The sequence below is a fragment of the Apteryx rowi genome, unplaced genomic scaffold, assembly GCF_003343035.1.
Source record: "Apteryx rowi isolate R43461 unplaced genomic scaffold, aptRow1 scaffold_317, whole genome shotgun sequence".
Lineage (NCBI taxonomy): Eukaryota > Metazoa > Chordata > Aves > Apterygiformes > Apterygidae > Apteryx > Apteryx rowi.
The window spans coordinates 755428-827344 of record NW_020449608.1 but is presented as its reverse complement, the minus strand read 5'-3'; the positions used below and the strand labels follow the sequence as shown (position 1 = coordinate 827344).

Sequence of the window (71917 nt, the reverse complement as noted above, 5' to 3'; positions counted from 1 at the left end):
ATAGCCTTCTATGATGGAATGACTGGCTGGGTAGATGAGGGGAGAGCAGTGGATGTTGTCTACCTAGAGTTCAGCAAGGCTTTTGACACTGTCTCCCATAGCATCCTCATAGACAAGCTCAGGAAGCGTGGGTTAGATGAGTGGACAGTGAGGTGGATTGAGAACTGGCTGAATGGCAGAGCTCAGAGAGTTGTGATCAGTGGCACAGAGTCTAGTTGGAGGCCTGTAGCTAGCGGTGTCCCCCAGGGGTCAGTACTGGGTCCAGTCTTGTTCAACTTCTTCATCAGTGACCTGGATGAAGGGACAGAGTGCACCCTCAGCAAGTTTGCTGACGATACAAAACTGGGAGGAGTGGTGGATACACCAGAGGGCTGTGCTGCCATTCAGAGAGACCTGGACAGGCTGGAGAGGTGGGCGGAGAGGAACCTCATGAAGTTCAACAAAGGCAAGTGCAGGGTCCTGCACCTGGGGAGGAATAACCCCATGCACCAGTACAGGTTGGGGGTTGACCTGCTGGAAAGCASCTCTGCGGAGAAGGACCTGGGAGTGCTGGTGGGCACCAAGTTAAGCATGAGGCAGCAATGTGCCCTTGTGGCCAAGAAGGCCAATGGTATCCTGGGGTGCATCAGGAAGAGTGCTGCCAGCAGGTGGAGGGAGGTGATTCTCCCCCTCTACTCAGCCCTGGTGAGGCCACATCTGGAGTACTGCGTCCAGTTCTGGGCTCCCCAGTACAAGAGGGATGTGGCACTACTGGAGCAAGTCCAGCGAAGGGCTACAAAGATGATTAGGGGACTGGAGCATCTCTCTTATGAGGAAAGGCTGAGAGAGCTGGGCCTGTTTAGCTTGGAGAAGAGAAGGCTGAGAGGAGATCTTATCAGTGTGTACAAGTATCTGAAGGGAGGGTGTCGAGAGGATGGGACCAGACTCTTTTCAGTGGTGCCCAGCAACAGGACGCGAGGCAATGGGCACAAACTGAAACACAGACAGTTCCATCTTAACATGAGGAAAAACTTTTTCACTGTGAGGGTGACAGAGCACTGGAACAGGTTGCCCAGAGAGGTGGTGGAGTCTCCTTCTCTGGAGATATTCAAAACGCGCCTGGATGCAATCCTGTGCAATGTGCTCTAGGTGATCCTGCTTGAGCAGGGGGGTTGGACTAGATGATCTCCAGAGGTCCCTTCCAACCTCAGCCATTCTGTGATTCTGTGATTCTGTGAAATTTCACTGTGCCAACGGATAGAAGCACCTGGCAATTGGTCATTCTGCATCTCTAGGACTCATCGAGTCCCACTGCATCTGCAAATTGCAAACTCAGTATGCAAACTCAGAAACATGCAAAGGAGAGAGAAAGGAGCCTGTGAAAATTAGCACTGTGCAAGTTCCAGAGACTAAGTAGAAGGCTGCAGTCATGAGCTTGAAAAGATTTCATCTGAAAAAGAGCTGGGTCCTCTGTGTATGAAAAATCAGTTACAGATAAAAAAAGGAAAAGCAAAGACAGGCAGTTCCGTCTTGGAAGTGAGATGAAAAGATAAAGGAAGACATCAGGTAATGACATAATTAAAATGTAGGCTGTAATCAGGATGCTATAGAAATGTAAATGTGGGAGCAGGTAGTGTTAAAATGCAGTCTGCAAAGTGTAAAAGACTGAATTRAGCACGGTCACTGGCGGGGAGCCTRCCAGGGCCTGCGGCTCGCGGCCCCCATCCCCACATAGCTCTCAGGAACTGGGCCTGGTGTTGGGAGCGTGGAGCCAGGAGGGCCCCATCCTAAGGGACGAGGGCTGATGTGGGTGCACGGGGAGCCCTTCAGCCTGTGGGTACCCTCCCCTGTATTATTTAGGCATAACCTGTAAGATAGGTAGACACTTGGGTCTGAACAACCACCAGAGTTCATTTGAAGTTTGGGATTTTTGTGTTCACATCTGTATTTTATTTTATTTTTTTACTTTGTTTCCAGGAATGACTTGGTTCCTGGGCTTATATGAAATGCCTGTGAGGGCTCAGGTAACTTCCTGTCCCAGAGCTATAGCGACTGAGGTGTCCTGCAAGTCAATGTGGAGCCACCTTGGGACTTCAGTAGTTTTTAGTTTATTTTCACTTCTCAGCATCAGTGTGTTCCTTTGCCTGTGTCATTGCAGGCTGGAGTAGGGTTAGGGGAGCACTTAGTGGAGAAGCTGAGTGCACCTGAAAATTTGACAGTCCTTTTTAGGTAAGCTGCAGGTTTGTCCCTGTACAGTCCAGTTCCAAGTCCTTTTCCTCATCTCTAGATTTTTACTTATTTCAGTCTATGGTTGGCGCTAGAGTTAGTGCTTCAAAACAAACACTGCAGAATCTGAATTACTCTGATATGTGCATGTATTTAATACTAATTGATTCTCCTGCTCTTATCACCTTTATAGTTTGTTTTTAAAAAATACAACAGTAAAAATTCAAACTAAAACCTGTTTCTCATTATTCCTCACTCCAAGAGGTCACCTTCTTGTGTAAGCTCTACAGTGCAATTGTAGGGCTTTTCACAATATTGCAGGATGCGGATTTCATATTTGTTAGAAAATTGCCTTTTGTGGCTTGCAATCTATGCCTGAGTGAATTTGATTTGTTTGTTTGCTTTACACAAAGACTTGCAGAAGGCAAAACCTTGGAGAGATTATATTGCATAGATGAATTGTGGCAGAGCTTGGGTAAGATAAGTTGGTTAACTTTATCTACCTGCCAGTACTTTGGCAACTGTACTCGCAAGCAACAGCAAATATCTAATCAGAGTCTTTACTTCTAGGAAATAATGCTCCTTTTACTTGTGTGGCTCAGGAGCCAGCATTTTTGAGAACCCAAAGATTTTAAGTCCTTAATTGCCATCTTAGGCACTGCAGTTCTTCAGTTTATCTGGTACCTAAATCCATAGCAGGTGGCCTAAGTTTCTTAGGTTATTCAGAAACGAGCAGCAGCTCATACTGAGGTCAGAATGCAAAAAAGCCGCCTGAGTTCATATGTTAAATTGATAGGAATACAGATGCATGTGTGTGTATGTATATGCACACACATATATATACATATATGTATATACACATATCTATACACACACACAGGTGCACACACAGAAGTTACAGGAACCAGTTGAAAGAGGGCTGGATTTCACTGGCCAGTACACCTAGGTAGTCTAGCTCAAAAAAAATTACTCGCAAAAAAATGATCAGTAACTTCTGAATTCTCACCTTTTCATTTTTGTGATGCAGAGGGTATAGACAGCATGTAGTAGCCAAGTAGTGTACAAGCAAAACCTTTGGAAGCACTGGCCTTCTTCTGAATCTTCTGCCAAACACAATGATGTTGTTATAGGTAAACGTGACAAATTGACAACCACTCGGGCCGGGTTGTATAAATTTCAATTTAATAGAATAATTGAGTAAGTCATAAGTAAGTAAAATAGTGCTGGGCGGCCGGGGAGTCTCCTGCTCCATTAACGGCGCGCGCAATCCCCCCCTCACAGTCTCCTTATATGTCTGTAATTTCTGTGGTTGCGCCGGCAGTTGCTGGGGGGGGTCAGGATGAAAGTTGGGGTCTTCCTCTGTGTTGTGTGTGGTGCCCTTCAGGTTGTGTGTATATATTTCACAATATAATATTGCTCTGCTGGTTTAGTATAATCATGGTGGTGGTAGTTTGTACTTAGTGTCCAGTTTCATGGTAAAATTATTTCACGAGTTGATAGTCCGTACTTAGTGCCTAGTTTTATGGTAAAATTACTTCATGAGTTGATGGCCCGTACTTAGTGCCTAGTTTCATGGTAAAATTATTTCATGAGTTGATGTAATAAATTATCACCTATCACAATGTTATTTCTGCTGCGGAGGATGGAGTATTATGTTTGAGTCTGAGTCATCCAATCTCACTACAGGCCATGTGAGACTTTCATGTAATAAGTACAGCAGGTTCTGAATCTATTATTAAATCACTCTTATCATCTGGTAGGAAGCATTCAAACATTTTGTCATTCTGTGACAGAATCTGCATGTTTGGTTCTATACTGACATGTAGAACTAATAATCATGTAACGTAGGGATTCAATTCAGCCGTCGCTGTTAGAAGTCTTGATAAAAAGCTTCCTCCCCCTCTTCCTCTTTCTGCAGCCTTTCAGTTATGTAAAAAGAATAAAACGTGTAAGCAAAGGAGAGAAGAGGCCACAGAAATGTATCATCAGAGGGGCGTTCTCCATCCCAAAGAGAAGACAGAACTCAAAGATGCACAGGCTCCTCCGTGCTGGGATGACCATCCCCCTGTCGAGGCGTGGGTGCCTTCGGCCAGTGCTGAGCAGCTCTTTGCTTTACTCTCGGCTTTGTTAGGGGTTTGGAAGTAAGAAGGTTTGCTTGCTTTCTTTGTACTGAGGAAACTGTATTACCACAGCTGGTCTGCGTGTCTGGTTGCAAAGCAGCGTAGTTGCTTAAAGCAGGGAAAGAGAGAAACATTCTGTTTTCTTTGGTCTGTTTTTTACATTGGCAGTTCTCAAAACAGGGATTGGAAATACAGCCCAGAAATGCAAAACTGGGCTGACCAACAAATCTGGATTATAAGCAGAGAAGCCTGAGAATGTATGTTTTAGTCTGACACCGGTATTAGGGCTGCATTTGACAAACTAACTTCTCATACTCTTTGCTGTTGGGCGAATCCAGAGACTCTAAACTTAACGACCCCAGATTTCAGTAAAAATATTTTTGAGAGGGACAAATTCCCTCTCCAGCAAAGCACCTAAAAATGGTGAATTGATTAAAGTCCCTGAACATCTGAAGCAAAACTAATGCATCTAGTTCTCAGAATAATTTTCACATCACTGTCATTTGAAATAAAGCCTCTTGGTAGAAAGGTTACAGATAATGTATAGCAGCAAGGAAAACAAGGTCCCATATTTGCCTGCTTGAAATCCTCTAATAGAACAGTGTATCTGTCGAAGCAACATCTGAATCTCGTTCCTGTGTGCGATCAGAAAGGAAATATTATTTCTAAGCACAGATTGGTTCCCAAAGGTACTGTTTGCTAAGTTTTCCCAGACTTGTAAAAAGCAATCAAAATGAATGATTAGCAGCTTCAGTGCTTTCACCTATGCATCTCTAAATATCTGGAACTACCTCCTAAGCTGTTTTGCTCTCTCTGTTTTTCAGGCACTGTTAAAATTGTCCATATAATTGTGCTCTGTTGAGAGGAATACACGTATACACACACACACAACCTGTAATAAACTGCATTGCTAGTCTTATTTTTTTTAAGCCAAAAATTAGATATCAGGTGAGTGCTTAGGTGCTGCATGACTTTCCAGCAATTTTAATATTCTGTGGCAGGAGTCTATTTTCAAGCAAGTTTGTCCAAGTAATTACTTCATGAATTTCAGTTCGATTCACCCAGAATCAAATTCTGGATCTATTTCAGAGTGTGCAGCCTTTGCAAGGCTCTGCCCATACAGGTATCTCAGCCTTTTGCAGCAGCTAACACTCTCCATGGGATGCCCTGGCTAATGGAGGCTGGGCCTGAATGCCAAGGGCAGAATGTTTTCACAGAATGATCCATGGTGATGGATTTGTTTTTCCGGGGCACTTGACGGAGCTTAAACCTCATCACCTTTAGAATATGAAGCAGAGTCAGTTGCTGAAGCTGGCAGGCTCTCAAGCAATCTTATCAAAAGAAACACAGCACAGATGCACTCAGAGAGCCTCAATGACACTGTGAAGAAAATGGACTCCAACGGCATGAGAAGAGCACGCTGCCTCTCTGAGGTCACGGCAGCATTTCTTTGCTTGATCTGATCAGCATTCTGCTGTCCTAGTGGAGGACTCCATGGAAATTCCTACAAATAATATTCAGCAATGCAAAACAGCTAGAAATAGCAATGTTTTGCATACCACAATATGATGCTATAGCATGCTAGCACTATTTTATTTATGGTAGCTACCACGCATCTCAGTTGTGGGGAGGTTGTTCATAATGCATGACATCTTAAAAATTTATAGAGTAAACATAGACATGCGTGTGTACACAGACACGCACACACAAATCAGGCACGCTTCTGAGCAGCAGCTCTTCAGCAACAAGCAGAGTTCTTAAAAAAAAAAAAACAGCCTTGCTTGCTCAGTCCATGAACATGGTGTGTAGAAGACAAATACAAACAGACCAAAAGCATCATTTTATTAAGGAAAACAATGTGATGTATTGCCTTTGGCCTTCTCCCTAGCAAACGCAAGGGTCGAGCACTCATACGYTTCAAAGAAAACAGGACTTGGCTCCTCTGTAGGAATCCTGTTTTACTGATAAGAAGTAATTCTGGCTCTGTAGCTTTTCCTCTTCTAGCTGGCACTGTTCCTTGGAGAGAGGGACAGTGGAGAACTGGGTTGCATCGCTAGCAGGGGAGACTAAGACATAATGGGAAATGGTGGGGAGACTGCAGCCCTCAGATGAAATGGGGCAGGGAGAAAAGGGTAGACAACCCTCAACCATAGTGGTTGAGTCTGAACATACTAGGGCAGATACAATGGGGGACAGAGGACTGGTCAGAGGACAAGATGAGGGAAAAGAAGCAAAAGAGACCGAAAAAGAGTGAAAGTACATGGAAAAGATGTGGAGTTGGAAAGTGGAGCTGGCCACAACTTTGTGTCCTTTTTGATGGCAAACTGTTGGGTTTTTATTTTGCTTGTGTCTGTTCAGAAAGTTTCTTGATTCACTCAACTTCTTCTCAGTAAACTTGTTCATTGCCTGCTGGAAGGTCAGCACTCCTTTTTGAGATGTTGATGTGTCAATAGTGTGTTTTCATCAGATGCTTGAGCTGAGGGAGAGAATGAGGAACACTGCCATGTCCAGTGTTCACATTGTGTGGAAGCAGCTGAAGATGGGAGGATAAGGATTAACAGAAAAGAAATCTAAGGTGAATCCAGTGAAATATACTCAGAAGGAAAAAGAAGCAATAAAGGAGAGAGAGGAGAGGATGAAAGAATGGCAAGGGGATGTGACAGAAGAGGGTCCAACCACCGATAAAGCCCAACTGGAAAGTTTCCTGTAAAAAGCCAGCAGCTGTTGAGCTGCGATTCATCAGGGATGGCTGTGAGGGTTCTCCAGGGAGTACCTCCCTGAGCTCCTCTCATGGTGGTAACCACTGTGACAGTGCCCCTGCACAGCAAGAGGGAAGTTGCTCTGGTTGTTCAAAGCTTCCCATGGCTGCCCTTAGCAAACCACAATATCTCTCATGTTGCTGCTGGTCAGTCCATGGTTGTGTAGACATGGCATGGACAGCCATGTCCATAATTTGGTAGGGGTGTCCACCACGCACCAGACTCGTGGCCCATGCTACCTCTGCATATCTGGGAAGCCAGAACAGACTCTGCTAGGGTGAATTCCCAGCCTTCAGGCTGAGAGTTGCAGCCCCTTCAACAGAGAGGACTATCACAATGGGAGCTGTGCTACTCTCACTCTGCCAAGATATGGGGTGTCCGTGTCTTCTGTGACGCTGGCCTGGCTGCCCAGGCCATCTACCTGCCTTTTCCCAGACACCCAAATCTGGAGACAAAGAACAGTGATGAGTCCTGATGATGTCCAGAGGTGGAACAGGGTGGAGATACTGTCAGATGTCAACTCCAAAAGGGAACAAAAGGTTTATCCAAACCCTGCATGTGGTCACCAACCTGGGAATAATCCAGGAGACATGCAGAGGACTTGACAGCTGGCATGCCTTCCATTCCATTTTCCATACTTCAGTGCCACCCTTGCTCCTGACTGTAACATTAATTGTATGATATTTACTGTTTTTCTCAGGAACTGGAGTATTATTATTGCATGAGAAACTCAGTTCAATTTTGTTTCTTAGTGAAAGTTCTTGACTTTCAGAGTAGTAAAGGAAAGCCCACGTACATGACCTGAACACACACCCCAGGTTCAGCAAACAGGAGACAAGTAAGAAAAAAAAAAAATCACAGATGTGTTATTTGAAAGCAGGCACTAATGATTTCTCATCTAATCTTATGATTTTTTTTGGTCATGACCTATAATTTTCAGAAATGTTCACTAATAGAGAGAAATAGCATGGGTGATTGTCTAGTTAACGCGCCTGGGGGAAAGAATTGCTGAACTCAACACAGTTTTGGAAACTGCAAAAATAGTCACTTTCCCAATTTCGTACACCTTTCAGTTTTCTGTTGAAGCAGATCAGATGTGTTCAGTGCTACCTGGGCCCAGGAAGCTTTTGCCATCCTTTTCATAAAGTATCTGTGGCCGTGTTCTGGGCTCCTACACTAAAAGATAGGACTCTAATCTTTTTTATTGAGAAAATATGCTTCTGGCCATTATAGAAAACAGAACTGAACCACCTGTGCAAACAGAACCAATATGAGAAGGTGTATAGATTATGAAAAAATAGATACATTATATATGTGTATTTGAGATATTACCCATCTGTAAATAAATATGAATATATATATATATGTACAATCATGTTAAACTGCAGGGTTTAATTTTTATGTACTGCAAAGAATCATGCAAAGTCCCTCTGTATTGACCCAACAGAAATTCACATGATTGGCTCTGAATTTTATGGGACACTGATGTGATACAATTGAGGTACAATCTCCCGGTTAGGGTCCTAACTTTGGTGATGTATCTAACTTGCTGAAAAGCAGACCCAAGTAGCAATATGTTTCCCAACCATTTCTGCTGATGTGACTGTGACTAGGTGGTAAGTAGTGGGTAATCAGGCAGAATGCAGACGAGGAGGCACAAAAGGATGAGTCATAAATGCAGCAATCCTCTGGTCACTTAGTTGTCTCCTGCTTCGGAGTGATCTCGCATTCTGATGTTTATAGGTTTTGTGTGCAGTCCCCTTGGGGAAGGAGAGCAGTGACAGATAACACCTGTCCAGACAAATGTTCTGCCAAGAGAAAAAGTGTAAGGGAAAAACCATGCACTGGAGAGAGTGATTCTCTCACTGGACTATCCAAAGCTTCTGCGGCTTCACACATCCATCTCTGAGCTGAAGCAGTCAAAAGGCTCCAGTGTTTCATGGACCCAGATGTGGTATGTATTTGTCCTTCCTGGAGCGTCTTATGTGCAGCTGTGACACTCTGTGCTCTGCATAYGTCAGTACTTTTACCCAGACATGGAAGTACACAGCCGTTGTCCCCCTGCCCCGTTGTTGTTGTGACTGCATTAACTACGCTCCTCCAGGCTGATACCAATATTAGCAACCCTTTGTTACTCTTCAGTGTGCCAAAACTTTAGGATGTCTGGGATCCCCTTGTTGGAAAGATGGAAATAACTGATTTACACTGAGTCACTGAACAGCACTAACCTGCTCAAAAGACTGTCTTCCAGAATTTGAATTTGAAATAACCTTACTTTCCTGCAATATATAAAATGCCAGGCATTTTTCTTCAAATAGAGCCATGTATTGCTTACCTCCTGTTTGGAAGCAGAGGCCTTGGCCCACAGCTCAGGCTTTCTTGCCAAGAGCATGAGCCAGTCTTGTCCAGTAGAGGGAATTCACTTTTCTGCCTCTTGGCTATCATCCCTCTGAATGATCTAGCAAGTGACTCCAGACACAGTTAATTTCATTTATTCTTTCCCATCAGCTATTGGAAATTCCAGCTGGATCTGTTAATTTCTTCCATAACCTTATGAAAATACAACTTTTATAGCTGGGCTTTCCCAGAAGTTTATAGCAGGAATCCAACATGCTGACTATATATATCACTTGCAACTAGTTGGTGTTTGTGTGCACATGTATTGCATGCTTCATATTGTATACAGCAGTGGCTAGGGCAAGATTGCAAGGCACTCAGATCTTCTTGCAGTGGGAGCTGCATAAATACTTTAAATGAAGGTCTAGGAACAGATAGTTGGAACAAAGAGATGGGAGGGGAATAAGAAATGAAGAGAAAAGGTGGAAAAGGAAAAGCAGAGAGGGAAGTGAGCCTGAAAGACAAGGAGCAGGGCTGCAGGATTGCTGCAACAGAAGACGGTGCAGTCAAATATCTCTGTAGCACATGGCACCATGGCGAGGCACAGCAGTGCCCAAGATCCTGCCTGCTCCAGGCAGGCGGAGAGAAGCCAGGAAAGGAGTGTCAAGGGGAGGTGAATCCAGCCTAGTGATGCAAAATGCTTTTAGAAAAATCAGGACATAGGATTGTTGGTGCCACTGTGTTGCAGAGTCTGTGACGAGGACCTGATGATAACACTGCAGTGAAAAACCATAACTTGTGAAGTTTGAGCTTCCTCTGTATCAAGTAACAGGGTAAAGATGGTGGGCTTTGCACTGCTGCGGGGACCTTCAGGAAATCATCTGGGAGACCTACTAGATATTGCAAATGCTGTAAAAAAATGAAAAACAGACTTGAATACCAAAAGAATTGCTAAGATGGAGCTCAGGAGAGAAGTTTTGCACCTCAATGCACAAAAGAAAAAGGCAAGGAATACCAAATACTTCAATGGGCATATGCTTGCATAAAGTGGAAGAATCACCTGTGGCTTGGGACTGCTCTTCCTCTTCTCCAAGCCAGTAGCGCACACACAGACAAGTGTTAGCAAATTAATAGTGTTTGCTGGGATTTACTATCCCAGGATTCAAGCCTACCTGTGAGTTTTGACACAAAAGAGAGAACCACTGGTGCCAGATTTTTAAGGATAATCACAAACAGAATAAGAGAATATTAGCACTGATGTTGCCAGCRTTGTTGGGGCGAAAAGCAAGGCTGGTTCCTGAGTGCACAGTGCTACATCCCCACCCTATGGGGCCATGTATCTCACCGTGCTGATCCCCTGCACCAGCCTTGTCAGGAGATGCTGCAGCTCCCTTCCAGCCCACACACCTGTGGAGAGGGCTTTTTGTGGAAACTAGGACCAGCATGATTATGGTTGCACAGCATGGGCTCAGGATGAAGCTGAGGTGAACAACACACCTGGAAAAATGGATGGTGCCGAGATTGAGGTGGGCAGCTGAGCTGCTGGAGGCTGAAGGCTCAAATGCAGGCTTTGGAGGCCTGAATAGACAAATCATATAAAAGATCCCGGTATTATTAATCAGTCATTCAGTAATGAGCATTAAATGTGATCATTTCCAGAGCTGGTTTTGTGGAAAATTGGCAGTGCATAAAAGAAATGTGCAAAGAATCAAGCTAAAATTTCCATATACATAAAGTCAAACACTTTCCATAGTTATGTAAAGGAGTTAAAAGCTGAACTGAATAAGTTGCTCATATTCTGGAACAGAAGTGATACAGGGGCTTAAGTTGGTAAAACCATCAGTTTAGCTACTACCAGCATAACTGTTAGAAACAATTAATTCCTGTGCGGAATAAAGCCCTGACTCACACTTCAGTGGGGGAGAAAAATCTAGAAGCAAGAGTGGCGACAAACCAAAAAAGCTGAAAGGAGAGAGGGAAAACTGAGAGAATAAATAAATAAGAAGGCAAAGAGGAACTGGTAAAACAAAGGGAAAACTTTCAGAGCTCCAGGGGTAGGGAAAGCATTAGAGTAAGTTTGAGGGACCAATGTGGAAGAGTAAAGCAGAAAGACCAGGCCCCGTGGGGAACATGGAGAAAGATGGACCTGTGAGAGAGGCTTACAGCCGGAGGAGGAAACCTGGAAAAATGGGATTAATGGGCAGCAGAGAGATGTAGACACCAAATAGGTAAGAAAACAAAGTAGACCTTTTTATTCTCTGCTTTTTCTTCTACTTGATGTTAGTTTCAAATAAATCAGCTTCCTTAAAATGTTTGGTTTGAGTCATGCTCCAGCAGCCCAACATCTTCTCAGGCCAGACTGCACATTTCCTACTGGCCTAGGAAACATTTTCAAATAAAAGCTTAGAACCTAAACAGCCTCCCCCTGACCCCCAAGGGCACTGAAGTACTTACTGTGTTTTACGCAAAAACAGAGGTTTTCCCTCACCGGCCTTGACCAAAGCCACCTCCCCCAGCCCTTCAGGCACAGCAAGCTGGGAGAGCGCAGGGCTGCAGCAGGACAGGGCCAGCTGGTGGGGAGCATCCCATGGGAAACAGCACCCTGGGCAGGGCGACGGGCTCGGGTGGCTTCACGCCTTCTTCACTTCTGTGCTCACTGGCAAAGGGCAGTCGTAAAAGGCAATGTGTGAAGTGGGAGAACTGTCTGGAAGGGGTCAATGCTGAGTCCAAGTGTGTTCAGCCTTGCTGGGGCAGTAAGAGCATGAGCAGCCACCACAAGAAGGCAATCACAAGGCATCAGTCTATTACTGAGAACAAGGAGAGCCAAAATACAGCGCAAAAATGGGAAAACAAGATTCAGCAAATGGAAAGATATTTCTCCAGGGAAAAATGAGCTGGAACTCTTGCACTGAAAAAATTGTTATGTCTTTTTTTTTTTTCTGTCTAAATCCCCTTTTCTTTGAAAACTGCTACCCTGCCCTCACCCCAGTTTGGATGTACTGCTGTACATAGCAGGTTACTTAATTTCTTGAGTGCAGAGGGAAAACAAGGCTTTAGAGAGGCTCCGGGTAATGCTCTGGAATGGCTGGTGTGAGCCACCATGTGAGCACAGAGACTTCAGAATTGCTCTTTTCATTTACTTTTTCGTTTAAGAATGGGCAAAGTGAGCCCTGGAAACCCCATCTAGTGGCTATAAATCAATGACTAGGCATGACAGGGTGCTTCAGAGAAGGGACATATTTTGGCAGAGTATTGCAGAAGGATGCTGTAACCTTGAGGTGCATTTGATAGAGGCAGCTCCTCAGGGGGACTGAAGGGCCCTTCTGTCATGAAAGAGAAAAAATGCACCGAGTGTGAGCTAGGTGCGCAGAAACTGCCTCCAGGAGCTCTTGTGCTGGAAAGGGGAAAACAAGGAAATATCCCATATGCCTGCCCCTCTTGTCCTTCCCTGGGTGTCTGCTTATGGTCGCTGAAGGGGAGTGGAGACAGGTTGGATGGGCATCTGATCTGACTGAGTACATCAGTTCAGGGATGAGGAAGACATCGATACGGCTGGATGCAAGCTTATGTCAGGCAGGGAGACAGAGACGGTGTGGGTGAGCAGGTGCAGAGGCTGCTGTGCAGGCCAGCAGCCACGGAGGGCTGCCCGTGGCTCGGCGGCTCCCCTGCATGGCCAGTGTGTCCATGTTCACCCTCAGACACGCGCATGGTGGGCACGGAGGCACAGCCCCCATCTTGCCCTTGACAGCTCGCCTTTTTGTGCCTCAATAGAAGTGAGTCCAAGTGTGAACTGGGTGGGATCTGCATATTTTACAGTTACACCCTGGAAATCCTGATGGAGTTGCCTCTGAGTTGCATATGTGAAGCAGATGCTGGAACAGGGGGACAGATGCACCTTTTCACTCTTTGGGAGTGCCAGCCTGGGTAAGTGACATTTGGCTGGGTGATTGCCAGAGCATCAGGCCAAAGACTCAAACCCAGGAGTATCCTGAAAGGCACGTATAATGTTAAGCGTTAAGTGTACAAAGTGTTGCGTGTGGGCCTCGGGAAACGTATTAGCAGAGAAGGCAAGCTAGAGCTATGCAACATCCAACATGTCTCTTGCATCCTGAGGTCTAGAGGATATCTGCCTAGTCCTGTTCCTTGTTAAGCAAAATGCTCCTTTAATACAAACAATAGAGAAATGTGCTTTGGAGCTGTAGTACCAGGATTTGGCCCAGCTGATGAACTGATGTAGGGTTTGGTATGGTAGGATAGCTTTCCTAACTCAGTTGCACAACTGTATGATGAAATAAGGGGATTAAAACAATTAAAGGAATGCAGCAATCTCATGGAGCTACATGTCCTCATGGATGAGCATTATCATTTGTGGCCATTCAACCATGGGCCTGAGCTGTGCCCTGGACTACAGCAAGCTCTAACCGTAATTTCTAAGAGCTCAGCTCTTAGAAAGTGTAGATTCACTTCTAACTGGAAAGTTCAGTAGATAGATAGCCATATTGTAGCAAAGCAATTTTTTTCAACAACCATTAATGTAATAAAGGGGGGATGTGTACAGGGACCTAAGGAACACACACTATTTAAATACATAGGGACAGTAGATATGACAAGGGAGATGGAAAGGCAGGAACAGGATCATCAGCTGGATTCTGGAGACTGTCATTTTGGGGGCTGAAGAAGCTGATTGCTTTTTAAAGTACAAATTAGAAGGTGACTGCTCACTGGCCTGCTATTCTGATTATTATATCTCTTTATACTATGAGATTGAATCCTACAATGCCGCAGTGACCTTGTCCGACCATTCTTGGAGCAGGTCATCATTGGGAGAGGTCTCAGCCTCTTCCTCTACCAATGCCCAACGTGCGTGTCCCAGTGCAAGTGTTCTTGCTACGTCTTTCTGAACAGCTACATTTTTGTCATCATCATCATCGTTTTCCTGCGATGAGTGTTGGTTGTCACCATCGATCAGCTACCCTGGGGGCCATCTGGCTGGCTATGCTGAGGTGGGTGCAGCCTCTCCTCCTGAGACAGCCCTTCTACATCAACACAGGTGCACCCACTGCCCATCTCTGCTCTACACATCGCTCGGGACTGCTGCCACCGCCCATTTTATACCCCACTCTGCTAAGCATTGTCCGAACCCCCTTTGTCCGTCTTTCACACCTGAGTGACTTGAGTGATGGTGACAAGCAGTGACGAGCCCTGCCAGGGCATTGCGGGGGGAGCCGGGTAGCTTCCAGAGCGACATGTGCTCCCGCAGGAGGCATTGCATGAAAAGGCTGAGGGCTGCACAGAGTAACAAAACCTGCAGGGCCTGTGGTGGCTGCCTCTGCGGGTCAGGTTGTGCCTCGCTCACGTTGCGGTAAGGGCCTGTGGGTGGGCAGGAAAGGCAGCACCAACTGCCTGGTGCGCCCACTCCTGCAAGCCATACTCCTCCAGGCTCCAGCACAAAAGAAGCTGGGAAATATTTTCACAGTTCCCCCACCAGAAGCCTGAGAAAATGCCAAGCAATAATGGTAGCATAATAAACTATTTCCAGCCGCTTTGCATGCTTGCAGCCTGTCAGACAGTCTCTCCCTTGTGAGGGTGGAGGAATTGCTGTCTCCAAAACTCTTCCCTCCGTGACCGAACATCACCCGCCACTGCTGTTTCAGCTCCCCACAGGCGCAGGCACTGCAGAACAACACAGACATGCAGCAGATGGCATTAGGCATTCACTTAGAGAGTCGACCGTCAAATGATATGCACCCCCCTGGTTTTCAGCTGTGCCTTCGAATAGGAGACACATTTGCCAGGATACTTCACGTTGCCCTAAAATACTGAATTCTTTCACTTGCGGGGTGGCCTGGAGGGCATTGGGCTAGAGCATGTGCCTTCCGTTTTCTTCATGCTTCCGGGGCTTACATTTTTATGGCTGCTGCTTTTTCTTTCCACCTTTGTAATGGTAGTAGGAGGGATGTGGAAATTAAAGAGCTGAGTTTTGGGTGAGACAGTCTGAGCCCTGACTGCAGCGGGTGCCTAAGAGGACAGTTTCGGCACACAGTGCAGCTGGGAGCCTCTCACACTACTTGCAATGAATGTGCAGGAAGCTCATGGAAAGGGCGGGCACTAATTAATAGTTAGAGTCCTATTTCAGCATAAAAATGAATGTCATCTCTCACCATGCTGATGGAGGAGGATTTTGCCCGGCGATAAGTGCCACTTTGTCTTGTGCGTGGAAAAGGAGCTCATCAGCCCTGGGCTCTCAGGGTTGCAGTGCGAACGCCCTGCAGCTCTCAGCCCCAGAGCCAAGAGAGGTTGTTGCTATGGGAATCAGGAGGGCACTTGCAGATAGGACCTGGAGCCTGTGCCTTTCGCTGTCTGTCCGAGGCAGCTGGATTTGGAGGGAAGCAAAACTAAAAGGAGGTGGCAGAGAGACAAAGACACAGCAAAATGCATGCATGTGAGAGGAGGGACCTGCCCAGAATGAGAGTACAGTGTTATACAGAAGAGCAGGGACACCAAACTGTCAGGCAGTGGTGGCTCAGCTTCTTAGGATAAACCTTTTTTCTGCTCTGTTTGGCACTGGAAAAAAAGTCCAGTAAAAGCCCAACTGTAGCAAGATGGGATCTGCCTCCTCAACTTACCGGCCCAAGTGTATTTATTTGGATATTGATGGAAGAATTCAAAAGGTACTTTTGTTGCTTTTCACCAAGTAGTGTCTCAGGACACAGCAGCGGCTGCAAGCTGTCTGTGCTGTGAGACCTATTTCTGTAATGCAAGCTAGACGCATGTTTGCATTCAGCTCCAGTGTGGGCTTCAAATCTCTTTTTAAAAGGCRGCAGAGGGGGCAGGGGGGGGTCTTGTGTGGCTTCTGCTTTGTATATGAATTTTTATTTAAAGGGGAAGGGGAGACCGGCAGGAGATGAGTGCGCTGTGCTGCCAGCACTCAGGGTCTGTGTGGGAATCCTGGGTTTAGCAGCGCTGCAGGATTCCTCTCCAAGAGTACCGTTTCGATGTGTTTACGAAGTTTTGCCTGTGGAGAGGTGCTTCCCCGGTTTTCACCCAAGCAGTCAGAACTGGAAAGCACGGCGTGCCGAGTTATTTTGAGATTGCTTATCAGGGTTTTAATGATGGGCATTTTCCTATCGAGAAGTTTAGTGGCAGGCAGGTGTTGGATTGTTCTGTAATATGCTGTGCTGTGGTGCTGCTGGGTCCCCGCCACCTTCGTGGAGTTGTTCATAAATGTCGATAAACATTAATCAAAACTTTAGCTTCAAAACTTTATTCTTCCTTGTTTGCTTAACCACTGTACACAGCACAGGGGAAACTGCAGGAGAAACATGTATTATGGCTAAAAGAAAGAGCTCGTACACTGTAGAGCAGATAGCCAACTGCTTTTAAACAGAAAAAATGCTTCAGCATTTTTGTAAGTAACTCTTCATATTCTTTTTGTCAGCAATTCTTTGGCCACAAACCAAGTGCCTGTTTTATGTAATACTGACTGAAAGCCAGTCAGAGGCTCAAGAGCAAGTAAAGCCTGACTTGCAAAATGCAAATATCCACCTCTTGTGTTCCTGCTCTAAATCTTCATTTCACCCAGCCTCGCCTTTTTTTTTTTCCTCTTTAAAAACAAACAGTAAAGAAATCCTTTCCCTTCCCTTTCATGTATTAATGACCATAGAAACAAGGTAATGGGAGAGCTAATACTTACAATCGTGTCCTACAGTGCCATTGCCTATGGTCCCCTTTGTAACTGCTTTGGASACCTACCGTGTTCCCCGCGATGAAGAAGGTTCTCCAAGCACACGAGTGAAGAAGTCTGTAATCAGAATCAAGACCTTGGAAAATTAAAATCTGTACAAGGTTTCCCAGGGCAGAATATCCTCTTCACTGATCCTGGGGCTTACAACTGAAGGTGATCCCTCCGCTGCAGCGGGTTCCTCCGTACTGGCAGAGAGGAGCCCACAGGCTCTGCTAAGCGAAAGGGACTGCTTCTGTTTTGCCAGGGTTTAATGAGTTGGTCTCCTGACAACCCCCAGAATCAATGCTTTCCCTGGCACCTTTACAGCTAAATATTAAAATGTTTTGGCATTTCAAAAAGGTTGTGAGCATTTCTAAACATGTTATTAAATCATATTATCTGTCAGCCATGCTGGTTTAAAAAAAAAAAAAAAAGCATTTCCCAGAATCAGTCTCTGGAGAGTACTTTTGTCACTAAAAACACAGAAGAGGCACAGTTGCACAAGCAAGCAAATGCAAACTCAGTCAGTATTAAGTTTTTTGCTCGATAAATGTTATCTGTTTCTTTTGTCAGATGTGAAATTTCATCTGTGCAATGTTTGGAAGGATCCCTGCAGTAAAAATACCGAGTAAATGGGGTTCACTCAGGGGTAAGCAGGGCATATCACAGATTCTCATGCCTCCTCAGTAACAACATAATTAGAAAAAAAAGCAACCCTTAATCTTCCAAGGAATGCAGTATTTGAGGCTTCTAAAGGGAATTCATTAAATCAATGCTAAGCTACTCCTTCTTAACCTGGTAATGAGGTATGAGCTTCATTAGAGCAGTGTTTGTTGAGTTTGAAAGGGCTTAGCTCCAACTTGCATCTGGTTTGCTGAGCTTTGCATTGTAATGTGGGCATACCACAATGATGGTTGTAATAGTGATTCTTAATATATATTTTATGCTTACATGGCCTGATTATGAATTCACACCAGTGCAACCTCAGGGCATGTTACTGACTTGGGGAGAAGTTATTTTCCATCTCAGAGTAAAGGAAGGAACAAGCCAAGCCCAGGAAATACCATACCACCCCACCCCAGGAAACTGCACATTACAGATGAATACTTGAAAATGCTCTACAACACGAGTGTTGAATTAAGCTAAACAGGTATGTGTGCCGTCAGGTACAGAGACGCACAGGGGGTAGRGCAAAGGGGTTTGGCCCAATATTTTGCTCCAGTTGCTGGGGATGTGGGGATTGTCACTGGCTTTGAAATCCTTCTCAATGGCTGCTAAAATAAAGGAGGCACCATCTTAGGGGTTGAGCGTAAGATGGTGACCAAAGCAAGCATGCCTGAGAGGAAGGGATCAGGTCCAGATCTCCTCTGCCCTCCCTCCCCACACCACTCTGCTAGCGGGGYGAGGGACAACTAACCTCTGGCCATTTCCATGCAGACAAGCTGGTTGTCCAGTTTACAAACATTTCAAGTCTAATGCATTACTGTGCTTGGTTTATTTATTTTTAGAGGATCTTCTTGCCCAGAGAAGCACAGCAAATCATAACCCATTTGCCCGGTCACAAAGCCTCTCGCTACGCCTTACACGCATATCCACCATGGCTTAGCATGCTTGTGCAACATGTTCATGACCTACCTGCRCCACAGCCTATTTTGTTGTCAGGCAAAAGAGAAGAGATGGTCAGGAAAAAAAAAAAAAAAAAGGCCTCGCTTCATATAGGAAGGTGACTTTACACTACCACAGTGTATGGAGATTTCTCATTGTTCCTGGAGTGCCACTAGATGGGGTCAAGCACCAAAACCCCAAATCTGCCTTTGGAGAAGTAAGGTTTGCTCTACAAAACTTGAGAAAGCCAGGAACTCCAGATCTGGAATCTTATTTTCCTTCATAACATTATTAACCCTTTGGCTACTTTTTTAAGAAAAATCCCTATCAAGTCTGTTTTGAATTAAAAATCCATCAACATGGAACACTGATGCCCATATGTTTTCCACATAGAAACTGTGGGGATCATCAGAATTTCTTTTGACCTTTGAGATCAAAATGGTAACAGAGCAGACCCAGCCAGTGACTGTGTTCCCAGGTGGGTGGCTTCATGGCTCGCATTTTCAAATGTCACAGTGTAGTGGCTTTACTTGCAGAGTTGTAAGAAGTTCCTCTGAGAAAATACTTAATCTGAGATGATTTCTGTTTCCAGTGTCTTAATCAACAGCATATTTGTAGCAAGGATTGAAAGTCAGGAGGGTACAGAGCCTGAATTAACTAGGAAAAAAAAAAGGACCGCTGCCTTTGTCTAAGATTCAAGAAAATCACTCAGGCTGGTTTTCTTCCTTTTCAGAAAGCAAGTAAAGAATTTTGGAGTCATTTTGCTGGTTTACTGAGTCATTCTGGATGCCAAATAGAGAGAAAACCTTTTTTTTCTCAAAGCAATTTATTCAGTTCAACCTTTCTCAATCTCTACTGTATTGACCTGTAGAGCAGGACCCTGAGACACCCACAGCTATTGTTCCGCTTGGCCTGAGGTCCATGATGAACAGAACAAAGTCAAGATTATGTTTTGGTGCTGCGGTTATTGCACTGAAATGTCAGCCAGTAGGAATGGTTTTGTCATGTGAGCTTTTCTTTTTAATTAGAGCAACAGCAACTGTGGTATAAATGCCTAGACTCTAGCAAACCCAACAGATTTTTCCAAAGCTCACCGTGCTATTTTTAACACGCCAAACTGGATTCAGATTAAAAACAAAACACAGGAGAAAAATAATAGCATGATGATTGGTTCAAGGCTATTACATATTTTCGCATCCCTAAATGCTGCACAGACAGTCCTAGCGACTCCCTTGGCACAGCAGGGCCAAGCGTGTTCCACGGTGCCTGCAGCTCCCTGCTCCCTGGCCGTCAAGCCAGGGGATTTAGTTATTTAGGAATATGCTTTCAGCTCCTTACTGCCAGGGAGGCTGGGGTGTGCAGAGGCATATTTCACGCGCAGTCGGGACATGGGTAAGGCGTGCCCTCGGGGTCCAGTCTGCATGGCCAGGACTCACAGGTTCCTCCCACACACGGACAAGCCTATGCCAAAACCTTCTGTAGCACAGTGAGGCGTAAGCATGTTTTTGTGGGATCAAGGCCATTTTTTTACTAGTGGTGGATCACTGCAGGCAATGGAGCATGTAAGGTAGCACAGCCTGAGTCTGGCCAGTGGTCTTGGCTAAGCTGGGTGCTCTGATTTTAGCTGACCTTGGTGAATTTAAGGCAGCTGGTAGATGTCCTCATTGTAATGCAGCAAAAACTGAACAGTGAGCATTTTAAAACTCTGTCATATTACAGCTCCTGTATAATATTTCAACATTTTAAAGAACAAAAATGTCTTAAAAACAGGCTTTTAAAAATGTGAGAGAAAACTTAATACTTGCGGCTCCTCTGTCTCTTCTCCCCCTTTCCCCTTCCTCCCTGATTAGGCCCATCAGGTCACTCAGGGGCGCTCCCATGGTTCCTCCATAACTCCTCCAGATCCATTGCCCAGAAAGGCTTGTTTACTGGCATTTATCTTTCTGAGGTCATGCGCCATCTATTATAGTTATTACAGCATATGCTCAGAAACTGTAAGTGGAGCACGCTATTGCTGGTGTTACCTAAGGATTYGGATGAGGAAACCTTAGCAGTTTATGCTACTTTCATACGATCCTTAGTACAAACAAGACAAAACCATTTTGTTTCTATCACCTTTCTAATTAACTTACTTTTACAGCTGTAAATTATATTCTCTGGCCTTTCACCACACCCAATTTCCTTAGTCTATTAACTAACATACATTTCTAACACTCCTCTATTATCAAGCAGGTCATATAGTCAGACATCAAATTTGTGAGTATTTTTGAGACACACAGACTAAGTTCACTCACATTTAGTGAGGACATTTGATGCTAAAGTATTCCTATTGTCCAGTTTACAAACATTTCAAGTCTAATGCATTACTGTGCTACAGGATTAATTGCACTTAGTACTCCATCAGCAGCAGCTATGTGCCCTTTTGATGTTAAGGGAAGTCAGAATACAGACATTTGAATTATTTGTCAAAGGTTGAAATACTTTTATGTCTGCTGTAGAAATTAAGAAACTTTTAGCTCAGCTTCTCAAAATGAGCCTTGTTGGTTCCTGATTATATACTACTATCATTAGTGCTAAAAGACTGAATGTTAGCAATATGTCCCTTAGTGTGGTCAGCAGGTTGCACAAGACTCTTTTTAATGTAACCTCATTTCCTCTACCAGCCCCAACATCTCTAAAAAGTCATGAGATACTTCCTTGCTCGTAGTGACAGAGCCTCCAATCTCTGCCACACTGACTGACTCAACAGACCTTCAGGATGGTCCTGGTGCTCAGATATCAGAGTATTATAGACATTTTCTTTTTCCTGAAAAGATTCTTTCCCATATCTCTCTCTTCAGGAATATTATAAAGGATGGGAATTGTGCCTTATCGTATATCCACGAACCTTGTGATCCTGATACATCAGCTCTGTCTGCCTCCTGTCTCTCATTTCAGGGTAATGTACCTTACTAGGAAACTGGTGGGAGTCATCCCACTTAACTATAGCCGTCTTAAAGTTAATGATGACTAGCCCAAGCTAGTCATGCAGGTTTCCCCGTAGTCAGTGGGGAGGTGGGCGGTGTCTCCAGAGGTTGATTCATCCCATTGTAAACCAGGGTTTGGAGATGTGTGGGCTGATTTACTGTTTGGAAGTGGTCCTCTGTCTCTACCAGCAATAGAGGAAGTCTGGCAGAGCAAGGTGCACAAGAAACCTAGCATCTAGTTGTCTAAAACTASTTCAGATGAATCCAACCCGTACATTTTACATAGGTGTCATGTTGAAATGAATGTTGTCAAGCCATGCTACTGCTCAAAGGTAAGTGTGAATCAGCAAGACTGCAGAGCTCTGCCTGTTGATAGTCTACCACATCCCTCTTTGTCTAACAGAAGGGGTGTTGAAAAGCTTAGGATTGCTATTATTTTTGTTCAGATTCTTAGATCAGGGCTCTCTCTCTTTCTTTTCTACACACCCACATGCATGCACACACACATACACTTATTTTCCGTTCCTCTCTTGGTGAAGTTCCTACTGCATCAAACGGCAAATCTGGTGTACTATTTTTAATATTGTCTAACATTTGAAGCCCAGAAAAATGGAGTGGTTTTCCAAATATCAACTGTTAATTAGTGCAAGAAATAAAGAAGTGTAGACAGATATTTTGGATATAGCTGGGCTCACGCTATAATACTTGTATCTGAAATTCAAAGGATGGGAAACCTGGGAGAGGTTTAGATATGGGGTTTTAGGCAGGGCTTCTGCTGTATGTTGGGAACTATGACTGATAAGGTAGGTACTCTTTTTGCTATTTTCTCAGGAAGACCTTTTTGATTACAAATTCAGAAAAATTAGTTCYTTCCAGTGATTTCTATAGAGCAGCATCTAAAAGCTCTTAAACCTACTTCATTTTGATATAGACAACAAAGACTGCCTGAGAGAAAGAGAAAATCATAATGTAGACTTTCCTGTCAGCATTCTGCTTTAGCAGTTCAAAATTCCTCCATGAAAACTGCTGTTATAGAGCAGCAACAAATTTCAAAGTCCATGCAAGATATGTAACTGAGTTTTAGCGAGCTATTTTCTAACACACCATCCTTCAATCTCATTAGCTAAATATTATCATTTTAGATAGTTTTAACCCCACACTTGCAGCTCTCATTCCGAACATTGCTTGCTGTGCTGAATGAAAAAGACATCACCAAGTGCTAAAAGTCTTGAATACAGCAGGTTGAGACCAGCAGAAGGAAGTAGGGCTGGAAACTGAGGATAGATTGGCTTTGAAAATATTTCTCCATTACTCATGTAGTAATTTTACTATGGTCAAAAAAAATCAAATGCTAGTTAAATACTTGGAAGAAAACCCAATTACCAACAAAAGATCGGAACAGGATAACATTCTGGACAGGGTTTGCAGTTTACAGAGAGGATTAGCTGTTCTGAGGATCAAATATAGAACAGAAATTGGATTTGTAGGCTGTGTTTTTTACTCTTCATATTTGAATGTGAAGTATAATGTGATTAGTTGTRAACTGGCAGGTTGCAGAGTGTGTGCTCTGTGGTCCCTTAGCAGTAGCTCCAATACAGTCCTTTAATATTAAACTGCTTTTCTGATTGGGGAAACCGGCCATAGCACYGGGGTTCTTAATCTACTCTTTCTAAGAGGGGTCTTGAAATCCTTGTCCCCTACCAGAGGTGGGTACTATGGATTAAGAGAGAAGGAGGAAGATGTTTCAAACAGTGCAGAACTGTCCCCAGAAAAGTAACCAACCCACAGTTTCAGACCTACAGATGTGAGCTCTGGGCTAGGAAAGAGACATCCCTACTGAGTCACACTGTCCTGCTTCCCAGTCACTGCATGCTTCATCAAAATATTATTTCCACTCCAAAAAGTCTCAGTTATTATTCATTCTGTTTTTTCCCCTTCATGTTATTCTCCAAGGCAGGCAGACAGCATTCCATACTTAAATCAAATGGCTACTTCTTGGTTTTGATGGCAACTTATTAAAACTATCAAGCTAAGCATTCAGGGGAGACTAGCCTTCCTGTCATTTTTCTATACATGGTAGAAGTTTTGCTAACAATAAGGGGAAACAAGGACCAAAATATGAAATAAACGTTAATGCTCTAACAGATGAAACTAACTGTTTGTAGATGCTGTATCATTTTGGGGGAACACGTTCTTTTCCTCCTGGCACAAATCCAAGGGACATGCAATTAACAGGATTTATATGTGGTTGATCATCCTCAGGGCATTCAGTTGTTAATCTGCAAAATGAAGCAGGGGCCTTTGTTTCCCTTTCCTGTGTGGTCTGTCTCCTGTGTGACTCTACTCATATGATTTGGGCTCTACCTTTCCTACAGAAATGACCCTGCTGACTGAGTGCCTTGTGTTGGCTCAGCCTGCAGGACACTACCTTACCACCAGGCAACACTGGAGTCCCTGTGTCCAGTTCTTCCTTACATGAGGAGTGTCAGGAACTACATCCCTGGCTTCTTCAGGCTGCACTGGCCTGTGTCAAACTATTCATCTTTTTGATGCATATTATGCGAAAACTTGTCCATGCCCTGCACATGGGTGATCTTAGCCCACTATCACACTTCATAAGCTGCTGATGTCTTCTGTCTTTGGCCTTGGTTACACTCCGTAGCAAGGCCTCAGTCCTGCTCTGAACACCGATCTCTTCCAGCTTGGGCATTAGTGCAGGGAATGAGACACTGAGAGACACGTCTTGGCAGTGGCTTGCCACCCTAGGATAGGAAGAGAGGACCTAAGCAAGAAGGTGACTGTGGTTAGAAGCAGCTGAGGCAGGTTTGAAGGGCAGTGGAGTTCCTCTGTGCTAACTCACGCATCTGGATCAAGCCCAAAAACAGTAAATGCCAGAAAAATCTCATCATGCAGACCTGGGCCGAACAGCAATGGCTTCAGGACACCTGCCCGAGCAAGGACACCTTCATGAGGCTAGGTAAGATGCTTGCTTCACCTCCCAGTGCCAAGAGCACACAGAGAAGAGGGCAGAATGGGCACAGTTTCATCACATGGAAGTTGGCTGTCCTCAGCGCTACTGGTCAACCACCTTCCCTGGTCATGGGAGAAACCACATGTCCCAGCTAGGTGAAGTACGACTGCAGGCCAAATGTCACTATATTTGCTGCATGGTGCTAATGTCCCTGAAATGATAATGGACTTTAAGCAAATAGGATTCYTATACTGTGCTGGAGCCATCAATAGTACACACTATGAAGGCTGTCCTCTCCCCTCTCCAAAATACATTCCAACTGAAGTCATCAGCACAGCTGACATTGACTTTATTGGGAACATAAACCTGCAGGCAATAACAGGAGCAATTGCATATTGCTGGGAAATGTTTGAGGCTGTCTGCTTTGCTTTAAAACTGAAGGAAGTTGGTCAGAAAAGCTCAGCAGGTTGCAAAAGAAGAGAACTTTAGTAGCATATGCTCTTTAATTAAAGAAAAACAGCTGAGGATAACCATTTACATCCTGAGATGAGTATCAAAATGCAGTGGGTGATTCACAAATCCACTTCTAGCAAACTTCAGTAAAAATGTCAAGTTTGGGAAAGCTAAAAAGCATGTACAGAGATAGCTCACAATCCACAAAATAATATCTACATTCTTTGTTTTGCTTCCCACACTTACCTATTACATGGAGTAAAAGGAAGTATTAAAATTCAACCTCAATGCATTGAAAGCTCCTGCTGCTTTCTATGAGTCAGGCTGACTTTCTAACCTTTAATGCTTTTTTAAAGTTATTTTTTAATCTTTCCCTCTCTCATCTGTCCCAGTCAATAATAATTGATTTCCAGAATAAGAAATCTCACTACCTGAAATAGCACTCCCAGCACATCACAAGCCTTTTCCCTGTGTTCAGCCACAATTAACATCTGCTCAGTTATTGCATGTATCAGTTCTTGGTACAAAAACAGCCTTCCAATGTTCTGTTAGCCAATTTTAGCAGCTATCACTCCAACAGGATGCTGTGCTTTGCAAGAAGCAGGGTTTCAGTCCTGTCTGAACTCGATTAACTATGCTTTATTGCTTTGATTGCTGCTGATTTTAATAAACAAGGGTGAATCATTGTGGTGATTATCAAAACAGCCTTTTGGGATGYACTGGGCTTTAATCGCACCCATTTCCCAAGTCAGAGTTATTAACTATCTCAGCAATCATCCACATTGAGTTTTTATAATCTGAATGTATTATCTAGTGTAATTTCATCCAGGTTGGAAAATAGGGAAGGTGGATATTTACTTATGTATCAGTCATAACCATCTCTTGAGGTCACCAGTATTGTTCTCTTCTGTACCACAAAAACCCTAGCACACACTTAAAGAATAAAAGTTTGGGKTTTTTTTTAGCTACCGGTGAAAACTAAGATCTGAAGCATTATTTCAGCATCAGAACTGAAAAGAATTGTGCCTTGTATTTAGTGTAGCACACCTCAGGCGCAATAGGACTGAACCAGCGTGGTCAGTTCTTGCAGTTATGTCAGGACTCTTCCAATATTTTAGAAGGAAAGACATTGGGAACAGGTTCCTTAAATTTCAAAAAATCATTGCAAAAGTCATGATCATATCAGTCTCAACCTAGACCTTGGACTGGTTAGGCTACATATCTGGGGTATGGAGCTGCGGCTTGAGGGCAGGCTGGGAATGTCTGGGCAAGACATTTTGAAAGGGTCTTTAATTACATAATGACACGTTATTTTTCCAGCATGGTCCTTGCCTCATTGAATGCAGAGACGCTGCTCAACTGAGTCAATCAGAGGATTGGGGCAGCAGCACTTGCTGTCTAGAGACCCTGCCTCCTCCTATTCAGTGTGTGTTGTGGAGGAGGCAGGAGACTGAGGAAGTGCCAGCAAGGGTCCCTGAGCGGAGCAGCTGAACACTGTCCCCGAGAACTGGCTTCTCTCACAGAGTCTGCCCCAGAATTCAGAAGTGACACGAGGCAAGTTGGCGAAAACAAACTGTTCAAAGGCAGTCCCTGACRACACATTCTTCATTTTCTGGGTCACCAGTTTTGAGTCTGATCCACAGACAAGCTGAGAACTCACACCTGCAATGAAAGGCAATGGAAATTGTGCCTGAAAATACCAGATATGAAGAATGATTATGCAGTTTGGAAAACAGTTTTTCCAACTAGGCACCTGCAAGGAGAGGAGACTTTTTACCATCATCAGCCTGTGCCTTAGTTCTTGTCTGCAAAATACCACTTTCTTTCTCCTCATGAGTTTTATTATAGATGAGTTAATAGGTCTCTGTGAGTCCCTTTGATCTACTCTATCCTGAACTTTAAGGTCCTGTGACTTTATTTTTTTCTTCTGGGGGGCGGGGTGCAAGGGAGCTGAGATCCACAATTGCCCAGGGAAACCACTGCTCCAGACYACAGCCTCCCCCACTCTGCCATGACAAACTGGCTTCTGTAGCCTGCAGTCACACCATTAACTTGAGCAACTCCCAGACAAATAAGACCCACTGTTCTCTATTGTTCTTGGCTTTGAGAAGATGAGCCAGACTCAACTACAGTGAGGCATTTTATTTCCACAGCACTTTCAAAACCTCCAGCATAATCAATAAATTATACTCAGACAGGCTCTCTGGCCCACCACCGCTGCCCAAGAACAACTAGAAGACACAACCTAGAAGAGTTTCTCAATCAGTGAGCACCATTGCCATGTGCCCTGAAGGAAGCGGGAATCTGGGGAAAATCATACCATGGGATTGTGTCATTAAAGGCTGTATCACAACGAGGTCAAGTGAATGTTGCATTCACAGACTTAATGCTGCCCTTTCCAAACCTACAGGTGCTTGCCTTTCCAGCTCAAACAGTGCTCTGAACCCAGGGGTTGCTTTGTATGCATGCAAGGGCAGGTGTATAAAGAGGTGGTGGGAGGAATAGGGTGATAAAAGTGGCAAATTTCAGATTTCAAGGTCCAACCTCTGGCCAAACAGCAGGAACACTGCAGTCTGTCAGACTGCAGGGAATTTGGCACAAATGGGGGAAAAAAGTTCTATTCTGCTTAAAACTATCTTAAGCTGGTGTAATCCAAATAGCAGTGCCCTTTCATACCATCGAAAGACCTTCCTAAATCTGGGTTGTTTTCTTCCTAACTCTGGATTGTTCCTTTCTGAAATTTGTGGTTGTTATCATCCTGCAGCTCTACAGTATTATGAGATACCTTTTGCTGGCAGTTCACATACATTATTGCTCCACTTCTGAACAGCACGATTAGGTCTCCAGAGCCTTCTTTATCTAAAAACACAGGTATTAAAGCAGGAGTAGAGAAATATTCCAGCTCACAGGCCAAATCAGATAATTGAAATGGTAGGATGATCCTTAAAAGTAGCCCAGTTCATGCCTGAATAGAGTTTATATCTCACTGGGAACTAACTGTCCTTTCTCTCCTTTGTCTTCATTTTTCCCTTGCTGCTATTCGTTTTGGAAGGTGATCTTTAGCAAATACTGCAACTCCAAAGATATTATGGACCTCTTCTGCATTGCAACAGGATTACCAAGGTAGGTCTCTCTTTTCATTTGTGACATTCATTTCACTTTTGTTCCTTTACTTCTAGGGACAATTCAGAGACAAGTCCAAAATGATCTAGTTACCTGCTATTCAGGTTTTGCTCTCATTCCAGTTTGCTGGAAGAAGAAATTGGGGCAACACAGCATCAACTGGAAAAGTGTATGAAACTCTGGCAGGGATATAGCTGCCTCAATGCTGAGTACGCTTAAAAGAACAGAACGGAATGGAACGGAATGGAATAGGATAGGATAGGATAGGATAGGATAGGATAGGATAGGATAGGATAGGATAGAATAGAATCAAATCATAGACTGTTCTAAAAAAGCCAGCAAAGCCAGAATTCTAGCCCAGAGTACATACTGGCTCTGTGCACATACCCATTATACCTCAGGACTACGGTCTTGCCCATATCAAGCAAAATGCAACCACAATTTTAGAACCTGCTTTTTAGGGAAAAAATTGGGGAGAATCAGAAATGTTGCCACTAGGTGATAAGCTTTATATTTAGACACACTACGATATAATCCCAGGTGTGGGATATTCAAACACAAAGTATCCAACAGAAAACTTTTACAGCACAGAAATATTCCAAAATCCATTGGCCAAGCCACATATTTTCTAATTTATGTTATTCTGTAAATTCGATGCATCTCTCTTGCTGAAATTTCTTGTAGAGTTTGTTTCTCCTACCCTCCATGCATAGAGCATCTTCCAACTTAAACCAGTGTATTGTGAGGAATTCTGGGTTGGATGTAGCTGTGTGATAAGATGGGGGAGGAAAGGGCATGGAAGAGGATGGTATAGTATAGCCCCCAGTCACCTCTGTGCTACCTGTCCTAGACAGCGGCACAGGGGGAAGACAGCCCTTTAACCAGGTCGCAAATCCACACCTAGAAGAGGGCAGTTGTTGTTTGTCTATGGGACTTCAGCAGCACAGGCCAGGTGCACAACAGCATGCAATAAGCCATAGTCTTTACCTTTGTATATACAAGTTTACAATACAAAAATGCACAGGAAAAACAGGCCAACCCTTGAATCATGGGTTTATTGCATGACTCTAACTCTAGGTGTTGAAGTACAAATTGGACTATATTGACCCAGAATTTGCATAAGCTGCAGGACAGAATTAATGCCCTGTTTATCCCTGCTATTTCCTCCCATTTGACATTAAAGAGGTTGATAACTCTCATTTGTCTATGATGTCAAATACTTCCACTCCATCACCCAGGCAACTTTGTTTAGCAGTTGGAGTCATTCATGAACAGGATGATGACTGTATATTTGATGTTTTATTTTAAGCAGAGACTTCCAAAGAACTGTACATTTCAGTCAGGTTCCTGGAGAACACCAAGGTTTACATCTGAGCCTATGAGATCACATTTAGCACCAGATAATGAAAAAAAAAAAAAGGTCTCTTATTTAGAAAGACTTTTGTTTTGTTTGTTTCTGTAAAGGAGTAACCAGACAATTTCAAGACATTCATAGAGCTGCCTAATTGATGTATCATCATACGTAGCTACTTAATAGAAGTCATTAGCTGATGATTCAACAGAATACATGAGCTAGCAGGGAGCAAAGTTTGCTCCAAGATCAGAGATGATCACACTTATATTTTGTCAGAAACATTTCTGGTAAATGAAATGGGTGAAACATCAAGCCTACCCTGTCCTGTGCTTTGACCCTTCCAGCTAAAACAGGTATGAGATAGTGCCAGGCCAGAATGGGAGTGATGCATGAGAGAAAATGGCCATGTATCATAAGCAGCAGTGCAAAATCTCAGCCAACATTTCTAGGTCAAATAAACCTCTTTGAAACATACCTTTCAGGAACACAACAATCTCCCTTTTGACGGCAGACAATTGCATGGTATCCATTGATCCGACAATGCCCGCAAACTCAGAGAGGTAAGCCTTGCTGGAAGTTGCTCTCAGAAAATGGAGTCAAGCCCAAGGGAAAGGGTTTTGTTTGGCTGCAAATGCCTCTTGTATACAGTGTGATGTGAGCAACTGTCTAGAGGGAGGGAGATGACAGCAAGAATTACACACTGGCTTATAACACTAATGCCTCCTAGTTTTGAAGATTTTTCCTTGTTATTAAAGTAGGAGTAATTGTCTGAGGAAAAATACTGCATTTAAGTATTTAACGTAGAACATCTGTTCCCTTCCCACTTTGTTTGCTCTCAAGGACCCCAGCTCCTTTGTTTGCTCCATCTYCTTTATGGCTCCTTTAGAACCCAACCATGACATTATTTGCAAAGACAAGTCAAAGTCTTTTATGAGGTTAGGACTCTTCCATGCTTGACCCCTTCTGTCTCCAGATCCCTTTCTCTTTTGCTCCTGGGCTTCCTGTTGTTTGTTCAGCCTTCCAGTTTTATTTTCACTCTGACTACTCACAGTTATGATTTTTGCTGTTGCTTATTCCATTACATATTTGATTATTACCTACCATTGCTAATATTTTCACTGATGCCATGTGCTGAAGCCCCAAGAGTGGCAGGGACCTATTGCACATGGTGCTGTGCAAACATCAAACAAAAAAATGGTCCCCACCACTGGAGCTTCCTTCTGGCCTGCAACAATTTCTTCACCATCTCAGCCTCCAAGCTATCAAGACTTGCCAAAGAGGAGGCTGTTTTGCCATGTTTGTGGTGTGACTGTACAGTACAATCAAGATCTCTTCATGCACTAGTTCAGTTGTAAAATGGAGGGTCATGCATTGATTAAAAGTGCCAGTTCCATATTTTAATGGACAGATTTTGAGCAGGCTTAGAATATATTCAGATATTTCTTCCTATTTCTCAGGGAGTAGAAATATGAAATGCAAACTGCTTTCTCAATGTTATTAATATCAGCCCTCTCTGATTTTTCCAGGTCTCCATACAAAGTAATACCTGTTGCCACTGGGCAACTTTCAGGTAAAACACTTTTTTTGAACTACATTTACTAAARCTGAATTTGTAATCATTTTACATTCATCAGAAATCATTTTCACGTGGAAATTATGTGGCTGTAATGCAAGAAAGACAGACGAGTCTCTTATGGTTGTAGCTGCAGCAGAATAAAAAGCGCTTGATCAAAATATGTTATAAGGAAAGCAGAAAATATATTTGTCCCCCAGTTTCAAAGTATTTGAAGGTGAGGTAGAATGGCTGGAGTCCAAGTCTTTCAAAGTGCTTTGCTCTGGTCTGACTCAGCACCCAGAGATGTCTTGGGAAAAGTCTCACACAGAGCAGTGGTTCTGTTTAACCAGTGTAGACCCCTTTTGAAAGCCTGTCCTGCAGTGTTTTGTTAAACTTGTTCTTCTATCAGCAAACCTCTGCTCAAAGCTGGGTGCAACATATGAACCCTAGGTATTTCAAAATGTCTGAGGAAAGAGCATGATTTCTGGTGTGGGTATGGTAGCTTTCAGTGTAATAAATATTTTAAAATACCTGTCAGCTGGGGACACAGCTTGGAGAAGTGAGACACAAGGAGCAAGAGGCTAAGATCCTCTTAGAAATGCAGAGTGCCTAGAAAGAAAAGGAGGGAGCCAGAAAGTGGGGCTGGAAAACGTGGTTGAAGGAAATGGGTGAGGTTCTGAGAAGGGAGCAAGGCAGTTTTACTTTTTTCATGATAACTACAGGTCCCACCACTTTTTTTTGCTTAGGCTCCTGTGTTGTGCAAGAAAACATAGTGGCAGCACTTTCCTATATAGATGGGGAGGAGGCATAGGGAACCAAACCTGCTCTCCAAGTTACCAGCAGCCACTCAGGCAGAAACCTCCATAGGGACAGGACGTGACAAAGCAATTTAGAAGGATGTCTGGGGGGATCGGAAAGCCAACAACAGAGAGTTTGTGCATGTGGAGAGCAAAAGGAAAAAGGAGAGCAAAACAACAATGYAGATAGAAAACAGGGAGGAATTTTATCACAGTAAGGTTTGTTACAAACCATAAACAGATCCCATGTCAGTGCTTGCCGCTTGTTGGCACGGGGAGGTATTCCAAGCTAAGGGACACACGTGACTGCTAAGGGGAAGGAAGCTGTCTTCTAAATTATTTCCTTATTAAAATGAACTCTGCTGGAACAGCATCACACTTCTGGTCTAGGAGTGTACTACTTGCATTATCAGAACAGAACAGGTGGGTTGTTAATAGAAGCAGGATTATTTGCCTACTGAAAAGTGTTTGTAATCAATGTTCACTGGCCCCAAGATACAGAAAGGCCCATTCCTTGGCCAGTGAATGCTGTCGGGACTCCACTGGGGAATCCCACTGTATTATATCAGATGGGAATCTGATCCAAGGGCTTTCAAGAAAAGCTGACTTTCTTTTACATGAACCTAACCTTATATTTTTACAAGAACATATATGACTTTTCACACTTTCCCAGGGCCCTCGTTTTTCACTCCAGCTGACAGCACATGGCTCTGCTTTGTGCAGAATGCAGTTCACTGTGTCAACAAGGTCTCTGTTTCCTCCCTGCATTTTATAAAACAGGGATTTCCAAAGATCTGAGCTGAAAAGGGCAAGAAAAATTCTGGTGATAGGTTGCCAAAGCATAAGGCAAAGTCTGCTATGGAAGGAGGAGGAAAGTTGAGCTGTGTGATGGAACTAATGTTACTTGGTATCTGTTTCTCTTTTACATGGCTTGCCATTAATCTTAAATATTCCTGACATTTTGCTGAGAGTAGGGAGAATGAACAGAGTGGGAAATTGTTCTTCTTCATTAAAAGAAAAAAACCCAGCTCAGTTCTAGTCTTCACTTCTTAAACAAATCTGCCTGAGTGATTCTGCTTTCCAAGGCAACTCATCCAAACACATGCCAAAAAAGGGTCACCACAATTTTCACAGCAGCTGGAGCGAATGCACCTCTTTTCAGCAATCTCCCAGGCAGCTGGAAAAGAGTGAGGCATGCTGTACTGGAACAAAGATTGCAGAAGGTGAGATTGGAAAGCACAATCCTTTGGGAGGAAAATCTAAGCAGTGGCTTTTATCCAATAAAGGAGATATCCACTGGAGTCCTGCTAAGAAACTGTTCTTCATTTCCTGGCTGTAGTCAYGGGAGAGGGATTGGAATTAAGATTATTATTCTAGTGAGCGTCCACTGAATGCACTGGCCATTGCAATATCACCGCTGGGTCAGTCACCTGCAACGCAAAGGCAGGGGGTCCAGCTGGCAAGCTCTGAGCCAGAGGCAGCCTGTGGGACCACGGCGTCACTTGCTGTCTTTCCTCCTGTGGCCTCAGGCAAGAAGGGGCATGGCTATTTGGACAGAGTACCAAACACCAGGTGCCAAGTGTTTCCCGCTGCTCCAGATGTTTAAACTCCCAAGCAGACACTACCTTCACCTGGCCTGCAAAATGCCTCCGAGCTGGCATCTTCTCCCTCCCGCCACTAGAAAGACTTTGGTCTGTGCTCCCGAGGTGGAACGGGCTCAAAACTCACAAGCTTATGGCCGTGTTGTAGCAGTAATTACAGTTCAGGCACTCTTATATTGCTGGAGATGCCAACTAAATGGACAAATCCTACTGGCAGCACACTCTCGAGAAATAAAACTGAAGTCTAGCGTGTTTCTGAGAGTGCGGAGGAAGGCGCTGCGGTGGAGCAGGAGGCGCTCCCTAGCACCTGCCTGGAAGGGAGCCCTGGTCCCTCCGYGGGGACACCAGCCGGCGGCAGGGGCAGCGGCTGCCACAACGGACGCAGCTTCGGGGGACGGCTGCATGGACTGTGGGTTTGTTTTTTTCTGAGGTAGCGGCAGGCCACGGAAGAAGCAGGACCGCCGTGGCCCACCACGCCTGCCTTCTGGTCAGACCAGAGGCGAAAGGCCTCCCTGCCCTGCGGTTTCCCCCCGCTGTTGCCCCGCAGCCCCCGGCCCCGGAGCTGCTCCGGGGCTCGGAGCCTCAGCTGGGGCGGGATGAGCCGTGGGGAGGCTGGAGTGGGCCTGCGCCCCGTCCCGGCGTCACGCTGTCGTGGCATCTTCTCGACAGGGTTTCTCTCCTTTTTCACCTGTCGGCGCTAAAATGCCCTGCGTGCTGTGCAGAAACCCCTCGCCTCCGCCGAGGGGAGGGCGGCTGTTAGCGCTGGGGCCGCTGCAGGCCGCAGCCAGGGCCCCTTGTCAAGGTGCGTGGGCAGCAACTGCCTGTGTTACGTGGAGAGGAATTTCCTCATCCCGTAGGGAATCGCAGTGGAAAAAGAGAAAAAAAAACACATGAAGGAATTGAGGCAAAAGGTAGCTGTGTGCACCTGGGGCATCAGCCCCACACAGAGGGACACGAAAGGCACTGGGCAATGAGGAAGGGAGCAAAAGGATGCCCATCCTCCCTGTTTTGCAAAGGAGGGGACGAGCCAGACTAAACGACACCAGCCTGATTTCTTGTTTCCTTAGGAAACAGAGGTTAACAGAGGTCTCCCCTCTTGACGGGAACAGGGTGCAAGAAATGGATCTTTGTCTCTTTAAGATGAGGAGAACTGCCACTCTTAGTCATATATCTTTACTGCACCCTAGGGTTATAAAAACATACATCTTCGTTTTGAAAGTCTTTTATTACATCTATAAACATCAGATTGCAGCTGACTGTTCCCTGGATTAGAATGTCCTAGTACTCCAAGCGAGTTTTGACAGGGGGAGGGAGTGAAAGTAAGATTTTTTTTTTTTTACTGGAACACTGTTTATAGGGAACTTGTCAGTCTCTCGCGTGCTACAGCCGCTGTCAGAGCGCCGAGCAGCAGCGAAGTGAGAGGACACAGGTTTCTGTGTTCGTTCTTGCTGCTGGGCTCGGGTGACACCCCAGGTGCTGCGGACGGTAAGCTTCCCTGCCGTTTTACATAGGAAGCCGTGTTTGTTTTGCTTCAGCCCTTTGATTTTCAGTTTTAGTTTCGAACGTTTTTGGGGAGGAAGCTGAAAAACGAGCCTCCGTAATAAGAACTAGTCTCTGCATTTGCTCTGCTGGCCGCTCCACTGGGAGCCGGGTCACACCAGAAAAGAGTGAATTAGATCTGAGATGTTCAGAGAAGCAAGTGCTTGCTTGCTCCAGTTTAGAGACGTAGGGCGCAGTAGCCAAATCATTTTGAACAGAAAAGCAAATGTTCCTGACAAGTATCTCTGACATCTCTAATATCTGAGGAACTGCAAATCCTTTCAACAGGTACAGGACGATTATTTAGAAATATGTTGTAAATGCTGGGCTATGTTTTCGTCTGATGCATTTTGTCCAGGTGATTGTACTCATGAGGCATTTTGTTCCCTCAGACAAACACAAGAAGTACCTTCAGAAATGTCAGTCGGGTATTTCTACTTAGGGTGAACAGGGGTGTTCTGTAGTCTGGGGGGGGGGGGGTGTATGAAAGCATGCAAATGTTTCTGCTTCTTGCTCATGACAGACCAAGAGTACATCCACATTGTAGGCATGAGAACCACTGCAGCATAGTGCAGATTAAATAAACTGGTGGGGCGAACTGGGAGCAATGTAGGTACTGCAGCTCAGAGCTCAGCAAACACGGTTTACACTTCCTCTGCCTGTGTGAATGCAGTGTGGACACACCGAAAGAGCAGAAAACGTTGCTATTGTTCTGCTTCTTCCTTCCTAAAATATACTGTCCCTTACAAGCTAAGGTCTTGTTTTAAGAACTTGTTTTTTCCTGCATTACTGATTGCAGTCTTCTGAGAGTCTCAGGAAAGGGACTGGGGCTTTCCTGAGCTGGTTTTAAGTGCCACAATGCTGAAGTTGGCAGTAGGAGGCAGGGAGGTACCTACACCAGAGCTCCCAGAGCTGCCGACACCAGAGCAACTCAGCCGGCACTGGCAGCGACGGGATCTTTTAGCTGGAGCTCCCTCCCGCAGGCTCAGCRCTATGCTGGGTCTGCCCAAGTTTTATTTTCAAGGGAAAAGGGGTTAGAAAATTTGTACTACAATTGTCCTGCTGGGGCCATCCCACAAACTCTGCAGGGTGGTCTTCATTCTGCAAGGATGGTCAGTCTGGCACCTTGGACTTGCATGAAGTTTATGCATAGCTGTATGTTCTTCACAAACTTGCGCCAAAAAATAGGTCTCAAGTGTAATGTTACAGCATAAATCAGACAGGCAAGCTGGGTTTTCTTCCATTCGTAAGCACTGTTGTGTTGTTTCTGGATGCTTCAGTACTGAACAGCATTATTATCAATTTAAAATTCTATTTCTGATGAATGAAGGGAGTCCTTGTGAGCCAGAGGCCACACAGTGAGCCAAACCTTTCAAAAGCAAGTGGCAGTTCAGGGTGTCCCACCTCAGAAATGTGAAAGGGGTCTCCTTTTCAGAGTGCACTGTCTTAGTAAATAATAAAATAAGATGTCTTTCAGAGATCCAGCACCTCCGAAAATCTTTCAGAAAGTCCTGACTGTAATCCGCAGTAGGGATATAATCAAAGAAACTAGCAGCTATGTGGAAAGAGGAATCGTAGACTAATCTGCATTCCCAAATGGTGTCACTATTCAAAGGACCAGAATGACTTTTTGGCTAAATGTTTCATCATCAGAGTTGGAAGTCTGCAGATACAAGTTTGCAGGAGAGTTCAATGTGCCTTTTTCTCTGTATCATTTTCTGTTATTTCTCCCTTTTATTTTTCTAGAGAAAGAAGAATTGTTCCAGAATTTATTGGGACAGATTGCTGAGCAATTCTCAAGGTAAGAAACTGAACAGCATTATTATCAATTTAAAATTCTATTTCTTTTATTGGGCTGAAGTGAGCTTTTCACAGGAGCCAAAGGGACACTTAGGATCTTCAAATCCCACTCTTCCTGCCAAATTTAAGCCTGGTACACATGTGTTTCCCACTAAAAGCAATACAGTAGCTTAAACCAGAAGTGATTTTGGCATATCTTTGCACTAAAAAGGAGATCAAGTATCAAATATAAATGTTTTTGTTGTGTTTCTGTCCTCTTAGGAAGCAAAAGAAATGCTTCTTCATAGAGCATTAAAATCATCTGATTTGTTTTGTTTTTTTCCATTATCACACAAATATGCCTCTCCTCAAACAGGATTTCTGAAGTCTATATTGCTGCTTATTTTATTCCAGCTGCTTTCAATAAGAGAGATCTATTCCACCCTAGCTCAGCAAATCACCACCATAATTCGAAAGGAGGAGAGCTTCAGAGGTGTAAAAACACTGAGATGCTGCTGTTAGATGAAGCATTGTCAWTTTAACTTTGCTTCCCTAAGGGGTACAATAACAAGCTGCTGCTGAGAGAGGGGGTGTCGAAGTGTTTCAGAGCCATGGTAGATTCCCGGAGCCATAACAAAATCATTTGGTTTTAATTTTTCTGAAATCCCTTGAACATATGTGTATTTTCCACCAAAAGTTTTACATTTCTGTGGCAAATTTTATTTTCTTTATGGCAATCACAGTTGGAGTAATCCATCCTCTGAAAAATGTAGACATTTCTAACACAAAATCTTTTGTAGATAGTATAGATATGGCACTATATGTATAACATTAATATATGAGGGTTTTCTTTTCAGGGCTTTTAAAATCAATGAAATGAAAACGGAAGTAGCTAATCACTTGGCAATGCTGGAGAAAAAAGTTGAATGTGAGTGTCCCTTTATTTGCCTTCAAGCTCGCTACTACTTTTTTAAATTAATTAAAGGAGGATAATGTAGCTGCCTTCTCCCACATTAATTATGTTGGATATTTGCACAGGACAAACATTTTGTCTTTCCTTTAGACTCTGTCCTTTCAGAAATACATTTACTGTATATTAAAATGAATTCGATCGGGTTTGTTCTTACTACTGGCTAAAGTCCATCATGAGCACTCAGGTCTGAATATATTTCTAATAAGTGTATGTTACACTCCCTCCCTCTGCCTTTTTCTACTGTGTGTGGGACTGAAATGGGGTTAGGACTTACTTACCCTGCAGCATAATCATATCTGCATGTGTGCATACTACATGTGGCATAAATAAGGTATGATATCAGAAGTATCAATAAATATGCAGCATAATGTATATTTAAATACARCCAAAGGGTACTTCTTCGGATCTTAAGAGGTAGCGATTTCTGGGTTGCGAACACAGAAATCCACACCTCGCAGGCCCTATTTCCTGGCTGAAAACGAGAACAGAGCAGGCGCACAGTATCATTTCTAGTTTTCCTTGCTTGCTTCATGTGTTGACAGTAATACAATTGTTTTTAGTTACCATGCAGCAACAAAGTAAAGTTCATCTGGTCAAAGAGCTCCTTTTCTGCTTTTTCCAGGCAGCATCTGCCTTGTAGTTTTTTAGTATGTTATGCATAAAACAGATTCAAGAAAGACAGGGCAGGGATCTGAATAAGGCACTGTCACATAGCACAGTTTTGACATCAAAGGTCAAATCCTCATTGATATGCAACATCTAAGTCAGAAATGGACAGAATCTTCCCCAACACTACAGCTGCAAAAAGTGCTTTCTCACTAAAGCTGRCTGGAAAAAAAAGAAAAAAAAAAAGGTTCCAGTTCATGGAAAAAGTTGTTTTCTTGAAATTTCCCCCAACTAGAAGCTACCTTGACCCTGCAGCTGCTCAGTGAAGCTGATGCCTTTGTCAGCAGGGAAAGGAAAAAATGTCCTATTCAAGGAGCAGCTGCAGGGGAACCTCTCCCAGAGGCCACCCCAGCAACAGACTGCCCTGAGGCTAGGGCTTTCCAAAAGCCCCGGTGCAGTGGCAGCCCTCCTGGTGAAGTCCGCCCCAAAGCCCATGTCTGTGGACTGGGCATCTTGCAACATGCCTAGCCCCAGCGCAGACCCCTGCAAGGAATCCAGGTAGCAAAGGCACCACTGATTTATTGTTTTGTCCCTCCACCCCCCCCCCTCTGTTGCTCTGCATTTTCTATGAGAACAGTGATTTTTCTGATTTCTATGAAATTTCTAACCAGTTCCAGTGCTTTAGGCTAGATCCACAGACTAGAGCAAATGAGGCAAGTGTTTCTATGGGTCTTCCTAYTCCCCAGCAGCAAGGGGGAAATGACTATCCCAGACAGCTAAGGGCTGCTTTTGTCCACTGGCTCTCTCCCCGGTCTCTCCCCGATGCCACTGGGACTCCTGGCTGTACCCTGCACAAACTGCCTTTCAGCACCAGCAGCCCTGCAACGGTGGAGGGAGATAACAAAGATCCACATGCAGCTGCCGGAGGGAAAGAGTTGTGCATTTGCACTATACAGCACTTTTTTGTTGGTTTAGGGAAGGCAGCATTCCTGGAGCTGCCATGCCATGCAGGTGAGCTAAATTCACTGTTCCCCAAATAAGGCTTCTTTTTTTAACTCTGTCTCTGTGCTGATAGAAATAACAGCAGATGCAGCAATCTGCTGCCATTCTGCCTCAGTGCTTGTGATCACATCTCCAGCAGCCTCAGCCTGTGGGAAGGAGCTCCCTGGGTTGCCTGTCTACAAGAGCACCCATCTGCTCAAAATTGGACTTCCAGAATTTGCATCAGAGCCAAATCCGCAACATTTTGAAATAATCCTAGGCTTTCATATTTAAAAGGCAAAACTGTGAGGGGAAGGAAGAATCCAGACTCCTTACTCAGGCAAGGCTCCCAGCGGTTGCCGTAAGAGCCATGTTTCAGTACTGGATTCAGCCCAAGGATTTCTTTAGACAGCACAGGGTCTTTTCAGAGGTATTTCTTGCTGCAGAATAATATAATGAGCCCTTAATCAGTGCACATGACAAGGCCATTTATCATTTGCAAGCAAAATGTGAGTAGAATTGTGCTTTTGTTTTGCCTTTTCTCCTATCTCCTTCAGAAATCCCTTTTCCACCAGTTTCACATGTGATCTCCAGGTTTTCTTCCCCAGAGGGGACGTGTGTGGGAATAAGAGTTCATGACAGCTCTACATCTGCACCTCACATAATATGTTCTCAGCTTCCTTCCCGTTACTGTTTAGAGACAGAATCACAGAAAATTGTTTTTAGGAGCCAGATCTTTTAACTGATTTTTAAATCCTATCTAAAGCTTGTGACTTCCCCTTGGAAAACATATCGGTGCAGGGAAAGCATTGGAAATGCTTTGTTCCATGGCTTTACTTTGTCCCAGTGTTCACACAGCAGCCAACACATGAATAAGGAAGCTGGCAAAACCCTTTACAATTTGCAAGCGTCTCACATCTACCTTAAGAAAATAATTATGTAAATTCTCTGCTTCCCAGGAAGGTTTTGGGAGAAAACTAAAGAGAGACAAATCCAAAAATGCTCAGGGCTGTCTTTTTGCACCATCTCTCTCCTACTCTATGCAGTTGCCTGCCCCACTGCCTTGTCAGTCTGATCTCTGCTTTATTCCCACTGCTTCTGATATGAACTGGCCACCCATTTAGGCATTTTGGCAAATGGACTGCCATGAGCTTCTCCCAGAGAAATGCATGGGGGTGGTATACAGTAGTGCAGGGGCTGCAGGTCAGCTGCAGCTGACCATCAACAAAACAGCTGAACTGAGTACCCAGAAAAGTGCAGCCAGATCCCCAGAGTAGATACCAAATAAGCAGGACAGCATCTTACCTGTATCATCCCTTTCAACAGTGATCACCCAAAGAAATTGCTTATAACAATGCTAGACAAAAAAAAAAATCATCTGGAAATGTGATTTTTAAGTGGATGGTGTCCCTATATTCCAGCATAACTCAAAACCTTTTTCTTTTCCTCTTTTGATATGTAATGTTTTGGACTTGGTTTATATACCTCTACTGCTTTTCCCTGTCCCTATTCCTCATCCAAAAGCAATCACTAGCATAAATAAATAAAAAATGAGGTCTCTGCTGATCTCCAGAGTTCTGCCCTTCCAAAGCAGTTTTTCGTCACTTATATGTAACCCTCCAGATAAGTATGATGATTCTGACTATTATTTTATAAGAAAGTGATTGAGTACTGATTGTACAATTACACGTTCCCTTGAGTTCCCTGAACCACAGCTTGTCCGTGCAAACAATGAGTTCAGTAAACAAACGAGCTGTGAAATGATTCCATGTGAATGACATGCACTTAATAAATGGTGCTATATTACGTCCTTGAGAATGCTGATAATTCAACCAGAGGGAAAGAAAAGGGAGAATATTCACATATTTGCACTGCATTAGGTTCTCACAGCTAGGTGAAATGAAATGCATTGCAACATAAACAAGCAATCACAATTTTTGCCTTGTGGCTCTCATAATTACATACAGAAGAGGAACATAGGATTTTTGTGCTGCATGCAGAAATAACCTTTGATTACAAAATTGATTTGCAAAAAAAAAGTGACAGATCTTCAATACTTAAGCACAATGAAATCAATTCTTAGAGTCAAAACTTTTCAACATTTATCTCTCTCTCTCTCTCTCCTGCATTCTCTCTCTGATTTCTTAGTAGCTAGTAATGCCTCTCAGAGCTCCTTAATGCTCTGTGTGAACTTTCAAATTAAAACCTTTTATCTTAATGGGATTTCTAATCCTACTGGGACATGTTTGTCTAGCTGCGCTTGTCATCCCATCACTGGAGGGTTTTTGCTCAGGAGCCCCTTTGATTAGTGTTCAACAGCAGAGAAGTAAAGGCATCAGAACAGCTGACTGCTGCGAACAATCGTGGAAAAGATGGATGTTATAACCGTTCTGTGAATTAAAATACTCAAGCTATTATCTAAAATTGGCAGCAAAGAACTCCTGTGGGTTTTCAAGATACATCGCTTTGGCAGCACCTGCATATGTGAGAACCAGTGTGGACTGTAAGAAGTACCTCGCTCACTGGATAACCCCACTGTTACAAGCCCTTTGAAAGTTTGTACAATTGCTGAAATGAGATCCTTCGAGTTTCACCATGGTAACACTCCTGTTGTTTTCCTTTGTTGACAGTAGAAGGCCTGAAAGTAGTGGAGATTGAGAAATGCAAGAGTGACATTAAAAAGATGAGGGAGGAAATGGCAGCAAGAAGCACCAGGTAAGTTCTGCTTTGGATCTAACTGAAGAAGTAAGCATCTGTTTTCCAATACTAGTGCAACATTTCTGCAGAACAGTTACATTCTGGGTTCAAAAGTATAGGGGCAAGGAAACCAATAACTGTTAAGGACACTGGCTTTAATTTAACAGCCTGTTACATTTGAAAGTTTATAGCCATTCATCAGTTAAAATAGTGCAGGCTTCATGATTAGAGAAAAGAAGTCCTTCAGCACAGAGTAACTTTTTCCTGTGTTTCACCATGTAGAACAGAAACTCTTCACTCAGTTTTTTGGAGAGAGGGAAAGGGAAAAGCACTTCTGCAAAGTGAAGCATTTGCTTGGGAAAGAGATAACATTCGAATTAGATCCAGTAAGATTTAAACCATAGTCTGGGAAAATATCAAATAAATACGTAGCAGTTCTTCTAATTATGATCTCATGCTATTATAAAGTGGCCATTTCAATTTCAACAGGAATGTGGGAATTTGCTTTCTAATTAAAGGGCTCATTCTGCAATTGTCAAGCTTGGTTTCCCTGTAATTAAAACAACAGCAGAAAARATTGCATTTTATATGGTATGTGGTCTCAGCTGGAGAGTCTACCCCCTATGTCACCAATATGCCCCATTAGGACAAACAAATCATCACTGTGAGATTAYGAATACTTCTGGGAAGGTTACTGAAAAGGGGTTTACCACACTGCTCAAACTGTAGGTGAAGGGGATTTTTCTCAGCAAATGTAACTATGTTATCTTGAAAGTCTCTCTTTTTCTTCATTTGGGGTCAAATTCTCTGACCTTTAATCAAAATTATTTCCCATCGAGGACAATGGGAGATTTGCTAAAAGAACTACGCTTTATAAGCACTGGCTTTTATAAATGTTACTATCCAGATATGTCAGGAGGCAGGGTATTAATATATTCCTATAAAGTCTAAGGCCAAATTCAGCTGTCATACTAGCATAAATGGAGAGTATTATTAACTTACATTATTAATTACATTATTAACCTCAGAAGATCTGCTCCAGATTTATACCAGTGTGATGGATTGCAGTTTGCCCTGAGGCTTGCATCATTTCTTGTTCAGGTGTGCGAGGAAATCTCATTAGAAAAATCAGAGCTCAGATTGGCAGCAAACATGAAAACACATATACTGATCTATGCTTGATGTGCTGTGAATAATGTGTGCGTGCATGCATGTGTCTTTATTTTTCCTCAAATGCTATGGGGAGCTGGGAGAGTTGCATTGATGAGTCTAGAGATGCATAGGCAGATAGAAAACTAAAACCAAAAAAGAAGTTATGACAGCTTCACATTCACACAGTTAACACCACATACATCAGGAACTACAAGACTGTTCCAGCAACAGCCATGACTCATTCCTGTCACAGATCTTGTCATTTTACAATCTATATTTTGTAATATAAACAGCAGTATGTTAAGCTATCCATTTAACAAGAAAAACAGGAATGGAGAGTGCTACATCTGCACAGCACAGCCTGCTCTGGATCTGGCTGAATCTTCCTTGTGATCAGTCATCCCTCTCTTATGACCAGGATGACTGTTTGCATCTCTGGAGTTTTCAGGCCAGATGGGTCTGGGCAGCATCAAGTTGCTGATCTGGCTTTGAGGCGCCATCGTCTCTCAAGCAGGAATTTTGAGTGTGATATGCATTGGCAGACCCTCATTGTCTGGGGTCTGGCTAGGTCAGGTACTGACAGACGGCAAGACAAGAGTAGCACAGGCTCCAACAGGAGCCAGACACTCAAGAAAGTAGCCAGAGATCTAGGCAGCCTCGGACATTTGGCCTTGAAGTTGGAGCGGCTGTAAATCCATGGTACACGAACAACCTATGTCGTTGTCTGCCCTCCTGACAGCCCTATCGCCTTGTTGCAAGAAATATCAAGTCTGCTCTGGAAGCAAAGCCAGTCTCTGCCATCCTTTCAGCCCCTGCTGCAGATGAAACCGGGTGCCATGGCCCACAGCCAGCTTCTCACGAGCACAGTACAGCAATGTCCCTCTGCCTGGGCGGGTGTAAAATGCAAACTGCTCTCGCTCCTGGAGTCATCACCCCAGGAAAACAGCTCAGTCCTGCACATACTTGTCCCTAAGTCCCTTCTCATCCCTCCTGCTGGGTCCTAGGACAGCCCATAGGCCCTTTTGTGCCTGCTTGCACTTGTGGCACGTGTGCTGAAGCAGCACCATGCTGGGGGCTGCTGTTCAGTCAGACGGGCTGAGCTATGGGGGCAGCTGCAGCTCCCCTTTTTCTGGGTGACGGTGGTACCTTCGCAGTGAACAAAGGCAAAGTGAATTTTTTGCTGGTGGTTCGTGGCAGTTATAATCACTGGCAGCTGGTACCTCAAAAGTCAGAGACCAGCATGGAACATGATGTGCAAAAGCTGTGGTAAAAACAGATGTATTACTCAGCAGCACATAACGCTGGGTGCGGGCACCCAAGCTAACTTGCTCCTAGCTACCATGGGAGTTGCATAGATGCTTTAGTTAAAGTAGAGGTCTAACTCTCTCTGCCCAGCATCACATTGTGCCATACTGATCTGCTTTTCTTGTCAGTGACAGTTACCTGCAACTGTTCTTCCATGTGGAGCTTGGAAAAACATGTAATATATACATGCAAAAGGTAGTCCGTAGAACTGGGTGTGCTTTTTGTTGATCTCATATCTCCAATTCTTTGTCCCACAGACACACTCCCACGCTCCACCACATCACCGTTTCTCCTTTGTAATGTAAGGTGAAAACTGAGGTCCCACACCAGTAACGCAGAAAGGCTTGCACAARATCCTGGCCAGGTTCAGCACATAGTCAGGGGTTGCTGTGAGTCACCTTTCTTCTGGTGTACGAGTGAGGAGAGGGTGCTCCTTGTGTGGTCTTGCCATTAAGCAGGACCTGGGAGCAAGGTGCCAAGGAACAGCACGTAGTTTCTCCTTCCCTCGGCAACCACATCTCCGCCAGTGCAATGCCATCAGAAGCAGTGACCCCAGGCTGGGGCGCCTTGTCCCCGGGCAGCTCCACAAACAGACGCCCGCACCGGTGCAAGGGCATGCGTGTTGCGGGGGATGGAGGCATCCCAGGGCAAGCAGAAATGGTTTTGGTCCTATTTTGACTTGTCATCCCCTGTGCAGTATGTCGTTTGCCACATAAAGTGTTGCAGTTAGATTTAGATATTACATCTAAACTAAACTCATGTATATGTGTGTGTGCATATATTCCTTTAATAATATTGCAATATATATAGCTATATTCATCTATAGTTACATATTCTTACATTTACATTTACCAAGCAACAGGATAATGATGAACAGCTAGGTTTATAAAAGTCATCACGCATAGTGATATGTGCATTTCTACTCAGCAGAAGAGCAAAGCAGCTCTACTGGCATCAACTTGACTTGTTTTTTTTTGCTGGTCTGCTTTTTGTGCTCACTATTGGCAGACACTAATAACATTATAGTGTCTTTTGAAATTATGATCACTTACAGATACAGTTTTATATTTGTAAGGGCCTGATGCATCCTGGCTCTGGGGTGTTCCCCAGTGTGGTAGGATGAAGGCTTCTAAGTCTTACGACAGCTATGAAATACGGTGGTTGGCTGACCTGCGGCTAACCCTGGCAGCCAGTTCCCATTAGGGCAAGGAATGCCCCAATCTCACTATTTTTATCCCACTAATACTCCTCACAGTGGAGTTTTGAGAAAATGGGTTTAGAAATGATTCAGACAGCTTTTCACCAGCTGAGAATCTCCTTAAACAGGGCAGGAGAAGGCAGCTGTTTGAAGCCTGCTGACCAGCATGAACTAAAAGATAAAATAATTTTGCAAAGGATTCAGACAATGCCATCAGAAATGATAGCAGAGATCAAAGACAAGAGGAAAAATAAGAGAGATGTGGGCCAATTCCCAACAGAGAGGCATTAAAAAGAGATGCAATACAAAATTGCAAAATCCTGAAAAAGGGGACAGATAAAGTTACTGGAATGTTTTAGTCGGTTTCATTTGGGGCTTTCTTTTAGGTTCATTTGGTAGGGGGGGTTGGAAAATGAGAGAGGATAACCCAAATATTGGGTCTCCAGGGATAAACGCAAAATGCAGGCAGATCAACATCACRTGATCGGTGCAGTACGGTGCGATCCTGGCAGCATTCAGGCGTTCCTGCCCAACTCTCCCGGATGGCTGCCACAGCACAGGCTAGGGGCACTGCATGGATGAGACAGCTTGCCTAACACGAAGTGTGAGGCGAGACTGCTCTCTCGGGGACGTAAATCTTTAGCTGCGAGGCGGTGAGTTCTGCCATACCAACCGGCATTATGGGCACAGCAGAGTTGCAGGCTGTTTTATTTACTAGTGCTGGTGCAGCCTCCGAGTCTGAAAAGCACGCTGGTATGGCACGGGTCGACGCAAGCTGTTTGCTAAAAGGAAAGTTAGTAGGTTTAAATAGAAGGGGTTGGGTATCCATGGATACACGACTGAAGAAAGACACTCCTAGTCTGAATTCAAATACATGGAGAAAGGGAGATGGGAGTGTTGAACAAGGGGAGAATATCCTAAAGAGGCTCACACTTTTAAAGCATTTGAGCAACACCAGATTAGAAAAGGAGAGGCTGGGAAGTGGCAAAATCTCCAGGCAATGCCTACCAAAAGACCAAAATACATCTGGCATTTTTCAAGACCAAGCAGTGCTGTTCCCGCAATGCTAAGGGCTGAATATTTCATTTCAGGACTAACTGTCCCTGCAAGTACAGCTTTTTGGATGAAAACAAGAGGCCAACTCTCCGGCGGGATGTACCCTCCTACCCAAAGGTACCATATAATACTCATTCTTATCCAAATCCTAACACATGCTTGCCATCCTGACAAATGTCATTTTACAATGCAAGACTCCCTAGCCATCTATCACTTAATTATTCTAAACCCAGGGCCTGATCCAAAATTCCTGGAAGCCAGTGGAAAAGCTGTCATTGCCTGCAATGGGCTTAGAGTTGGATCCTCAGTAGTCTTTAATACTTGAAATCTCATTAGTGTTTGAAATGTTAATGACCATTTTGCACTTGTCAACATTTAATGCTCTTTCCTTTAGTAATATTTGCTTATTCTGCATGCTTGTAGCACACAATCAAAAATAGCCTATAATGTTGTATTCTAATTGAAAATTGTGCTGCTTCCTGTTTTATCCTAATGGATTATTTTTTAATTTAAAAAGTAATTTATGGGATGCTTCAGTTGGGAAAACAAAGAGAAAATGCTACATTGGACTCTCTCCAGGATGATTCATTGCCACTGTGAAAATGAGTTAGTGTATTTACTAGAGAAAATGTCAATGTTTGAAGAAAAATGTCTACTGGGTACACTCAAGTACAAATTCACAGTGGCGAATGGGGCCAAAACCATGAAACACACAGGATATTTGGTCCTAGCACCTGCAGTCCTCTCCACAGGAATTATTTGAAGCTGCCAGGATGCAGCTGCTCAGTGCCCAACTCGCACCTTGACAAAACACCAGGTCACACATGTGCAAATTATAGTTTAACAGTGGTCATTTGCTTGCACAGATCAAAGCTGTCTCACTGGCTTTCAAGTTCACATGGTCACATGTGACCTGGCTGTATAATACAACATTCATCCTTGCAAATTTGTCTTCAGAGCCTTGCAGAGCAATGAATTATAAGTTCTGGCCATGTTATTAGAAGACTGCCATTTATTTTGCCCTGCCTAGTAAAAGTGACGTCTAGGTCTATGAAGTGGGCATCATTAGACTTATGTTTTTTCAAATTAAATTTTGCCCAATATAGGGCAAACATAACCATTCTAAAACTGTTTTTTTTCTTTGATAAGTATTTATGCCAGCTATCCCTTCAACTTTGATCTATTGCTATAATATCGGGACTTGAATTAACAACAAATCCTATGGAGAGTTGTATTGACTGACTGCAGGGTAAACTGATACTCTATTGTCCAGAGAACAAAGCTCATAAGGTTTTTGGCTTCAGAAGAATTTTGGATTCTGTTTGCCAGATCCGTGACATTTATTATCACCTTTGAGATGATGGATTTGTCCAATGTCAGTTAGGCTAAGAGGCGATGATTCTCCTGAAAGAAGAAGTGGCCACTACCACACCGTTATTAAATAACACATCAGTATTTCTAATTCACAGATTTCTGGCAGAACATCATGTTAAATGTACGTTATATATGCAAAATCAAAAACTGTTGCCTTCTCCAGAAGGAAAATACATCTTCAGTGTTATTCTTCCCTGAATCTTAATTCAATATCAACAATTTGATGGCTCAAATAATTTCATTCAGATTCTCAGTATAGTAAACCCAAACTAATTACAGACAGGCATGGTAAATGGGCCAATTAAAGCTACAAGGTTTTTGTGTTCCAAAAAGACTTTGATCAATAGAGTCTAAAAAATATGATCCAGTAATGTCCAGATTCTTCCCTGATCTTTTAACCCCCCACATTCTTTTCTTCTTTTTATAAACAAATCCTAGCTGGATGATGAACTGGATTTTGTTTTGAGCCACTGAGCATAAAGATAAAAAATTACGTAAATCTTACAGGCTGACAACCAATTTGAAAAAGTGGGACTTCTTGAATAAATACTCAGAATGAGACTATAAATCATCTGAAACTCAATATATTACACCAACTACTTTAAAATTATAAACATATACATTTCATATTATCTAGCCACAATTGGATGCACTAAATGCACTAAATTGTTTTGCTAGCAGTGGAATTAATGCAGTGGGGGACGGATCAGCATCCTACTCCCTTTACATCTCTTTGCTGAAATAACCTATATCCCTCCACTGGCAACCCCCTCCATAGCATCTCCTCACTTCTCTCTTTTCTCCCAAATCTTCCACATCCCTTGCCCCACCACAAATGTCTCCGTCTGCCCCCACATCCCGGAGCTGCTCTCCCTTAGCTGGCCTGCTTGCGAGAGGCAGCTGTGCTGTGGCTYGTTAGGAGCCGTGCATGTCAGCAGCCACCCAGCATGTCCTCCGTATTCGGTGACTTTTTTTTCACAAAAATTGCAGAACTTACTGCTTTTGACCAAGAGTGGCCTGCTGGCTCTAGAGTTACTGGGAGAAAAAGGAGAAAGACAGAGAGAGAGAACTTTTTCCTTGGGAAATGAGGCCAAAACCAACATGAGCAGGGCCCTGGGGAGTTTCAGAGACGTGCGACTGGAACCGCGCGCAGAGGCAGGGCGCCCTCAGTAAAGCTGCCTGCCGTTTCATCCACAGTACATGCTGTCCCAAGAGACCATCGAAGCTCTTCGGAAACCAACGTTTGACGTCTGGCTGTGGGAGCCCAATGAGGTAATGATACAGTGATTAAATAGCAGTTTGGGCTTACAAGCAAGTAACTAGGAGGTAAATTTGGCTGCAGGTTTGCAGGATGCCAGGTCTCTGCACCACCCGCGTGCAGACCCTTGTGCAATCCCAGTCACAGGTCAGGGATCCCACCAGTCAATGAAACTGGCACAGACCCCTTGGAGGTCTTTGCTGCTCTGAAGCCTTGACATGATTGTGAAAAGCTGACCATCTTATGCAGCTGACTCGAGCTACCCTGTGGTGAATACAGGTGCAACCTCTGCTGGCTGAGGAGCTAAGAGCCAAAGAGGTCCTGGATGTGCTTTGTCCCTGCTGAGACCGTGATCGAGAAAAATATTCCTTTCCACAGTGAAGACATACCCCTAGGGATTAGCCCCCCTTCAACAGCACCCTTTGCTGGGTTAGTACTCTTTCTGAGGACAAACAAGGCCAAAATAGCCATTGGGGATAATCTGAAGGAGGTTTTTTTTTTCTTTTTCTATTCCTTACCTAATTTTTTTTTATTTTAGATTTCCTGTTTTGTAAGTTTAAAATTACTTTTTTTAAATCAGGAAACCAGACTAGTATACTTAAAATATAGTGCTGTATTTTGATTGTATCACACCAGAATACAGTACTTTTTCTCTACAGATACCAAATACATTTTACTGCTTATAAGACCTTGACTTCTTCTCTTTATTTTTTTTAATCTTTTCATTGTTCATTGCCTAGTAATGTCCCATAAAGATCTGTGCACTATCATTAACGCCACATGAGTTCTCTCATGCCATCTTATCTGAACAAATCGACCCCTGGGAAAGTATATGCTTAATTTTAAGCAAATGATTAGTAACCCCTTATAAATCAATGGAGCAACCTGCTGCTGTATGAATCCAGGCTGAGGTGCATGCATTGATTCATACCCTTTTATGCAAGGGTTTTTCTGTAGCACTTTCTGAAGAGGTTGCAAATCTGCATGCCCAGCCTATTAGTACTATCATTATTCTTCTTGCTTTTGTTCGTYGTCTGTATTATGGAAGCTTCTAGAAGGTCCAGTGTGCCTCTGCAGAAACAAAAAGAAGGAGGATGCGTCTCCAATGGCCAGCTTATAATATAGTGTAAAAATAGATTCAACAGATCTAAGTAAATCTCACCTAGGGAAAACATAAGGGAGGACAGGACTAAATTAGGGTTTTAGTGCTGAGTTTTTCTTAAGGGAAGGATTGGGTGACACTAGCGGCACAGTTAAATTTTCAATAAAATATTACACGTACAGAGTCAATCTGGTTCAGTATTTCTAGATGAACATGACAAGGAAAAATATTCCAAACCCCACCCCCCAGAAATAGCATATTTCATTCAAGATATTTCATCTGGCTGGTAGAATAACAGAAGGACTCTCTGGTGGTGTTCTGGTCCGTCTCCCATTTGCAGAGGCTGGCAGAGCTTTCCTTGCGTGGCCCACGCCAAGCTGAGGCGGATGCTCTGCAATTATTGCTCCCTCTCCAGCCCTATTTCTCTGCACCACAGCCATACAGTTGCTCAGGCAAAATGGCTTGCCCCATCTTTTGAATGCCTGTCAGGTCTTTCAAGCAAGGGAGAATCACGACTTGCCAGGTGGACCATAACACTGTTGGCTCATTGTTATTCTGACTACTAGGAAAGAATAGGGAGAGACAAAAAAACATTTTCCACGGATTCTTGCAGGCTGAAGCATAGTATTTTAGCAAAGCAACTAACTCATTCAGAGTACTAGGAAACATTATATGGTGGCATGAACGCTGCTAACAAGAGGGTATGGAGATCAGGCATGTCCTGCAAGGAGGAGCACTGCCCAGAAATAAGATACCACACAAACCCTGGTGACCTGAGCACCACATGGGTTTGTCTCACCCTTTTAGCTCTGGTTTATGTTTACAGAGAACATTTCAATTCTGTCAATGCTTATTTAGCAATGAACGGTTGTTGTGTGCTCAGTAAACAAGGAAATAATGTGGTGCTCTGCAGTATGTCGGTAACAGGGCTATCCAGCAAACTCACATTCTCTTTCTCAAATGCTCACTCATTTTAAGCCTTAAAAGAGTCCCATATTCAAGCTTTTGCTGTTGACCGATAAGGCTAAAATTAATCTTTTTAAATGAAGGCTGAGACCCTCGTGTGTTCACCCTCCTCCAGGGGAGGAGCTTTGAGACTCTGAATCACCCCAGTGACTCACCCAGAGCCCTCTGGGCAGTGAGTGGAGGGAGACTGACATTTCCTGAGTGTAACTCAGCCCCTCTAGATCCAGCTCAGGTTTATTGTTTCAGAGAGCTTTTTCTGAAACTGTGGCAGAACATATATTCTGTCTCAGGGATTAGGAATGAGACAAGGTGATCTGTATCAAAATACTGGTGGTGTGATCTGAGCACAGATCAGCTCGTGACATTGTCCCTCAAGTCTTGTGGGAAAGTCTCTTTCTTCCTGTTCAGATGACTCAAAACCAGCCTCCTTGTTACCACGTAAGCTATGTATATTCCCTGGATGTATATAAAATTTCATTAGATGAAATCATTTTTCTGGAGAGTTTATAAGATCCTAAATAATAGAAACCTAACTAAAAATATCTCCAGGGCTGTATTTGTGATATTACACTCATCATATTATAACTCTTGGATCAGTCTACAGTCTAAGAACTGCTAATATAATGGCTACGTTTTACCCCCTGCAGATTTTGCTCTCACAAATGAGAATGCAGACACATACAGTCCTGAAATCCTAGAAATCAGCTCACTTTTGATTGGTGGCAGTTGCTATGTGCACAGATACATCAGGTTATCAATACCTCTCTTTTGCAATATTTTCAAACCCAGAAGATTAACCAGGAGTGGCAGTTCCATACTACCTGTGTTCCCATTTGTACTTCGGCGCAGATGCTGTCTCAAAAGAACAGCCTGCCTTTGCATTTCAGCCGTTGGGATTCATAGTTCCAGATTGTGGGAGCGGAGGTTCACAAACTCGCTACAATTTTGTGTTTTAATTAACTGAGATCTTTTTTTAAACAAACAAAAAAAAAGTTAGGATAGTTGATTTAAGAATTTACAAGAAGTCATGAAAGAAAAAGACATTGCTATGTGTCTAGAATACACACTGCTTTAGGCATGTATTATTTTCTGCTGTCATTTTCTRTACAGCTAGGGCCTGATCCTTTTCTATGCAGCTAGGGCCATTGGAGTCGGTGGGAAAATTCCCATTGATTTCAGCAAGCATTAGAACAAGCCCATATCCCAGCTGAATTAGAAAAAGGCAATGCTTTTTCATGAGAAGGAATTGTTACGATATTCATGAATCACAATTGCTAAGGAGAGCTGGTGTGATTCAAAGCCCTGTACAAAACTTATGAAGTCAGCAGTGATCTGTCTACTTCAAAAAGCTTTCAGAACCTCTCTACCTCCCCTCTTGCACTGTCTTTAATCATGCAATCTTTGAACATCTTTCTTTCATCTTAACAAAAGGGCTCTGCAATTGTACGAGGCTTGCAAGGAGGAAATTCATTTTGCACTGTATTGTAAACTAAAGTGATATTTACCAAGCCAATAACCTGTCTATCCCTGGCCACAGATGCTGAGTTGTTTAGAACATATGTACCATGATCTTGGACTGGTTAAAGACTTCAACATCAATCCTATTACATTAAAGAGGTGGCTGGTAAGTATTTCAGTTTACTGATATTTGCAGTTTTTCAAATTCAGAAATCAAAACCAAAATACTTAGGCATGGAATTAGCTTTGCTCACATGAGTAATCCCACTGAAAGCAGTCAATCTACACACACCCTTAAAGTGTAAGCACTTCTGCAAATGTTTGCATTCTTGTGGTCACAGATGACAATTTTTAACTGTTTTGAATTTATTTGCTGAGCCTTCTATTACTACAAGCAATTCATTTCCAGTGACTGCTGTTCTTTCTTGATGTAAATGGAGACAACAAGAACATCTTCAAATATAGCCAAAAAAGCCAGTCAGTACAATAATTATTAGGTGTGCTAAATCACAGGGACTAAAAGAGCAAGGAAGGAAAGAAAAGAAATTGCTGAGAAGCTAAAGAACTTTTTCTGCCTTGGTCTTCAATGTTGGGAATATTGCAGAGATGCCAGACATGATAAAGATGAGATCATACCAGAAACTAAGATGTCTAAAGAAGAAACACTGGAGCATTTGAAAAACAATAAGTTTTCAGGCCTGAGGGGGAGCATAAGAATGAAATTGTTAAAAAGCTGAAGAATATGTTGACTTTCTCAGTAAAACCCATCAGTTTCCTAGAGGACTGCAGAATAGTAAATATACTACTTGTTGTTTAAAAAGGATGTAGGAATAACCTCAATAATTATAGTTAGCAAAACTGACATCTCTACCTGGCAAATTTATTGAAACAATAACTAAAAACATCATGACATGAAGTTCATGGTGTGAATAAGTTTCTTACAATTCCCATGGACAAGAATTATGTTTTACTAATCTCATTTAATTATCTGAAGAGTATGCACAGAACAGAGGGAACTGTTTTATATGATTTATGTAGACTTCCAGAAAGGTCTGAACAAATTCCATGCAGGCAGAAGGTGGCTAGGACACGCAAATTAAAACACTGAATTCATCATACCAATAAGTACATCAAGAGCAAAAAGCACCTGGGCACAAATGTAGTTATGTCAGTGATTGTCACTGCTTGATGTGCTGCTGCAGTCCAAAGCTAACGAGGCATTAGGCTGATTAGAGACTGGAATAAGGGATAAAATGGACAAATATAAACATGTCTATATGCAAAGCATAAGGCTCACTTGGAATTTATGTGTAGCACTGGTTAGGCCATTTTAGAAAAATATTATGACTGCATTTAAGGAGATTTAAAATATGATCAAGACCTGAGAAATCTCTCCCTGAAGGAGACAGTTGAAAAGCTTAGTATTGTTGACCTTGGAAACTAGCTGAACAGAAGGGGTAGGATGAAACCCAATACAATCAAGACTAGCACAGAGCAGATAAAACAGAAAATTTCCTCCTCCTGTCTCACAGCCTGCAAACATGGGAAACAAGGTGATATGCCAACACGCATCAACATACCACCCACAAGCATTACAGCAGGCGGCTTCCTGTTAGCTCATTTCTCTAAGTTATTTTTTACTGCTAGCACTTAAGATACTCATTCTGAACAATGAGGGGAGTTTCCTATATATTTTATGCAAATCTTAGACACGGTGAGAATTCCTTTCTCAAACAACTAGCTTCACAGAAAGAAAAGTGATTGAAAAAAGCCCCGAGGAGTCTGCCTCAAGCTGTGATACTTCCCCAGGCCTAGCATGGGCACCAGTTTGAACTTCAGTGGGTGAGAAAAAGCTGCATCCTGCATATACTTTCTTACGTGCTCCCACATCCACTGGCTACAGAAGTATTGCAGAAAGCAGAGGAAAGGATGGCTAATGCAGTGCAGTCCCATCACTCCAGCCCTTCAGTGCTGTGAGTCAGGACTCCCCCGGGATGCTCCAAGCTCCACTGCTGGAGATATACATTACACCAATGCAGTGTTGCTGTGCCTGTGCATGAGTGATGTGTCTGTGCAGAGGCTGGGAGATACCGCCCACCGTCCGTGAGCCTGGCTGTCAACCATATGGTGGAATTAGTTACTGATTTTAAAATAATGTAATGTAATTTTAAAGTCTTTGCTGCAGAAGAATCTGAATGGCTTTTGCAATGAAGCCCAAATATTTAATAAGCAGTGAAAGCCCACAGTGAAGCCCACATCTTCGTCCAGAGCTATGCATGCTTTGGCTTTCTAGAAGTCACATGCCAGGTTAAAGGGTTTGATCCTGAAGAGTCCTGAGGATTCTCTCGGTAAATTCACCCTTTAGCTAGAGAAGGGGATAAGAATCCCATCAGTGTCATTAATTCAAATTCAGTAATTGAGGCATGTGGGTAAGGGCTCTTTAGGGTCCAGGCTATGGGGCCTTCAGCAGGTGGGGTCCAGCAGTGCTGCTGATGTGCAGGAAAAGTTACTGAAGACAACCTAGTACATTAAAAGAGTAACTGCGGCATGTTTTAACCCAGCTGTGCCAGCTTCACCCAGCTGGCATGGCTAACAGTAGCAAGGAACACACCAAAACTGCTTTACCTTGCATTTGTAATGAGAGTATACAGCCAGGGTCTGTGGGGAGTTAAAATACATAAAAGTTAGTCCCATGTGTCTGCACAGCTAAATCTCACCCATGCTTCCTAGGGTAGAAAATCTACACAGGTGTGCTACTGCATGTGTATTCACATCTTCACTCTGCCAAGAGACACATTCCAAAGCACTTCCTCTGAGTATTTGCAAATGAGATAACAACTACATTTCAGCTTTGAAGATTTCAGAGCTGCGATTTACATTCAGTGAGCGAGGGGAATGAGGATGTACTTTGTGTTCTTTACATACCCCAAAGTGGCTGTTTAATGACTGCACAGTTTGAAATACAAATTCAGGATAAGAGCACAGAGTCCTATCATAGGACTGAGATGCATTTACAGGTGCATTGGGATGCTTACCCATAGCTAGCTGGTAGTAGAGAGAAGCTGCTACAAGCATTACCTGTCTCAGAGTTTACTGATTCCAAACGTGCTCAGAATTGTGAAACTAAGAAAAAATCAGTGGGCTGTCACGGACTTCACATGAGTAGCCCTGTTGTGGCTGGGAAATAAGTCCCTTCTAGTGCAGTTTGGGGACACCACTGCATAGCTAAGGTGTTGACAAGTTCTTGAAAGGTAGTTATTTCTTGTCCTCCCCTAGAAAGACAGAAAGAGTGTCAGAGGGCCTTGTGCTGCAACTTTGTCTTAGCAGAGAAAAATATTGGGCTCCACAGAACTTCTATAAGGACATACAGTGCTTCCAGGGAGACTGGAAAGCATATGTATGCACATTTTTATAAAAAAGCACTCTCCTATCTGTGACTGCTTCTTTCCCTCTTTCTGCAGCTGTGTATTCATGACAATTACAGAAACAACCCCTTCCATAACTTCCGGCACTGCTTTTGCGTGACCCAGATGATGTACAGCATGATCTCACTCTGCAGTCTCCAGGTATGTCCCCCATCCAGATATTAGCCCTCCATTTTCCTCATGGGGCACATGCTCATTCACTGAGCGCCATGAAACCTGTGCCGTCTTGCCTGCCAAAGAGGCCACCGACTTCTTTGTAAATGGTGAGTCTTGTGGTAGCTGCCCTTGTTCAGTCCCTGGAGAGAAGAGGGCAGGTGTTGGGCAAGCTGTTGGTTTTTCACCTCTGGCTGCCCACTCAGCCACCCCGTCTCAGACCCCAGACGCTGCCTGGGCTTTCTGAGGTTGCTGTGGAGCTACCTTCACTTTCAGCATATTCCCAATTTGTACACAAAAGCCCTTTTCAAATTTTGATAGCATAAAATATTTACAAATTGGATCCAAAAGCCTACTGAAATATGGTCTGAGGATGTGAGCTTTGTCCATGACACAAAATATTTCCACAGAGGTTTTTTCCAAAACTATGATTGCCCCTGGGTGAGCTAGTGCAAATAATGCATTGCATGTACCATATGCAAGATTCATATTTGACCTGTCCAATCTCCTAAACTACAGGCATCATTTCTTTCCTTTGATTTGAAAACCTGTGTTTGCATATTCATTCCATTTTGGTAAAAAATAGTTTTTATTCATCAAAAATCTCCTTTTTTCCATAGTTAAGTGTCTCTAGGTTTCTGGCCTAAGTCTGTTTCCTTGCCAACAGGAGTATGAAGAAAAACTTTCTTGCATGGAAGTTCATCCTATTCAGAAGCTGTAGAAATGTTACATTTAATTTTTCTCACTCTTTTTATAACTTTAGTTAATACAGAAAGTAATGACAGCTAAGTTATCTTCCAGTCCTAACTAAACTAATCAAGATACTCAAATGACTTGTAAGAGACTGTATTAATATCTCTGTGCTTTCATACAACTTCTGCAGTAATAGCAAGTTTGAGGCAAATTGCCTCCTCTGAGCTGCTGTTATTTAATGCAACAAAGGCAGATCTCAGTCATTTTTGATGGAAAGTAAGTTGAACTATGGAAATATATTTCATTTTGCTCAGATTTGCATCTCCCTGAAATGTAAATGTGGGCTTTTTTCTTATTTTCATTTATGGGGACAGAGGAAGTAGAAATTGCAAGACTATATTAATGGTTTGTACTTTGCAGGAGAAATTTTCCCAAATTGACATCTTGATTCTCATGACTGCAGCAGTGTGCCATGACTTGGATCACCCTGGTTATAACAATACGTAAGTCTGTCTCTTGCTTTCTCTYTCCTAAAATTTGTTGGGAAGGTAACACTAGCTGGCGTTTTCGTGGATCAGGTTTTCCTCCTCACAGCTTGAGCAGGCCACAGCCTTCCCCCAAGGCCCTGCTGTTCACTCACACATAGGCCAGGGMAGAACTTCATGCAGAAACCTCAGGTCTAGGTTGGAGTTGCCAGCTGCCCTCAGCTCTGTGAGGAAAATGCTCTTTCAGATTTCTACCCTGACACTTCCCTCTCTATTCCTGAGGAAAAAAAAAAAAGGAAATGTTTTACAGCTGAGAGGGCATAGATGAGTATAGCTCCACTGACTGAAATGTAACAATAACAATAAAATACAAAGGGTGATTTGACTTAAACATTATTTCACAGTTATAGATTACAAAGTCTGTATTATTCTATCTACTATCATGTGAGGAAACTAGAAGTGTTACTCATGGTCACTTTTGCTTTTCTGTATGTATGTGTGAAAGAGAGAAGGAGGGAGAGAGAATCTAATTTATTTGTAGTCATTCATTAAATAAGGGCAGAAGCCAGTTCTGATTGAGTATCCATCTGTCAGCATTCGTGGGAGCTGAATGAAACCCAAAACATTCTTTCAGTATTTGTTCTATGTCATTTTAAGCTACAGAGAGTTGGTGAAATAAAATGTTCTTTGGCATTTTAAGCTACAGAGACTTGGTGAAATAAAATAACCTACAGGGGAAGAGTGCCTGAAGTGATATTAAAGTAATATCCATCTTCTCTAAAAGTCTGATTTAGTATTAACAATCAAAAAAAAATTGCAGCTAATTGAATAAGTGTTCAAAAGAATGTAAATAAAAGTAAGCAGCATGTTTTAGAGCAGCTGGTGTGTATCTGCAGGACTTCTCATTGTTTCTTTTCACGTCAGCTATCAGATAAATGCACGAACAGAGCTTGCAGTACGCTACAATGACATCTCCCCACTGGAGAACCATCACTGTGCTGTGGCTTTCCAGATCATTTCCCAGCCAGAATACAACATTTTCTCCAATGTCAACCAGGACCAGTTCAAACAGATAAGACAGGTATGAATGCTGGTCCCATTTGTGTCATACAAACTCTGCTTGAAGTTGTAGCATGCACAGACCTCCCTGCTGAACAATGCAAGTGGATCATTCTCCCTAGAGGGTAGGACTGAAAAAAACCCTCACACTGGAAGGATCCAAGAGGGATTCTTGGATGATTTCCACAAGAGCACTCCCTGGAACGTCTTGCTGAGAAATAATGAGCACATCCTGACTGTTAAAGCCTGTGACATTTTTTGTATAGATATTTATGTTATGGAAGGAGCCAATTAGCTCTGACTGGGAAAGGATTAAGCTCTCATGACAGAAGTTTATGCTTTAAGAGAACATTGTATTAATTTTAAGGGAGGCTTTGAAATGGGAAAAGATTTACAACAGCAGAGCACTTTTGCCATTGGAAGAGGCTATGGTGGACTGGGAGTCATCACAGTTATCTCTGTGACAGTGAACAACACTGTAATTCCCATTATAGCATTAAGGGCCAATATTTGTTCTTACTTTCCATGCCACACCTCCCTTACACACTAAATGAAAAAGCAGACCAAAAAAAGGGCTCGAATACTGCCGAGCTAGAGTCACTGATTCTGCCAATGCATGGGAAGCAGGTATGGACCAAAATGGACAGATCTGCATGAAAACCTGCAGCTTTAAATTAACCATGTATTTTCCGGTCATAAACTCTGCCTAGCAGGGGGGTACAGAGCCCCTACCGCCTTGCCTGTGGTTGGGTATTTCAAAGTCCTTCATCCAAGGAGGATGAGTACAGAGGACATGCTCATCTACTGATCTTTGTCTCTTCTTTKTGCTAATAGAGACAGCAGCAAAACATATATTGTCCCCTTTCCAAGGGACCAAGAGTAGATCTTAGCAGAGTGTGGCTTTTAACAACCTGTTGTACAACTGTATTTCCACAATCAGCCAGTCAGAACGAAAAAAACTTACTGCCTCCAGAATATAATACTGGTGTTATACCACTCCAATATACCGTGACCTCTTTATAACTCTTTTCTAGTTTACTTGGTGGTTTGAAGTCAGAAAGTTCCCCTTTCAGTGTTACTGATGTAATACATCTGGGTTTTTTCTGTGTAACACCCCCACTTTTCTCTGCAATAATAGACTTTGTATACAATGTTGAGTTAATATGTGAACATGTTTTCTTTACTAGGGGATAATTACATTAATCCTGGCTACAGACATGGCAAGACATGCAGAAATACTGGACTCTTTCAAGGAAAAAATGGAAAATTTCGATTACTCTAATGAAGAACACATGACCTGTGTAAGGAGATTTTGTGGATTATCATTTTTCTGTGCACAGTATGAAATCTTGCAGATGAATGTGCATTTGTTTAAAAATCAAGTTTCAAGATGTATTATTATAAAAGAATCTTTTCTAATGCCCTCTGCCCCACCAAAAAGAATTACAAATTTGGAAGCACGTTATAAAAAATAAATCATTTGGGCTTAAAAAGTCCTGGAGTGCCATCAGTAATAAAATACATTTACTCTGTCAGGATACAAATTCTTTTTGTCCATTATTATGCAGAAAGAGCRTCCAGTACAAATTCAAGTCTCCTCTGCTTCCTAATCCAATGGTCTTTGAAGTTCATGGAAGCCTTTCCTCTGACTCCATCCAAACACTCTCAGAGAACTTTATGATCATTCRTGGTTAAATCTCAGAAGTTCTTCATATGATATATAAGCACATGTTCCACTCTAACACATCCCAGAGTTACAGACAGGAAAACCGAGGTAGAGGGGGGATAAGTGGTTTACTCAGTGTCACTGAGAGAATGGAAAAGTATCCAGATTATTTAAGACCTCTGATTTAATCCTAAGACTGTCCTTTCTGTCTGAAAGTATTCTCTCCCCCTGCATCATAAAGACACAAGCTCTGGAGAGGGAAAAAGGGCTGGCAATGACTGCAGTATTAAAGTATTTATCCTCTTTCAGCTGAAGATGGTATTGATAAAATGCTGTGATATCTCCAATGAAGTCCGCCCAATGGAAGTAGCGGAGCCCTGGGTAGACTGCTTACTAGAGGAATATTTTATGCAGGTAAGAATGAGGGAGAGACTCAGCTGCACAGATTGCTGCTATTACTGATTCCCACTTCAGTGGGAGCTGTCCTGCGGTCTGACAGCCCAGTCCAGCTCCAGGATGGAAAGGCTTCTTTTACAGAAAGCTACAGAAGGCTTTCAGCCAGAGAAGCTGCTCAGAAAGCAAGTGGATGTAATTGACAGTAATTTGTAGTTGAAAGACAATAGCAACCTGAAAAGCCTAATGCTATCAGACTGAAGCTTGTTCTCTAAAAAGGGGCTGCCTTGCAAGTTCATTTGACATATAAATGCTTTTTGAGCCAAAAGGGAAAAGCAGTGGCAAGATAAAATTGTCAATTAATGGTATCAAATATTACATGGAACTATTTTAGATTATTTTAACTGCGTGTGAACATTTGAAAGAAAAAGCAGAAAACTTGCAAAGGTGTGCAAAGTCTGATTTTAAGCTCCCCGAACAATTGTCCCTCACTGGATTCCTAGCTGGACACGATTTCTGATTGAATAAAAAAAGGTCTCTGGAAGAGCAGCCTTCAGCTGTCTCCTGCACACAGGCTGAGCATGCTGCCACAGCTGGCATCACAAGCAACACACAGCTGCAGTGGTCTGAGGAGGACAACAGGCTGGAGCTATCATCTTGTGTGTTTCTTCCACACGTTGACAGGGTGCRTGCAGAGGAGAGCTTCTGACAAGAGGCAGAGACCACTAACAGTGTGTCATGTCACAAGCACCTCTAGCTCACTGCACTGTAGTTTTTTACTTAAAATTGTATTATCCATGTGCCTTGCTGTTTTGGCCATCCAGATATGAAACAAAAGCACTACTGTGTGCCTACAGACCCARCACGGGGGAGAGAAAGCCTGTAACAGGTTGTCTTTTTTGGGTGCACAGTCCGTGACCTGCTTGCACATGAACCCACACAGGAATAGTGAGTCATGTGGTCAAGCAGGTAACGTGGTTAACTCATTTCAGCCAATGGAGCTATACTCATTTATGCCAATGAAAGGTCTGGACTGTGGTTTGCACAAAGCAGTCTAAAGTCCTGAACACATATATTTAGCCTTCTCTTGCTGAGTCTAGAAATTACAGGTCYCTGGATAAGCTGGCACTAGCTGTAGTCATTATTAAAGAAGGTTTGTAATTTCTGGTTGAATACCCAAGAAGAATCACTCTGTGGAGAATGAAGAAATCAAGGACCCATTCCTCTCTTACAGAGTGGCAAAGAGCCATTACCACCTTTCTGAATGCTCAGGAATATTTTTCCCCACAAGACCCATGAGTTTTCAATGGGAATCAGGTGGCCTCATTGCTCTGTAAGACCGCAGGTGACTGCTTTCATGTCAGTACTGTGCAGATCTGTTCAGATGCTTGCTCTGAACAAAGCAGGATATATTAGCCTGAAGGAAGCAGATTTCTATTCCATTTTATCTTCAGTTATACCACTGAGATGTAGCTACAGAATACTGCCTTTTGTTTATTGGTCTACTCAGCACATTACTCTCCTCACAGGCTTCTAGCTGTGGTTAATATTTGTTCACTATGAATTTGTTCCAGAGCGATCGAGAAAAATCTGAGGGGCTTCCAGTGGCACCTTTCATGGACCGCGATAAAGTGACCAAACCAACGGCACAGATCGGGTTCCTTAAATTTGTTCTCATCCCCATGTTCGAAACAGTGACAAAGGTAAGTTATCAAATGTGAGAAGGAGAACTGGGAGTGTGCACAACTTCATTGTTTGTTGTGATAGGCATTTTGTTAGCTAGGGAAACAGGAATGCATGAGTCGCACCCTTCCTTTCAGTCTGTTTCTAGCATGTATAAGTTAATGAATACAAAAGGAAAAGTTAGCATCTCTCTTTTTTTCATCTAGCTATTCCCAGAAGTGGAGGAGGTGATGCTCCAACCTCTTTGGGAATCCAGAGACCACTATGAGGAATTAAAACAGATAGATGATGCTATGAAAGAGGTAAGCGCTAAATATCTTTTTCATAAGGCAAACTTTATAACTTAATAATTATAAGTCAAATGTAATAATTTAATAGTAATTTATTTCCCAAATAGTAGGAATCTTATGGCATAATCATAGTCATGAGAAACACATTCATTATATCTAACTGCATAAAGGAAGGTATCACAGGATGTATGTGCCCACAAGAATGTGTACTTACATCTGCCAGGTACCACAGAAGCATGGCCAGAGGAATAGAGCTGCCTGAAAGTGAGGGACCTGGAGATAAAGCCTGAAGATAACTGTTTGAGGGGAGCACTTTAGCAAGCACCTATCCCAGGAAGGAAATTCCTCACCCTGGGAGGAAGTTAGCCTGGACTAGACTGCTCCAAAATGTTCTGGGAGAGGGCAAAATTTATCTCAGTTCAAGGGCTGCACCAGAGAGGCCTAGTTTTCTTATTGAAGAAGAAAATTCCACTCACATACCTATCATCGAGGATGTGCCTGGAATTTTATGGGGAATCACACWCAGGTACACAGCACTCGGTAGGATTAACCAGACAACCAACGGATTCATTTTATGGCCCAAGCTGGGTAGGGATCTCCATGAATGGGATGTCTCTTGTTTTAATATGCAAGACAGGAAAATTCGGATATACGCATAGCCACGTTTACTCTCTCTGGCTATGTCTGTGTTGCCTCAGAAGCCAGGCGAGGACACAGATGAGGCCAGTCCCCAGGAGCTGGGTGCCTGTAGCCGCTGTGCAACAGCAGGCATGCCAGYGGCTGAGCTGTCCTCAGCTCCTGCAGTACCCTGCAGCCTGCAGTGCTGGAACAGCAGACAAATCCTAAAACCTTCTCTTAGCTTACTGACTTCTTTACACACCTCTGAACATTTCTTTTCCCTGCTGAGACAGATAACAAAACCTACCCAGAACAGCATTGCACTCTCTAGGGTTTTCCCGACAAGAACAGTTTTATCATGTAGACAGGACCCTATCTGTCACTCTATCACCAAAATAAATTGAGAAGTGCCCTGAAGAACTAGTTGTGCTGATATTCTTTGATATGTGGGAAATGAAGATTCATTTACTTGATCTCTCACTGGCTGGGTGAGGGGAAGAGTAGCTATCTGCTATGGCTCCCACTTCCTCCAAAGCATTTTGGAGGGAACAGTCCTCCTCTCAGCAGCACAAATACTAAGGCTGATTAATCAAAAAGCACAAGTTTTGAGGGCACTAACTTATAAAGAAGAAGAAAATCTTCTAGGCATTCTTTGGTTTACAATGGCTTTGCAGAGCATTCCTCAAAGGAGGGAAAAAGAGCTCAAAGATGACAGAGAGCCTTTCTGAGACCTCTTCATGTTTCAAGCTGAACTGAAATTTTACTTCTAATTTACAGAAGCTGTCAAAACAGAATTGTTATACAGACTGATGCAGCTTTAATTACAGTGTACAAGAGGTCTTGGGAAAATGACAACTGCCTCAATTCAGAAATACCCTGAAACAAAAGGAGGTAGCTAATAATCCTAGAGCCTAACACAGCGGATAATGAGAAATACTGATTTCCAGCCTGTGATATACCAAGTGGTTGCCTGTTATTTCCTGAGAAATTTAGCATATGCCTTGTGGAGAAAGTAGCATTGGACTCGCAGCAGTGGGGGCACTGTGTGAGTCAGTGGTATTTATTCTGCTTTGCTCTTCATTTCAGTTGCAGAAAAAGAAAAGTGAAAGCTTGACCGCTGGAAGCACCGAAAAGTGAGAAGAAAAAGACTCTGAGCCATGCATAAGCCATGAGGTTATTTTGTTTTTTGAAATTATATTATCTTTGCCAAGTAGACATGGTGGCTACATCAACAACCACCTGGGAACCTGTCCTCCAGAGAGGTGGCAGGCATGGGTGCCCAGCTTACCAGCCACCCTCTGCCTGTGAGTCTGTAGCCTGCAGACTGCTTGCACAGGCACCACCGCGGGCAGGCACTGAGGGCTCCCCTCACTCCAGAGCACGTGCCGTAGCCCCCCCAGCAGGATTCTCCTGCGGACATTCTGAAGGTTGCAGCAGGACTCAGACCTTCAGCAGGTTTGCCCTTTTGGTGATCGTCGGGAATTAGGCCCGCAGTCTACAGAGATGAAGTGGAGTTTGGCTAAGGAGCCTCTTCTGGAAGATGATCCACTGAAGTCCAAAACCAAAAAACGTCATTCTATTCAAGATACTACATATATGTGTCCAGCAGTATGCTAATTACAGCATAGCTTAACAGATGCTTATATTCTGACAGGGGTCCTGGCATATATTTTTGTTTGCCTAGTAGGCCCTAATGACACATTTCTCTGTATAATATTCTGAATTTTATAGTGTTCACAGTACATTCAGAAGCCCAGTATATTGGATGCAAATTTTCTTTTCTACACTAGAAGAATGCAGAAAAAAACCTTAGTGGGTTTGGAGGTTTGCTTTTTGGCCTGGTACAGGTAGGCATCATGGGATCCTTCAGCATGAGCAAAGGGAGCTCACAGCTGAGACTACCATGAAAGCATATTTTTATCCTTGTGGATGCAAAAAGCAACAGCAACAAGAAAAACCTTTGAAGATGTACAGTTTTTTTTTTTTACTTTCAAACTAATCTGCTAAATAATATATTCTTCTACAGAAATGGGTGTCACACTTGTTTTCTTTTATGTCCACATAAAAACTGCCTCCATTCCCAAAGATGAGTGCTCTTATAATGAATACAAGATGAGGGGCTGTAAAGGAGAGGGGAGGGTCTGGACTTTTTAAGAGGAGAAGTTTTAGAAACATCTTTCTGTGGCATCATTACACCATAGGAGCAGCACCGAAACAGCTTCACTTCTGCTGATGACTTTGTGAGTGCTGGCAGCCAAGCCCTGCCCAGCGCTGCAGCCATACAGCCCAGTGGCAGGCCGTGCTGTCAGGGATGACTGTGCACGGCCTCGCAAGTGGTGAGGCCAAAAGAAATCCTGCTTCCTTGCACCCACAAGAGGTGACCCATGGCTATGCCGCTTGGCCACCCCTGGGTTCAGGAGCCGCCCACCCACAGCAGAGCAAGCCTGCGCCAACACAGGGAGCTCACACAGGCTGCCCCCCAGCTTAGCTGGCCATGTTAAGCAATAAAGTTGCTAGAATGGGTGGTGAATATCCCCAAAATGTCACACCAGAGCCTCCAGTGGGGTTATGAAGGGGAAACTGAGGGCACAAGTCAACCCTCAGTTTTAAAATCTTCCTTAGAGTAGAGGAATATGAAATATTGCCAGTGCAGCTTATGTGGACGTATGCTTTTAACCAGGCTTGCTAAGCAGAAGCAAAAGGGGGGAGGAGGGGCAGTTCACCTTCTCCTAGGTTGTTTTGTGAATCTGCTGCAAATACTCCAGCACAAAGGACAAAAGCTGCATTATTCCCTGTGTTCCCACCAGCGGACACCCACGCTAGTGCCATACCTCTGCCAAGGCCACAGCCACGCGGGCTGTCTCAGCTTCTTTTCACAAAGACGAGAGTAGGTAGGTGGCCAGTCTTCCCCCTCATGACACAGGTAACACCTTGGGAAACTCAGCCTCTCTAGAAGTACCAGGTGACTAGTACCATGTTCAGCACTGCCTTCTGCCCTGGAAATTCAGAGAATAATTCTCCCATTTTTTTCTGCACATTAATTCTCAGTTTCCCTCTGTTTCTCCCTCAATAGCATTACCATTGTTTGGTCTATTTCTTTTGCCCCAAACTGTATTATTTCAGCTACTCTCTAATTCTCTGAGGATAGCAGTATTACCTTGAAATGACCAAGCCCCTACCCTCTTCCTGCTTGCATGTTTTCAGAGACCCATGACAGACCCACAGCTAGTTGTCCCTGCTGGTACCTCTTTCTACCCAAGCTGTCTTCTCCTTTAAACAGCCTTTTGTGTGTGTATATTGGTTTTTTGCTTTCTGCTGTGAATTGGAGAAGTGTCTGATCCCTGGATTTGAATGGCCTTGGGGGAGCACAAGGGAGATGGGAAGATCCAAGCACAGCGTCAGCTCCAAGTTATGCAGTCATATTCACAAGTGGATGAACTAAACTCTCGTTTTAATTACCCTCAAACTTTTTGATGCTTGAAAGCTGACTCTGAATTCTGTGGCTTGGGCCTTTTTCTGTACTAAATCTTATAATCCAAAGTACATTGTGACCCAGATTGTTTTGCCGTGGAACTCTTCACTTCTTTTTCTCAAGCAAATCAAATTTACCATCTCCATTCAAGTGGATTTCTGTCACAGATCAGGTCCCAAAGCAAATGTGCTGCATAGGAGCTATAAACAATTGCTCAGAATATATGAAGTCCTGCATTGAGCTACTTGCATTAGAYGAGAAAACCTGCTGTAGGAAGCTGACTGCACCCTCCTCCTGCTAAAATTGTTTAAGAGTGAGATCCTGATAGGAGGTTTTGTTTCATTTGGAAGGATTTTCTCTAACCATAAACCCTAATCCAACAAGTATTTATGCATGTGCTTAACGTCGCTCCCACAAGCCTAGTCACGGCCTCTGGCATACAGTAGCTAGTTGCATAGTGAAGACTCTTTAGCCTTTTCTAATTGAGGAACATGGGAGTTTTGTAATTGATGGCTCTTGGTGCTGGTTTTGTTTTCCACCACTTTTAAGAGCAACCTGAAAACTGTTTGCTGGAGGGAGATGATCTATGGATGCTAGTGAAATCCTGCTGACTTTATTGGAGCTGCATCAGAAAGACAGAGAAGGGAATGCAACTCTTACTCAAGACAGCACTGATGACTGTCATGATGTTGTAATGCACTGTGTGGCTCATTGAAAGAACAGGCAACATCCAGGCTGCTATTTCTAGACAGTTGCAAAAAAGACCACAAGCAGTCATTACCAATCACTGGCATAAACTGGGAGGCCACAGCATTTTTTAATCTCATTTGTCTTTGTAATATTTGATTTCTAAGAGACACTCCTCCTCCCAACGTATGTTTAACCAAGGGGAAAGTAAGGCATTCTCTCATAATTCTAGTTTCCTGTACTTTTTTCCATAATATTTGACACTGTGATTCATATGTAAATGAATGGATTTGAGAATCTTGGCAATCAGTCAATTAAAATGTCACACATTTTCACAGTGACACTTTAAAACCATGCTTAGCATGAAAATGAAGTTTTTGAGACAGCCAGATAGAAGTCTGAAGTGAGTTTTAATCTTTTCTCTCCCAAATCCAATGAATAAGAGTGAATATTATGTCTCAGTGTTATTTTTTTACATTAAGGCAGGTGCCTACAAAGAACTTTATATGACCTGTTGCATGCATCTTTTCAGCATCATGATGGTCCCACTTACATCCCAGCCTTACACTGTTACTTTTACACTTGTGATCAAAGGTGAATATGAAGCAGTTTAAAACTGTTCCACGCTGTTTGGCTTGGAAAACTAATCATGATCTCTGGGATTTTAGTTCTAATTTTTTTAATTATGTCATCCCACAGCCTCATACCCAGTTCACTCTTTAGTATGGCTTTCATAATCAGATCAGAATAAGCTACAGTATAACTGCATGGCTAGAGAAGGAGACAGCTTTTAAAAAATGTGAATACCCCCACAGCAGCCAATTTGCAATGAAAATTTAGTGTGTGTTAAATACATAGGTTATGTAATGCCAAAGAAATATCTGTACATGGAAATTGTTAATCTCAGTGCTGCCTCTGAGCAGTAATAATAACAGCATCTGTTCCATACAGGAGTGAAGCACAGGGCTGGTGCTGAGCATGAGCCCATCAGGAGAAGTGGTGTCACGAAGTATTAAATTTTCCTATTTAAGTAGCGGGCTTTTGCTGTGAGCAGCCCTCCCCTCTGGGAACATCTGACTRTGGAACAAATCCCACCATTGTTCCCRTTTTGYAGTCTTAAAAGCATACACACTTCTTATTATTCACCTGTCATACTGTTCTGTCTTGTTGTCAAGGTTTCTGTGAGACAGCAGATGTAGCGGGTCAAACCATCCACCCTGCTAAGGCAAAATCTCCCCCTGTTCACCTCTTTCCAAAACCATCCTCTTGGTGGCGAGACAAGGTATAAAGCACAGTAAAATGCCTGTTAGTGACAAGGAGTCCCAGCTGCAGCCTGGGCAATCAGGGACTGTGTGCAGGAAAGATGTACGCAAATGGACTTCTCTGATTCAAGGCCATCTGCATGCTGCTCTGATGTCCAATGTAAAACTATTGCATCTCCGAGCAGTGGCTCTGTCGGCTGCAAGGCAACATGAGCCGGGGCACATCCCGAGGATCCAAGACAGCTCCTGCTCCTTAGCCATGCCTCAGTGTGCACAGCCCCATGCTCTTGCAGCTGGGGCTGGTCAGGGCTGGCAACATGAAGCAACCACTGTCAAAAGTGCATTTAAAACAACCTGGCTGCTGCTTTACCAGGCACCATGGAAGTGGGGTAGATGATCTGTTCTCCCTCTCAGTCCCCCAGGGGAGTGCCCAGGCCAAGGCCAAGGCTGAGTTTGTACTCCGAAGGGCTCCTGCATCATGTGTGGGTGCTATCATAATGCAAGAAGCAAACAACAGTCTTAATAATAAGCCTAGCTCTGCCACTGGCTTGAAATACCACCTTAAGCAAACCACCGAGTCAGGGCTTCCCTCCCCTTTAAAAGGAGAGCCCTACCTTTGCAAAGCGCTTTGTGGTGTTTGGATGTAAAGCGCTCCTCAGTGTAAGAACCAAGAGTTCTTATTTTCAGAAAATATGACTTCATAGAACCTTTTGGCCAAAAACCTTATTAGATGTTCTCATAAACTAAGAAGCTGTATCCAACAAGCCAAACATCTCTTTCTTCACCATCAGGTTGTGGCAGGTCTGAGACTTTGCTTTTACGCCACGCTTCTCACTATTTCACACACACAACAAAGCTTTCCTATGGCCTTGGCATGTAGTCAAGAATTATAGGTGTGCTCAGGCACATGCATACGCACAAAATTGCTATCTGTAGACGTTCTCGTAATACGGCTCTTGGCTCTGTTGCAAGACAAACTTCGAACCAGGAGGGTTTGGAAAGTGTAAACGAGTCTTGTGGCAGCCAAAGCTTGCTATAATGCCTCTGAGGAAAAAAATCTCTGTTTTCCAAATTCTGTGGAAACACTCTCAYTGCCTGGCTGATAGACACCACAGGTCTTCTTCCCTAAAGGAAACTCTGGGATGACAGCAACTTGGAACAGTTCTGTTGCTTTCTAGAGCAAAAGAGCTCACTCGCAGCCTGCTGATCGTGTTCTGGCCTTCAATTAGCTGGGACATATTCCAGCCTGAAAAGTGCAACAAGAAAATCAGCACAAAAATATATAAATCCTCCTCACGACTCTGTGCRCCCAAGCCATGCCTGCCAGCATTTCCAGTTAACAGCTCCCCTGGCTAATCCATGCAAGTCGGCTGCCCTCCAGCTCCTCTCCCAGTGCTCATGCCGCCAGGGAGCTGCAAGGCTTTGCAGCCCCTGCACAGCGCACAAGGACACTTTAGGGCACCCCTGGCTAATGGGCTCGCGTACGGACAGCTAAGCTGTAAGCCATCAGACACACATGCATCTCAGTGCAAGCGCAGACCCGGCTCCTCGCCCCCCACTCGGCCCCTGTCCCGGCTCTCYTCGGCAAGAAAACTGGACTGGGATGAGTGGCACGCCAGTTGCTCACGGCTCGTGCCGAGCATGGAGTTGCTTGCTGTCACCTGCCACCTGCCCCGTCCTGCCCCCCTCACCAGAGACGTGAAAACAGCCCTGGTGAAGGCCAGCGCCATGGGGAGACGGCACGAGGAACAGCCGCGCCGAGCTCAGGACAGCGCAGCTCACATGCTCGGCCACTGTCATTCGCCGGGGCAAGCCCGATAAGGGTTTCAAAGTAAACGCAAATAACTGGCAAAGGGAAGGCAGCGCGAACAAGACATTTATTCTCAAGCTGGTTTGCTCCTTCCAGCTTTATCTTGGGGGGGCTGGCAGCTGGCGGTGGTTGTTTTTTAAAGGGAAGCTTCTTTTTTGTGCTGTGTTGTGTTTTTTTTTCAAGCACTTTGCCATCTGGCTCTGAAGTGCTCAGTCTGCTTTCCAAGTCAACATGCTGGAAATACATTATAGYGGTGATGTTTGTGTACTACTGTAGTCAGTGCTCGAGGATTGGCCAGGCTTTCCATTACAAAAAGCAGTCTTGCCAGATCCTTATATCTGGAGCTATGGAAAACAGCATCAAAAGCTGAGCCGTACTTCTCTCTTCGGCCACAGTGCAGGTCGCTGGAGCTGACACCCCCCCAGCTATATCCAAACTGCAGGCACCAGCCTGTCCCCGCCTGCCTGGGGCAACCCCAGCCCCTCACCGTCCCCCCACGCCTGTCGGCCAAGCAAGCAGTGGCCCTGGGCACCTGCCCTCAGGGGCCCATGCGTGCAGGTTGCCCAGCCAGCCCTGACCATTGCTCATGCACAGAGCCGGGGCTGGGACTAGCTGGCTGCGGTAAATTCAGAAATGCCAGCAAACGGCATGCCTGGGGAGTGTGGGGGAAAGGAGAAGCATCAAGGTTTTTATAAACTCAGGGAGTGGTGAAGAGGAATGGGGAGAAAGCTTCTTGCAGTCTCCTCGCAGCTTTGGAAAAAAAAGTTATGGGAATAACTGACTTTCCAGTCTGATGAGCAACTCCCCCACACACACCAAATTTCTGCACTAACTTGAAAGTTTGAAATTTCATTTTCCTTATAAAAAATCCTCAGCTAAATGAAATCCCTTTTCAGAGCAATGCTTATGTATCACTTCACTCACGAGCTATTAATTTCCTTTTTGAAAAATATTATTAAGTTTAGGTGAAGTTGTCCTTGAAATAAATAAAACCAAAACATCCCTATGAGAAAATATTAGGGGGGAAAAAAAGGTTATCTTTTAAGCTTCCTTTTCTTGCTTTGAAACAACATCCCAGTTCAATTTGCATTCGGGGACGAGTGCAGGCACTGACACAAGGCACTTTTTAGCGAACTGATTGATTGCACCCAGCTGGAGCGGCACGGAAGAGGGGCGAGGGAGGCAGCCGGCACCCGGTGCCAGGGGAG

The 71917-nt window shown here is 43.6% G+C and overlaps 1 protein-coding gene and 1 long non-coding RNA gene across 2 annotated transcripts; both read left to right on the top strand.

Annotated features, from left to right (window-relative positions):
* The first annotated feature begins 15904 nt into the window (after window positions 1-15904).
* LOC112968442 lies at window positions 15905-30178 on the top strand. Its single transcript, XR_003254351.1, has 3 exons — window positions 15905-16092; window positions 28192-28262; window positions 30099-30178. It is a non-coding gene; the product is annotated as an uncharacterized LOC112968442 (long non-coding RNA).
* A 4856-nt stretch (window positions 30179-35034) lies between these two features.
* PDE9A (phosphodiesterase 9A) lies at window positions 35035-65437 on the top strand. The gene is made up of 15 exons (XM_026070713.1): window positions 35035-35054; window positions 36855-36909; window positions 37745-37815; window positions 42078-42162; window positions 46891-46972; window positions 49427-49501; window positions 53093-53179; window positions 56475-56579; window positions 57705-57787; window positions 58694-58850; window positions 60016-60129; window positions 60804-60908; window positions 62462-62590; window positions 62777-62872; window positions 64565-65437. The coding sequence occupies exons 3-15, from the start codon at window positions 37764-37766 to the stop codon at window positions 64613-64615; spliced, it is 1221 nt and encodes a 406-aa protein (XP_025926498.1). The 5' UTR covers window positions 35035-35054; window positions 36855-36909; window positions 37745-37763; the 3' UTR covers window positions 64616-65437.
* The last annotated feature ends 6480 nt before the right edge of the window (window positions 65438-71917 follow it).

Excerpts from the sequence above, each read along its gene's own strand:
- PDE9A (XM_026070713.1), top strand. The coding sequence starts at position 37,764 with ATGAAAACGGAAGTAGCTAATCACTTGGCAATGCTGGAGAAAAAAGTT. Across the intron at positions 42,163-46,890 it reads ATGGCAGCAAGAAGCACCAG|GACTAACTGTCCCTGCAAGT; the intron begins GTAAGTTCTGCT and ends ATTTCATTTCAG. Across the intron at positions 58,851-60,015 it reads AGTTCAAACAGATAAGACAG|GGGATAATTACATTAATCCT; the intron begins GTATGAATGCTG and ends TTTCTTTACTAG.